The sequence below is a fragment of the Syzygium oleosum genome, unplaced genomic scaffold (assembly GCF_021117445.2).
Source record: "Syzygium oleosum isolate NSW1041296 unplaced genomic scaffold, Sole_v2.1 Sole_v2.07, whole genome shotgun sequence".
Classification (NCBI taxonomy): Eukaryota; Viridiplantae; Streptophyta; class Magnoliopsida; order Myrtales; family Myrtaceae; genus Syzygium; species Syzygium oleosum.
Window position 1 is genome coordinate 5,456,272 of NW_026607491.1, and position 69,826 is coordinate 5,526,097.

Genomic DNA, 69,826 nt, shown 5'->3' on the forward strand with positions numbered 1-69,826 from the left:
GAAATTGAAAACGGGCAAGGTAAAATTGATCAGATCAAGCCAAAAGGACTAAATTGGCTCAAATCGGGCATTCTCGGACAAGAAAGTGGCTAATTTTGAGGGACTTTCCTGCAAACTTGGGCATGGAAAATTGCAAATTCTGATTATCATCTTAAACTAATATACTTCAACTTTCAAACTGATCAAAAATTCCGACCAAATGAATGGATTAAAGCACTTAAATTAGCTTCCAAAAACCGGTCCACGATTTGGTCTCAATTCGAGGCTGCTGAGTAGCCAAATTTGTGGCCCCACTATATCCTACTCAGCCAGCCGATCAGCGTGAACTCTGGCCGAGGTGTGAGACCATCATTAGGAGTGCAAATGGACAAAAATTTGCCAGGGATAAGCTGCTGAAGACACGTGATAATCTCAGTCAAACCTGCTCACTCAACAGCTGCAAATTATGATGATTTTGGAGTCAGAAAGTTGGTGAAGAGACTCAGTTTGCAGGCTTGGTGAGTGGGCAATCACGGGCTAAAAATCGGGTTGGATTTGATGGATAGGATCTCTGAAGCACGTTCTTTTGGGGGATAAAAATAAAGGGATGAGACAAGAGGAAGGGAGTTCACGGTCGTTCCAAAAACTCACCCTCAGACGCAACTCAAAAAAAACATAAACCCAGAAAAGTTCCAGACTGACTTTTGGAGAGAAAAGTGAGATTTTCGTGAACTTCGAGCCAAAATTAGCCAAAACCTTCAACTAGAGAGTGGAACTAAATTCAAAGAGCTTTCCAACCATAGGTCGCACGCCCCAAATGGATGTCGGGAAGCCACCCAAAATCCCCTCGAAAAGCAGCCCATTCTCGGGTCAAGAGAGAAACCCAGAAATCTTTTAAGTGTTGAAGTCAGACGGTTACTGGTGAGGGAAAGTGGGAGTTTTTGAGAGACATGAGGAATATATGAGGATACCTGTGACTTGAAAATTAAACTAGAATACATCTAGTTTGGGTTAGTGTCAAATTAGTCAGAAAAGGAGGTCGTTGATTCTGGTTTTGGAGACCAACAAAAACCTTCGTTGTCAGTTCCTTCTTTGCAGATCTCATTTTCCAGTTTGAAGAAGCCTAGTTCCCCGCGCCCTTGGAAGACAGGTTTTTGGTTCCCTCGGCCAAGGGATACTTCAAAGAGAAACTAGGAAGCAAGGTGAGTATCCTACATGTATTTTTGTTCAATTTTGAATATGTTTTAGTTATGAAAAAATCAAGAGAAAACCAGCCCAGAGAACTGATTTCTGAGGCTGGAATTTTTCTAAGTGTTAGAGCTCCTTCATGAGCCCTAAATGTTTGACTTGCTACTCCTCTTTGCATGCGTTTTCTACCTTCGTGAGCTTGATGAATGTTATATGGGTGTACAAATTAGGCTGAGATCCACTTGGTTTGGTCTTTGAAGCCCCGTGTGAACCATGAGATCGCTTGCAACTTGAGTCAAAAGCCAAGCTAACCCACATTGATTCATGGCTAGTCATTATGAACCATGCATGTATGCTTCTTGGGGGGGTTGTTTCGACGTGTTCGCTTGATCATTCTCCATGATGTTTGTTTCATTTAAAAGTAGAGGTTACGTATATTCTCTCAGATGAAGTGATGTTTCCCATAGATCTTGCACGTGATGAGTGTCGGGGCTTACACCTGGGCATGCAACAGGTTTGCTTGACCTGGGTTTAAACCCAAATTTGCAAAAGCAGCCCGAACCCACATATTGGAGGCCGATTCCAACTTGGTTCTCGTGCGTTTTAGGTTGTGATTTCTAACTAATCTTGTTCTTTGCATGTGATAATATAACCTTGATACTTTGGTTCCACTTGATATTACACACGGAGTAAGATTGAAGGCCACGAATATGGCTCGAGGAAGCCATTTGGGGCATTTTAATGCACACCAAATGCTCGACGAAATGCCCAAACCAAGTTTCGATCTTGAAACGGTTGATTTGAGCCCGGTTCTCGTAATATTCATATTCTGAGTTGTTTCATGTTCACGTAAACCGAGCATAGGCCGATTTAGGGAATTATTATTTTTTTAAATAAAAAAAGAAAATTAAAAAAAAATAAAAAAATTTCGAAAATCCAAAAATTGGAAATTGGGCTTCAGAATTGCTTTTCTCTCCCTTTTTGTGTGATTAGCGTATGTTTGATTGCTCCTCGCTTGATTCGCACGCTTTGAATTGCATGTTTAATTTAAACTCGCATGTGGTTGATTATGCATGTTAGGTTCATGTAGTGATTGTTGCTTCCCTTAGCTTGGTTAGGAATGAATTTTTTAAACTCCCAGTTAGTGTGAACACGTTAGGTGGTGAATTGAGCAAGATTAGGTACCGAAAGGGCACTAGTTGGTCAATTAGTGTAATCAAGTCCCCGTACCCATTGAATCTCTGGTTCGTAGAAGTAAAGCATTTCTCCCTCGCTTTGCTTGGGTGTCTAATCGACCCACCAAAAATCGATTAGTGGCGACTCCTAGGTGAAATTGATTTCCATGTTAATAACTTTAACTTAAGTCGCGAATTGGTATGAGCTTGGGAGAGCTCGAGCTAGGTTTAACTTAGTAATCCATTAGCCTAACCCCTTAGGCGGCGGGGCCGGTTTAGGGAGGTCGCGACAAAGGGCTCGGACTTAAGAGTTGAGTTCGCAATCACCTCTTCAGTCCTCTCAATCACTAGCGGCGACAGCTTGGTAATTAAGATCAGCGCGAAAGTACGAGAGACCGCAAGGGCGAGGAGGGGCAAGTCCTTGCCTATCGCATTTTTGGTTTGCGTAAACAACTTAGTGAGAGGGGGGGAGATTCGAGCCATGCATTTGGAGGCAGGTAGGCGATCACGAATCGGCGATGGCAATGACAATTAGGACCAAGAAGACAAAGACAAAGAAGCAAAGATTGCTTATGAGCTTGATGAGTTTTTGGGCGAGGATGTCAGCTCTTGGATTTGAATCTTTAATGGATTTTTTTCTTGTCTTCGTGATCGATCAATCGGAAAGTTTGATGCGAAATGGGATAATGAATAACACAAAGAGAAATGGATGAAATGGGAGTGAAGAGACAGGAGATGGATTTTTTTACTTACAGTTGAGCTTTGAATTGAAGAAATGGAGTTGGAAGAGGACTAGTTGGGTGAAGAGGAGGTTTCTGCAAATCTGGCTTCAACACAGATTATTGACATAAGAGGGATGTTTTAGAAAGAGAGAGCATAGAGAGAAAAAAATGAGAAGAAGGAAAGTGGCATCGCCAGAAAAGAGAAAGAAGAGAAGCAACGGAAGAATGTTTAACAAAAGTGAAACCCACAAAAGTTAATATTGTCAAAACATTATAAGAGGGAGTGTTTTAGCCATAGTAGAAGTGAAAAAAAGCGCGACCCTACTATTTATTCAATACTTAAATAAACATGTCACATGGGTTAATAATTTCTGCACATTTTGGCATTTTCCAACAGTCCATCGTATCCACTTTCTTAGGTTGTTACTTCTGTTCGAAATATTGAAGGATTCTCCTATACCAAGCATAAAATATTAGGGTACACATGGTAGTTTAGATTTTTTTGGATACGAGAAGATCGGATTGGATAAAAATATGATTGTGCTTAGCAGATTTCTGAATATAACATAGATATCGTCATATCTAATACACCGCGCCCACAACCTCCGAGGACAATAGTGACAACAACCATGACCACCATGCCGAGCTCCGATATAACCTGGTTACATCCCTCTTATCTCGAACGGCGACGCGACCAAAGACAGATTGGGTTTGGAAAGGAGTCGAATGCAGCTCTCTCTGTTGCAAATCTATATCGTCTTGGCTTGAAGAAGAGTGAAAGAACATTCCTGTAAATTCCTCTTCATTCTGCAACTGTGGTTGGTTCTTTGTTTCTTCCCCATCTGCGCCGAGAGAGCAAGACAGAGACAAGGAGCAGGTCGGGTGACTTCGGTCGAGGACCATGACGCCGGCAACCTCCTGGGGACCAAGGCAAAAGCAGCCACGACCACGCAAACAGCTGGGAGCGCCTCTCTCATTGAGGTGAAGGAGACACAGCCGCACACGAGCCCAAGCCGAGATCGAACACGAGCATGGGATCTCAGGCTCGGCAGCACTCGACCCAAGCCCTAGACCTCGGACCCGGCACTTGGTCGACCTCAGATTCGAGATGTATGTCTTCACCGTGCCAACGAAACTCGGGCTCGACAACGATGAGGACAACCTCAGCTTGCCAAGCAGAAATCAGAGGTGACAGCGCTGAGGCAGCTGTAGTTGAGGGCGAAGGGGACGGCGATCAAATGCCGTGTTGGTGGTCCTTAGGGTGGCGATGCTATATTCGGAGTTTGCATTGTCTCGAAGACTAGATAAGATGCAGATTAATCTATTTGGAGTTATGTCCGACCTACTAAACAAAACTTTACAGACTTAGGAGAAGCTACGCACCAGGCTTTATCTTTTTTAGTTCAAAATGGCTCTGTAAACGCCATGCCCATAAGAGAAAAGAGATTGCTTAGGGCCGAAAGGTCTGCAGTTCCATTTCCCTCACTCACAAAATCAGGTAACTCCTCAGTTAGCTCCAATTGCTAAGTGATCAGCATGCGTTTCAAGTTTAACAAGTGGTTCAATCAATGAAATGATTCAGACTTTATTTCAAATTTGGCTCGTCGTGTCATACTCTATTTGTACATCTAGCATATACTTTAGATTATCAATGAATCACATCTAGAATGCTTCATTCCATAATGAAACGAAGCTTCAATTTCATTCAACATAAAGTCCGTAGGCTCTTGTGCTTAGTCTAAAAATCTAGATTTTCACAAGCCACAACTGAGCTTCTTATTCTTGCGACCAGAAACTCGTTACCAGATAACCAACTCAAATTTCCCAGTGTCTATTATATAGCCCATACTTTCCAAATGCGAACTGATGCCTGCAAGTTTCGGCATAAACACGGCTCAAACTGCTACTGCATTCCCGTAAAAACAGAACATGCTTATTGGAGTCGAAGTCTTCGAAAAGATATCCCAGTCAAAATTAATCGCTATCACATAAATCATCTCACAAATTCAGATAACCAGTAACATCATCAACTTGGCAGGCCAAAAAGAGAGAAAAAAAACAAAGATGCAGATGCTATAAGGTCTTTGAAAGATCCAGAGAATCAGAAGACTAGAGAAATCATCTAGAAAAGTGAAGTGCCCTTGCCCTTCTTATCTCCACCAATCTCAAAATGCTTGCATCTCTGCAGGTTACAGCAGCAAACACCACCAGAGATTTAGACAAATTCACAGGAGAATTTTCAGAAATGGACTAAACGCATTTGATCAGAGCTTGAGTACACAAAAGCACAAACCTTGATAGGGTGCTGAGAAACATGTTTGCAACCCTGGCACTGAAGCCTCAACACGATCTTCTTGGTAGTTTTGGCCTAACAAGGAACACATCATATACTTCAATTCCCACAATGACTGAACGAAAGTTTAACTCAAACCTACCCTTATGCTGTTCATGCTGTATATTTAAAAGATAAAGAGTCCAACACGACATACTTCAATTTCTTTTTTCTAGCAAAAGATCAGGGTACATTGGGTAACCAAGTCAGATGCTCAATTTCTCACCTTTTTGTGGAAGACGGGTTTGGTCTGACCACCATAACCCGACTGCTTCCTATCATAACGCCTCTTTCCCTGGGCAGCAAGGCTATCCTTTCCTTTCTTGTACTGCGTCACCTTGTGCAGGGTGTGCTTTCTGCACTCCTTACTCTTGCAATATGTCTTCTTCGTCTTCGGGACGTTCACCTGAAGTTCACACGACGGATGAACAGGCGGAATAAAACAAGATAAAACGAATGCTTCAACACCCGATGAGAGCAGAGTAGATTCCCCCCCATGACAAAACCCCGAGAAAGGGGAGAACAAGCTAGCATCAGGTTATCACGCCACTCATTTAAAACCACGGTTTCCAACCTAACCCCGAACAATGTAACATAGACGGCTCTCGCTCGTTTCAAAGAATTCATGTCTGACAATATTATTTCAAGTATCATTTCACCAATCCGCAAATGCAAATGTTTTAGCACGGTGAGGGAGGCAAAACAAAGGCGTCTACGAAGAACAGTACTTCGGCGTGAAATCCAAATGAAAGCGAAGACAGAGACCCGACCACTCAGCAGCAAATTCATGAACAAGGCGCTGTCTACACCAGCTCATAAAGCCCAACAAAAAAGAGAATTAGTAGATAAAATCACGGAAACCTCGCAGGATCACCATATCCATCCACCCAATTACCACACACGTTCCTAAAGTGTTTCTGACAGCGTCTGAATCAGATCCCCATGACATCAACGACCGAGCTCAGCGCAGAAGGAGCAAACATGAACAGAATCGAACCACCAGCATAAAAAATCAAGAACAAACGTCGGACTTGCCCCTTCAATTAAGCATCCCAACATAACCCCCGGAATCGCAAGCCATAAGGAAGAACAAGGAAATTTCCCAAAATCAAGCAGTGTCGCAAGATGTGGGGCATCATTTCTTGAAACTTAAAAACTGCAATCTACCGCCCTAGGTTCGGTTCGTGCTCGTGTTTCGCCGCCAATTCCCGAAAAAAGAAAGAAGAAGAAGAATTACTGCAATCCACCGCTCAAAATCGAGAGCTTTTTCTTCGCGAGAAACAAGCAAGAGAGCAAGAAACGTCACGAGGAAGAGGTGGGTTAGGTCGGGAGGATTCGCTCACCATTGTTGCCGCCGCTTCTGCTTGCTCTTGGCCGACTGAAGCAGCAGCAGCGAAATCTCGTGTGACGAAGGAGATGGTGCCTAGGGTTTCCGATTTTATCCATTTATAGCCGGTTCGTTTCGAGTCGGCCCACGTTCGCCCAAAGATTTGTCGGACGGCCTGGGTCAGACCCGACCCGAGCTCGCTTGGTTCGGCCTACCGACATGTTATATATGGATAAGCTACGTATGGTATTTGTAGCTGTACATACGTTTAAGCCCAAAGTGAGTTTTGTCTCACTTGTTGAACATTCCTAAATTACCCTTGGATTAGATGTTAAAGAGACAGAAAAGGACGCGATGAGCACTACCGTAAAATACATATGGTAGGATTCATCCATGAAATTTGTTTAGTAAACTAGATGAAAGACTCTCTGGCCCAAAAAAAATTAAATTTTATATGGGAGCATGACTCACTTATTTTGAGAGTGAAATGTAATCGCATAAAAAAGTACGGGGGCATTTTCAATATGCAACTGTCGATTTTCTTTTTTTCTTTTCTATTCACAACAAGAAAAATTAACTCTCGAAATCTAGAAAAAAGAAAAAAAGAAAACCGACCTCGTGTATAGTATCATGGAAAACATTGTTAAAATACTTTTAAGAGAAGGTTTTTATAAAAAACGTGAGGAAGCATCAGGAAAACAACAAATATTTTTTGGGTTTAATCCTACGATATAGAAAGAATAGGAAAAGACCCTATCGAACTATTTTAAATTTGGAACGTATTAGTAGGCCTAGCCTACGAATATATTCGAACTATCAACGATGAGGCCTGGCCTACACAAATGGGTAGATCGACTCATTTTAAAATATTTTGCTTGCATAGCCAAAAGGAGGCTATAGATGAGGGTGAGCGCCATGCGATCATGTTCAATTTAGCATTCAAATTAACCAATACTGCATAAACCCAATTCGAGAAAAAGAGAACCAAATTGTAGTAGAAATCCAATTGAGAACTAAATTAATATGTCTATCACGGTCGATTCGGTTCCACATGAAACACGCTTCTTTTACTTTTTTTTTCTTGTTTAACTTTTGTCCCTTTTTTATTTGTTGGATATCTAAGTCAGAGATGAAAAATAAAGTTAATGTTTCTCATCAAACTATAGGTATCTCGTGACGCCCGTAACTTCCATATATTTTCTTTTGACTTTTAAGACGTTAGAGTAGGTTTTTCTTTCTACATTTTGGAAAATAAATAAGGTTTTTTTCATATACTAATGTCCTTTGTTCTCCTTATAATTTGAAAGCATGTGCTTCTGGTCCAACTTTAAGTTTTAATTTAAAGATAAAAATCAAAGAAAGGGGGTTAATACGATTCGAGGTTCGGTTCCAATATTGCAAGCCGATCCATCAAGGACATATACTAGTGGTGCATGGCACGAAAGTGAAGAGAAATAGTACAAATATTTATTTCAAAATTCATATCATGACAGACGATTAGATATTTTTAAATATAATAAAAGATGCTTTTACAAGAATTACACCGAAGCATTTCAAACCTTCAAGCTTGCCAAGTTCCTCAGAGATTCCCAGTCGCCCACAATCAAATCAATGGTGTACAAAAGTGGAAAAGGGCCACTTTTCCCTAGACTGCTGTAAATTCCTGTGAATGATCCTATATGATGACTTTTGACAGTCTATTTGACCCCCTTTTTTTTATTTACTCCTAATGTAAGGGAAATAAGCAAAAGGGCAGAAAGAAAAAGAAAAATGCCAAATTCAAATCCACCAAAAAAGATAAAAAAAATAAAAATGAAGATAGGTTTTCTAGAATGGTCCAGATGGCAATTTCTCATTGGCCAAGAAGTGCTTGACCAGTTGAAGGGATCTCTTGGGAGCAAAAGTTGGGACTTGGTGACCCGCGCCTCTCACGGTCACGAAAGTCAACCCATCGTAGTCAACCGTCCATCCGCCCACCTGAAAAAGATCAATCAAATCCCATCAATCCCGTCGTAGCAAGAAATCGATTTGCATCTACCCTAAATCGAATTAAGACCACAATCTAAAAGATTTATATGGCATAAAATTGCTTCAAAAGCGACCCAACAAGCATAATCGACGCGCTTTCGATACGAGACGCGGGATGAAAGAAATTGTTCTTTCTCGACACATTATTAATTTGATTTGTTAATTTATCGTTTTCAACGACGAATGATTAGTAACTTGAATTTGCCAACTAAACCTCTCATGGATAAATTAATAGAAGTAAATCTAGGACTACCTGTTGATTGCTGTACCAAGGAGTCCAATCCTGAACGATATCAAGGCCGAGTTTCCTCAGTGTGTATCTTGTTGCCGTCACCGGGATTCTCCCATCGGTGTCGCCACTATCAACGGCAAATTCACCATCCAATTAAACCATGAGCAATTCAGTTCTCTAAAAATCAATTTCGCCAACAAGAATTAGTCAAAGATCATGGGTTCGAATTACCTGTACACCCACACGCGCAAGCCTCCTCGTATGAGCTTCCTTATTATGGGAAGGATCGACGCCGGCGCGTCCGCCCAGGACGTGATGTTATTGCTGCAGATGCAACAAGAGAAATATTTTCTTTATCAATGGTTGCTGCTTCTATGAGTTCGTCAATGGTCGTTTTCTACTTGTCCCTACAAACATTATCCTCCATTTTTTTCGTTGCGTTATCTGCCTACAGAGACCGTAAATGGAGTCGAAGCTATTTTAACATGGTGACTGCATTACCCAGAAAGTGAGAACATTCTGCTAACATGAACTAGGAATTGAGATAATCTTAACCAAACGTGAAAAATTTGTCTAACTTGCAGTGAGTCCATGGATATGGAATCTTGGTGACGTTCGCATGCATCGCTTCTTGAACGTCAGGTCTGTTGAAATACACCTCGGTGTAGTCTGATGCGCACGGGTCGTAACCGGCCGGTCTCTGGTGCCATCCGGCCTATTTACATCACACCAGACATGCACTCCTATTATCAGTATATTTCATCAAATAGATGTCCGTACATTTTCTTTTCTCGTGACGAAAGAAATCACAAATTATAATCAAATGTGGACTCACGAATTTAGAGAGCAACCGGGGCGCAACGCCGTCAATGACCGAACGTTGGCGGGCATTGCTGCTGAAGTTACTATTCACGCACTTGGGAGTGTATAAGCTGTACATGTCAATGATCTTATAAACGGCGAAGTACTTATTGAGGTTCCCATTGCAGGTCGTGGTCAACTGCTCCAGGCTAAAATCGCACGTCGCCTTGATGTCGCGATACAGGTGATCGGATATGACCGCGTGATCCCACGCGTAGTCGATCATCCCCCTTTGGTCCGTGTCGTCGTCCAGCAGTGAGTTACCGATCTGCAAAGCACATCACCAAGATTTAAGCGCAGATTAATGCGTCTCCCGAGAGAGTTTACGAGCCTTAACAAGGGCACTGATATGAGGAACACTAACCATTAGGCCCTTGAGGTTAATGTAGTCTTCCTTCGAAACCTTCTTATGGCTGTCGAGAATAAGCTCCGAAAGCTGTGGAACATAGTGTCCTGGAGATTTTGAAGATTAAAGGGTCATTACATATGTTAATCACATGACTAAGCATGTTAATCTCAAATATTTTTCATTGATTTTTTTCTCTCCCACACTCAATTTCTGATTACCTGCATAGCTCTCTCCTGCGATGTAGAAGGCGTGGGACTTGAATTGTGGAAATCTTCTAAACCAGTTCACCAGAAATGCGTACGAGTCCTTAGCTATAGATAATTTAAAAAAAAGCAGAAAAAACTATCATTAAGATATAAAAGTGGCAAAACTATTACGAAATTATCGACTTATTATTGAATTCGGATTAAAAATCGTTGTACCTGTAATGGTGTCTCCGAGCTGACCGATGTCGCTACTTGTATTAGTGTAGGAAAATCCCACCCCGACGGGCGATTCTAAAAATAACAGATTTGCAGCTGAAAAAAGAAAAAGAGTAGTAGTGTTAGTGTCCAATTTTTTGAAATTTTTTTTTGGCACCTGGCTTATTTTTTACAGACATGAATTTTCTGAATTTGGAGATTATGATGAATTAGTAATTCATAAAAAAAATATTTACGCTTATATTGCTTACCTTTGTTCCAAGTGTAACGATTGAACTTCAGCTTTGCTTGGTCCTTCTGAGGGAAGAAAGGTCCTAATTCCTCTGATTGTCCATAGCCAATCGATGAACAGCCAGGACCTGTGATTTTCCAGATATATAAACAGTATAATTATCGTAAAAAAATAATTTTAGAAAATCTTGCTATGACATTTCCTTAATTAGTCTGTGCATGAAGTGAAAAAGAAAAGGTCTATGGAAGATGCTTATTTTGTACTCTCGTTTGCTTAAGCGTATCTTGAAAACTGACTTAGCAGGGATTAATCGAATGTCGAAAGAGCTTTGAATACCCACTGTCAAGTGAAAATAAACAAGGCGGAAATAAAGTCATTAATAATTATCGATATTTGAGATCTGAATTCACCCGCATGAATGCAACCATTCACTGTCCAGATCTTCATACTTCCTACAATTGAACTTCAGATTGGATCCTATAGATCTGTCCAAAGAGACACAACAGGAATTTCTGGTAGAGCAATCAAGGTATGTTCCTACCATATATTCTAGCCAAAAATTAGGGTCGAAAACACAAATCAAAAGTTGGAAATGTCCAAACCGACCATGCCTTGCAATTTTCAAATGACCAATCATCTAAATTCTTGTTGTTTGTACTTACCCTATAATTATCTTCTCTTTCTAGAAGTGTTGAGACAAGATTCTGGTCCTTTCCCAATAATTGTTTTTTTTTTCGAAAATTTCTTTAATCCAATCGAAACAAAGAAAACAAAAAAGCAAATTCAACTCCTGTAAGTGTCAATTGGAAGCAATGTGGATTTGAAAGCTTAGAATAGAAGACAAAGAAAGTTCGGCGTCCAAGAATGATGACAAGCGCCAGCACGCCAGTTTGGTTGAACTTGGAAGCCCCACAATAATGCCCGCACAACTTCATTTTCAAGAATTCATTATTAGGGTTTTTTTTCCCTTTTTCATGTGGGCCTATCGTCTTTTCAGGATTTTATTCTCGAATTTTCAATACGTTGACGTAGAACAAAACCAAGAATATATCATTGCATCGCAACATAACCAGGCTCAATTTATCTTATAGCATAGTTTTATACGATGGGTCAAAAATATGAACAGGAAATTAACAACATAGTCAAACAAGATTAGGGTTTGTATGTTGTTTGTTTTTTTTGGCTAAGACACCTAGGAAAGAACCAAGTGGCGAACTTCATTTCAAGAATTCATTATTAGGGTTTTTCTTTTTTTCATGTGGGCCAATCGTCTTTTTAGGGTTTCATTCTCGAATTTTCAATACATTGACGTAGAAACAAAACCAAGAATATATCATTGCGTCGCAACCTAACCAGGCTCAAATTGTCTTGTTGCATGGTTTTATATGATGGGTCAAAAATATCGACAGGAAATTAACAACATAGTCAAACAAGATTGGGGTTTTTATCTTGTTGGTTTTATTAGGTAAGACACCTTGGAAAGTACCAAGTGATCGATGGAGGTTGTTAGACGGCTGGTCATATGGAAAAATAGTGAAAATAAACTATGTTTGTTGAATATCATGATCGAAATATGGCCCCCGACAAGAAAAAAAAACATTATCCCCCCGATAAATAGAAAAATATTGAAAAAAAAAATTATGTTTAGGGGTAAAGACAACCTATAGAACTGTCCAAGAACGGAAGACATTGTCCGTTCACTCCCGACAGTTTACATTTCATATTATTCCCTAAAATTCTAAATTATTTGCCAATAATTCCTTAAATCATGTTTGAAATGTAGGGGGAATTCCATCGGTCAAAAGGTAGGGGTCAACAAATTATTGCACATGAACTGAAAAAACGCTATGATTGCGATACCGGACCTAATGAGCTTTGAATATTACACTCAAAGGTACATACGTTGTATGGTAAGAATTCATCTTTTCGAAGAGAAAACGAGAAGAACATACTATGCTGTCCGTGTAAGACAGTAACATCTCAAGATAAAGACATTCGAAAGCCCTAATGCCATGAATTATACTGCTAAAATTTATGAACGCATACGACGGATTTTCATTAACTCTTACGAAACGACCAAAGAATTCACATGATCGTCGTGCGCACGCGAGGGGATCACCGATCACGTTACTGTCGGAGTATCTTAGTTACAACCCAGTAAAACCGACAGCGTAAGCCGCCGAAGTGGACCGAGAAATTGCAGAATCAAACAAGGCGAATTGAAAGGAAACAAATATCACGAACAGAAGAAATATCTTGTTAAGGACCACATGAAGAATTGCGAGACAAAAGGGGGACCAAAGAATGATATAGTCTCTGAGAACCCAAAGGGAAGGAGAGAGTTTACCTCCATTGAGCCAAAGAAGGAGAGGCTTGTCCTGTGGTTTTTCCGTGGCTTCGAAGAACCAATAGAACAGGGCTCGCCCGTGCGTCTCGTTGACCGTCACGTACCCCGCGTACTGCCTGAACTTCACCTCTGGCTGGCCGGGCAGCTGGTACACCCGGTCCGCTTCTTGCTCACCGTGGCCAAGACCCGCCTCCGTGGGCAGCGCCGAGGCCATGAATGCTGCTGTCAGCACGAGCAGGCACTTGAACGAAAGCACTGATGGACTCGAAGAAGAAGATGATGAATGATGACCCGCCATGGCTTCTCTCTCTCTCTCTCTCTCTCTCTCTCTCTCTCTCTCTCTCTCTCTCTATTTTCTGTCTCCGAGTGTGTGTGTGTGGGGGGTTTTATACAAGTGCAAGGCTGTGACATATCTCACATGAAGAGCAAACGCTATCTGTGAGAGGCAGTTTCATTGAGCCAGCGATACATAGAGTGATAAAGGAGAAGACTTGCGCAAATGATCGTCACTATTTCTCATCAAGAACGATATATTCCAAATTAGGTGCGCTAATCTCTTTCACTCGATGAATGTATTCTAGATTCTAGCTATGGTGATTTTGGGCGTCGTTTTATCGCGACTAACATTTTGGTGGTACATGCCCACTTCGAAGGGCATGAATGTGCTAAATGAGACGCGACGCTTCCATGGTCCGCACCAAGGAACAAATCTTCCTTCCTTTACTAGGCTGGTTTTTTGGTTTTTCTGTACCAAAAGCACCTTAATATTTTAGAAATTAACAAGAGAGAATTCGAAGGAAAAGGTCGGGGCTTCATAACTCTCTGATCCGACTTCTATCGGTATTGCAAAAGCGCCCGCAACGGAAAAGACGTTCAGTTTTGCCCCCGTCGAAACATGAATTTGAGAATTCCGTACGTGATTTTACCATGATCTGGAAAAGGAATATAAATTCCGAATGCCAAACTGGGAAGGTTAGTTATCGAGTCGCGAATCGATTGAGTGTGCGGACGTGATCGGCCCGTTCGAAAGTTACTGGGATCTTTGATTAGGGACGCGCGCACGACGAGATCCCGATGCCCTTGAAAGTAAAATTTGCCTTTTGGGGGACGGAGAAGAGAAAAGTTTGATCTTTATGTTTGAGAATTTGCTTGCTATTTAGTGAAATGGAAGTCGAAGAAATTGGTGGTGGGGGCCTTTCTTCTTCGAGGGAGTCCCCCAACGGAAGCATCCTCTCATAATCAAATTGGTTAAATCAATGCAACTTTGGAATATAGGAAAAGATGTGCGGGTAGAGTCAATGGCTTGAATCGAAATCTTCGACAGACTTTGGTATATACAACATCGAATCACATTGTTTGCCAGGACATTACTTATGCTCGTTAAAGGGATGATCTGCACGTGTGTGTTATCATTATCTTATCTAATCCTTCCACCGATTGAAAGGTACACCTGCATGCCCTGCATTTCCAGCAACATTGTGAAATGCTATTGATTGATTAAAAAAAAGAAATTGGGATTTGTCTCCCAAAAATAAAAATAAAAAGAAGGCAGCTACTTTCATCCCAATTATAAATTTGGCCATTCGATCCCCAATATTTATACGAGAGATACATTTATTCATCATTGGAGTTGCCGTACGGCGATTCCCGCATTGGGTGACATGGCGCAAACTCTCGAACAGAATGAAGTCGTGCTTGGCCTTCGTCAAAACGATGTTGGCCATGGAGATTCGGGTCTTCGGATTCGGGGGCTTGATTCAATCAAATTGAGAGAGCAAGAGAGAGAGAGAGTTACAAGGCGCTTGATTCGATCGATTGAAAGGATTTGGAGCTAGGGTTCTTGAGCCAATCGGGTCGGAGAGAGCAATGCGGCAGTGCATTGAATCGGATCGAGAGAGCGATAGGGGCGCTCAATTGAATCAAATTGAACAAGCCATTCTTTAGAAGTGAAGCACATTGGGCCTTTGTAATGGAATGAAACAATGTTAAGTGTATTAAGATTAAGTTTAAATTGTTAATATATTAAAGTTACGGAAAAATTAATAATCTCAAATGATACGACATGCCCTTACTGAGTGTTGAATATGACCCATCTATTTTACACGTCGATTTATTATTATTATTATTATTATTATTATTATTATTATGTAATATTACTCTTTGTAACATGTGGAACAAGTGCCGTCTCCTATTTACAATTAAGAGCCCAAACAACGAGGCGAGAAGAGCAGAAGATCATGCCTGGTGTTATTTGCATTAGCATCAACAGACATTCGAATTTTAATATCAGCTCTTGAGTATGAACCCCTTTCTCGACTATTTAGAGTTCTAAATTTTACAAAAAATAAAATCATCCCTTAAAATTACATACATCTTCCACATGCTATTCGCAGTTTTCGCCAGAGTTCGTCGACTATTCAAAAGTTGAATTTATAGGCCAAAAACGGCGAAATCAACGATCACCGGCTGACAAAACATATATAGACCGCATATTGGTAAGTAATATCACGACATCAGAGCGCGAATTAAAGAAAACATTCGCCATTAATCCCTCCCTATTTCGAAATTCGATCCCAATCGCATCTCGAGCCCCCAATCTCTCATCCGTCGCGAAGCTAATTTTCTATAATTAGAAGCACTAATTAGGTGACTCGGACTCATATATATTTTTTGGGAGTCGAATAGACGTGATGAGAACAGATTTTTATTTATATCACAAGCGTCGTGAAGAGCCACAAATCACTGACGCGTTGTCTTCAGCACACACCGCACAAAAGTTTAAAAAAAAGTCAAATGTTTTAGCAAAACCAAAAAAAAAAAAGAGAAAAGGTTAAAAAAAGTCAAAATCAAAAGGGCAAAAGTGGGAACTTGGTGCCCTGCTCCCCTCATCGTTACGAAAGTCAACCCCTCGTACGTCATGGTCCAACCACCAACCTAGAACCCACACACAAAAAAATCTAATTTTCAGCCACCCCAAAAAAAAAAAAAAAGAAAGAACAGGCACAAAATATAAATTGCTCACAAGCTCAAATAAACTTTATTAAATTCCCAATATCGATTTTATCTATTAGGGCCGAGAGGCAGAGACGAAGGCACCACAAAACCATGTGTGAGAGGGGCCATTTTCCAAGGCTTGCGCTTCGAGATTTGCTGAATGAGACGCGCATGACATGATTCTCATCGTGTCCTATTTATACTTGAGTATGTAGGTTTCGAAAGCTATTCATGACTTCGCGAATCAAATGAATGTACGGACGTGATCTTTTTTTTTTTTTTTTTTTTTTGTCGAAATAGAGATATCATTTCATTAAACCCGGGCCCACCTACAAGAGTAAGGGGCATCAAAACACAGGATTTCCCAAAGAGGGGAAGGGGGGTTACAAACCCAGTTTCGGGGGAGGGTCTTACATCTTGACGCCTTTACAACCCAGTCTGCTAATCTATTTGAGTCACGGGTGCAAAGGACCCATTCTAAACTCTCAAAAAAAGCCAAGAGGCCAATACAATCAGTGATAATTGGCTCAACATCCCAAGGACAGAGGAAGAATCTCTCAAACAGCTTATCAACGTTGAATGTCGGACTCCAAAGATTAGTTTTAAATGAGGCCGATCAAGCAAAGTGTTTGAGGGCATAGAGACAGGCAAGGGCTTCGGTTTGAAGGGCGAAAGATGCTCGGACTGGTCGCGCAAGGCCTTCCATCAATCTTCCTTCTGAATCGCGACATACGCATGCAATTGCCCCTTCCATGGTCCCTGAGAGGTGAGATCCATCGATGTTTATCTTCAGCAAACCAGGGTCTGGTGGTCTCCATCTCGGTTTCAAGTTCAGCGGTACTGCTTCACGTTTTAAGTTGCTTCTATTCCACTTCGCGTAATTACAATGCATGTCTAGAGCCGATTCAATTATGTTAATTGGGTCTGTCTCCTCATGATGGAATACTAGGGTATTACGCGCTAACCAGATTTTCCAGAGGGTGACTGCGATGATCTCGTAAGGTATGTTTTTCTGGGTCATATCATTGTAGTTTTGCAACCACTCCTCAAATCTAGTGACCTGTTGGTGAGAAAAGTGGATGTTGAAATAGGGATTTGACCAAACCTGCTTTGTCTTGTCGCAGAGAAGGAATAGATGCTCGACTGTCTCGGGCTTTTTTCGACACAATGGGCAAAAAGGTTCAGCTAATACTTTTCTCTTGAACAAGTTTACCCTTGTAGGTAATGCATCTTGGCAGACGCTCCACATGAAAAGTCTTACTTTTGGGAGTGTTTTTAGCCTCCAAATTTTGCTCCATAGATCGTTGGGTATTTGGTAGGAAGAAGAGGGCTGCCCAGAGCCATGTGTGTTCTCATTCTTTCGTAGCTCATTGTATCCGCTTTTGACAGAATAACAACCGGACATATTTGATGACCACACTAGCGAGTCTTCTTTCGGGGTAGATGGTAGTGGAATAGCTAGGATTTCATTCACAACTTCTTCATCGAATAAGTTGTGTAAAAGTTGCTCATTCCAGAGATGTTCCGTTGGGGCGATCAAATCTGCTACCATGTTGGGTTCATGTTGGTTTTTTGGTCCTCCTAATTCGCCCCTTTCTAGCCATCTATCTTCCCTGATTCTAATATGTTGCCCGTTACCCACTTTCCATCTCACCTCCTTCGAAATGGCATCTCTTCCCATAAGAAGGCTCTGCCAGCCCCACGATGGATGAGAACCCTTCACTGCATGCCAAAAATCGATGTTTGGAAAGTAACATCCTTTTAGAACTTTGCACCATAATGAATCTGAAGTTTGAGAGACTCTCCAAGCTTGTTTTCCTAGCATTGCTTTGTTAAACGTGATGAGGTCTTTGAAGCCCAAACCTCCTTTATCTTTCCTTTGCTTCAGTATCTCCCATCTTCTCCAATGAAGGCCGGCTTTTGATGCATGTGTTTTCCACCAGAATAAAGCTATCTTCCTCTCTATGGCCTTGCAAATGGACACTGGGATTTTGAAAATGGACATCGCATATTGTGGTAAAGCCTGTACGACCGCTTTTATCAAGATTTCTTTACCCGCTTTGGAGATAAAACTTTCTTTCCACCCTTCCAACTTCATGTTTACTCTCGCCAAAATCCATGTGAACATCTGTTTTTTTGTTTGACCCCAATCGGAGGGGATTCCTAGGTACTTCCCCGTTTTGTCAATCTCCGGAACTCGCAATTCTTGGGCCATATTCCTTCTCAATTGATGCGGACATCCTGAACTGAAAAAAACTCCTGATTTGTTGAGGTTGATTGCCTGACCTGTTGCGAAGCAGTACTGATGTAGAATAGAGGATAAGTTCTGGCATTCACTAACCTTTCCATCCACAAAGAAAATAGAATCATCTGCAAAAAGTAGATGGGAAAGTGTCGGACAAAACCTGTTGAGCCTAATTCCTCTAACACTCTCATCATCCACAGCTTTCTTCATGAGCGAGGAGAGTACATTTGCAACAATTATGAATAAGTAAGGGGATAGAGGGTCTCCTTGCCGAAGACCTCTCGACGGCGCAAAGAAAGGAAGTGGTTCTCCGTTAAACTTGACACTAAGGGAGGTTGTAGTGACACATTGCATAATCCATGAAACCCATCTCGCACTGAAACCCATCTTAATCATGCATGCCTCAAGGAAGTCCCACTCAACCCGATCATAGGCTTTTTTCATGTCCAACTTGAGGATGGCTTGAAATTTCCTTTTCCTCTTCCTGATTCTTAGTTGATGTAGGACTTCTTGAACAACTAGGATATTATCCTGTATTTGTCTGCCGCTAACAAAAGCGCTTTGCTCCTCCGCTATCATATTAGGAAGCCAAGGTTTTAGGCGATTTGCCAAGACCTTGGAGATAATTTTGTAGCCGAAATTGCATAAGCTAATGGGCCTGAACTGATCTAGTGTTTCTGGGTTAGGCTTCTTAGGAATCAGAACAATATGGGTTCTGTTCAGGTTCGGGTCAAGATGGCCAGATTCAAAGAAAGTTCTCACCATAGTGAATACATCGTGTTGGATGATGTCCCAATGTTGTTGATAGAATAGCCCATTTAAACCATCTGGTCCCGGTGCTTTCTTTGCTCCCAACTGGAAAGTTGCTTCCTTTACCTCCTCCATTGATACACTTCTCAGTAGACTGCAATTCATTTGATCCTCCACTAAGCTAGGACATTGTTCTAGTACTGGGTGAAAGTTTCTTGGGCCTTCGGTGGTGTATAAAGACTTAAAGAACTGCTCCGTCATATCTTGTAGTTGCTTTGGGTCTCGACACCATTCCTCATCCGTTAATTTTAGCATGGAGATCTTGTTTCTTTGTCTTCTTTGTACTGTGGTTGCGTGGAAAAACTTGGTGTTTTTGTCTCCCCATTGCAACCAACTTATCCTTGATCTCATTCCCCAAAATATTTCCTCTTGTCTCCCGAGTTCATCTATTTGCTGGTTCAAGAACTTCACCCTCTCTCTATTGTAGTGCACAATTGGAGCATTCGTGATCTCCTGTAGCTCCCATTTCAGAGATTCAATTTGGCGTTTCGCATTTGAGAACTTCTCTTTGCTCCATTTCGTTAAAGCTTCTGATACTCTTTGTAATTTCCTCAGGAGTTTCTCATTTTCCAATCCTGGTATGCTCCACATTGACTGAACAACTCTTCTACATTCTTCATCTTCTAGCTAGTATGCTTCAAACTTGAATTCCCTCTTCCTTTTTATGGTTGTTGCTGATAATGAAAGCAATAGGGGACTATGATCCGAGCCGACCGCAGGAAGGGCAAGAACTTGTGCATTTGGGTACATTACTCTCCACTCCACATTGCATAAAACTCTATCAAGTCGCTCTTTGATGTGTGCCTCCCCATCCCTATTGTTTGCCCATGTAAATGCGCAACCCTTGCTCTCTACATCCATAAAGGAACATCCACTAAGAAAGTCTCGAAATGCAGCTAACCTGTAATAATCCGCCCTACATCCTCCAACCTTTTCCCACGGGTGCAAGATCTCATTGAAATCTCCCATACAAATCCACGGGAGATGGTTGGCTTGGCCAACTAGCTGTAATTTCCCCCAGAGTTGGAGCCTTTCTTGGTATACTGTTGTAGCGTGAACAAAAGTGACTCTCATATGGTGTTGGCTTCCTATTTCCAAGCAAATTAGGTCAATCAGCTCCGACGAGGCACTTACCACCTTTAACGAGACCAGATCAGTCCATAATACCGCTAACCCCCCTGCGATACCCGTTGGGTTTACCACTACACTAAACTGGAAACAAAGCTGTCTCTTCAGCCTCAAGATAATTTCTTCTTTGTTTTTTGTTTCCATCAAAAAAATGATGCTGGGCCTCTCACGTGCCACTAAGACACGCAGTTCCCGGTTTGTCAGGGGATTGCCCAACCCCTGACAATTCCAACTTAAGATATTCATGGGACACCCGGTGGCTTATTAGGGCTAGCCACCAAAGCCCGTACTTGAGAATCAACCAGAACTTGGATAGGGGTATCTAAAAGTTGGGTTTCGTCCAAGACGGGAGCGATTACCTTCTGGGGAGAGTAAGGGCTATACCTTCTCTGGGTCTTGCTGCTTACTGATCTCTTTCCCTTACTCCTTGTCTTTTGATAACCAAGAGAGCTCCCTTCTGTCCCTAGGGTAGAGACTGGAGCTTTGATCAGCAATAACTGTTGCTGGAGACCTTCTCTGGAGCCACTAACACTTGCTCCTCTTTCTTCCGGATTAAAAACAGAGGACATCCCCGGCTTCTCCGTCGCCTTCTCACCACTTGGAATTAGTGGTCTCTTGCCTCTCGATTCAAAAGCCACCATCTGAAGTGAAGGGGATGGAGTTTCAGGGACGATGTCATCATCCATATCTACATTCCTAGGCCTAGCCTGAAAAGATTTCCAAAGGGGGCTCCACTCTCTCGATTCAGCACGAAGCCAAAGTCCAAAGCATCCGGGTTCGTCAGTTTCAAGCATGTTCTCGTCGTAATGCTTGACTTCGCAGAACTTAGCATAGTGCCCTATACGACCACAAGCATAGCAGAAATGTGGTAACCTCTCGTATCGGAAGTCCACCCACAATTTCCTCCCTCCTTGGCTAGCTATTGTTCCGGGCTTCAAAGGGGCCGTTAAGTCGATTTTTACTTTGGCCTTACCATTTGAGAAGTTTGGTGAAGCCTTTGGGTCAGTCCTAACATCAGAAACACATCCAGCAGCTGCTGTGATTCTCCTGATGGATTCCTCCGAGATCCAATTCAAAGGCAAACCGTGCACTTGGACCCAAAAATCACAGTGTGTGAATTCATAGTTTGGGAGTGGGACATCCGGTATATACGTTTTGAGCACCACTAGGTTGTTAGAGAAAGACCAAGGTCCAGTCTCTAAGACCCTTTTCAACTCAAGCTCCGTTTTGAAAGCGAAAGCAAAAGTCCTTTGGTCTTCCTGAGTAATATTCACCGAGTCAACTCTCCACGCTTTCTTCATAGTGCTTTGGAAAGCTTGGAAGTTAATGGTCGGATTTGAGAACAGTTGGCCGAGCAGAGTCAACCGGCATTCTTGTAGTCTCTCATTTGAAACCGCTCCATCGATTACTGCTAAGTCGCTTTCTGACCATAAAGTACCCAGTTTACTACATAGTGCAGCTAAGCGAGCCTCTGAAACTTCATCCTCCTCCATTGTAGTTCCAAATAAAGGATAGCTCTGAGCCGTGCGGGCCAAAGGCAAAATAGAGCTCCTACGCCGAAGCACACCCCGATGCCGAGTGAAGAGGGAGCTTCAGAAATATGTTACCCAGAAAAAAACTCGCATACCCAATCAAGACTACTAGGCTTATTTGTAGCAAACATCTCCCCGTTTAGTAGTTAAAAACCATCGCAGAATAGGTGAAAGTCATCCATAAGCTTTTTCTCTCATTCAGTAATTTTATCGAGCAGTTACTAGGCATACTTCCTCCTGGGTTATCTCCAGCACCTTAGACAACTACCAACTCCTTTTTTCAGTAAGAAAAAAAACAGCATTGAGACACCCAAAGTACTATCCCAGCTCAGAATCCAACATGCTAAACGACGACCTTTCCATCGTGAGAGCCGAGGAAAGCATACCCAGAGCGAGGAGGCAAAGTCCAAAGCATAGACCAATCCATTGCAGCCAATAGGACAGGAGTGAGCAGCACATGGGGGTGGATGGGAACCTCTTCAAGCGAGAGAAAAAGAAACCGGACAGAATAACAGAGCCGGATTAACGGATCTTATGGAGCGATGAAGCCATGACCCACCAGGCGATCTTCCCAGATGACGGTCCAGACGAATCATAACTCAGCCATTGCCAAGGTTGGGGAGCTTCTGAGCTTCCTGATGAAAGCGAAATCTTTGGAGACAGATAAAAAATTCCAATCCATTGCAGCCAAGAGGAGAGGAATGATCAGCGAAGGTGGTGCGGTAACAGAAATTAGGGTTTGGTGATGGGTAAAGGGAAAGGTATAACTACCCCTTGGGGTAGAGGGGAGCTCTTCAAGCGAGAGAGAAAAAGAGGAGACTCAGAGAGCTCCTCGGATCAGTGCTTGCATCTGTCTCCGGTGTACGGACGTGATCGACTGGTTCGAAAATTACTATGATTTTGATTACGGATTGCATGCACGACGAGATCTTGATACCCTTGAAAGTGAATTTTGCCGTTTGGCGAACGGAATAGAATATCTTTTTGGGGTTGAAAATTTGCCGCTATCTTCTTTGAGGAAGTCCCTCAAACTCAAAGGAAGCATCCTCTTCGTCAAATGCAGTTTGGAAAATGGAAAAGATCCGCAGTTGGAGTCGATGGTTTTAATCGAAATCTTCGACAGACTTTGGTATGTACACCAAATCACATTGTTGCCAGCACATAGCTTATGCTCGTTTAAGGATGATCTGCATGCGCGTGTGTGTTATCTTATGTAATCCTTCCATTAATGAATGGTGCAGCTGCATGTGCGGTGTTTTCCGCCAAAATCTGTCTATCGAAAAAGAAATTGAGATCTTTCTCAAAAATGAAAGGGCATCGAACGTTCGTTTCAAGGACAAATTTAGCCATAATTTTCGAGTGTCTCGCAAAAGAGGTCCAGGCTTTTATTCCAGAGACAAATTTGGCCACCATTAGAGTTGTCGTCCAAAATTTGCAAACTGGCATTCCGATGCGACGAACGGAGGATGATGCGATGAACGGCGATTGCCATGTCAGCTAACGTGGCCAAAACTCTCAAATAAAACGATGTCGTCCATGGAGAATTAGGTCTTCACTTTAGGAGCACTCTGATCAAGTCATATTGAGAAAGATACGAGGGCCCTCAATTTGGGCAATGTCCATAGCTCCGTTCTACGGTGCACGCATGACAAGATATTTTTACATGATGTGACAGATTCTTATTCAGTGTTGAATATGACTCACCTATTTATATGTTTATTCATTGTAATGAAAAATTTGGCCATTCGAGCCCCGATTTTTATCCAAGAGATAGATTTATTCATTGTTAGAGTCGCCGCACGGCGACTGCCACATTGTGTGATGTGGCGCAAACTCCCGAACAAAACGACTTCGCGTCCTATCTTCGTCAAAACGATGTTGGCCATGGAGAATTAGGTCTTCGATTTCGAGAGCTTGATTCAATCAGATTGAGAGAGCGAGCGAGAGACGGACATATACAAGGCGCTTGATTCGACCAATTTAGAGGATTTGGAGCTAGGGTTCTTGAGCCGATCCGGTCGGAGAGAGCAATGCGGCAGTGCATTGAATCGGATTGAGAGAGCGACAAGGGTGCTCAATTGAATCAAATTGAACAAGCCATCCTTTAGAAGTGAAGCACGTTGAGCCTTTTGTAAAGGAACGAAACAATGTTAAGTGTATTAAGATTAAGTTTAAATAGCTGATATATTAAAGTTATTGGAAAAATTGATAATTTTGAATGACATGACGGACTCTTATTAAGTGTTGAATATGACCAATCTATTTTATATGTCTATTTATTATTACATGTAGTATTATTCTTTGCAACATGCAGAACAAGTACCATCTCCTCCTATTTTCAATTTTATTAATTTGTATTTCCCATTAGGAGCCCAAATAACGAGGCGAGAATAGAAGAAGATCATGCGCCATTTTATTTGCATTAGCACCAAAAGACATTGGAATTTTAAAATCAGTTCGAGTACGAGCCCCTTTCTCGACTATTTAGAGTTCTAAATTCATAAAAATCATCCCTTAAAATTACATACATCATCGACATACTATTCGCAGGTTCCGCTAGAGTTAGTCGACTATTCGAAAGCCGGATTTAAAGGAGAAGACGACGAAATCGACGATCACCGGCTGAGAACTAAATAGATCGCACTCGGATGAGTAACATCACGACATCGGAGCGCGGAATAAAGAAAACCATTGCCCTTAATCCCTCCCTATTTCGAAATTCGATCCCGATCGCGTCCCGAGCCCCCCAATCTCTCGTCCGTCGCGAAGCTAATTTTCTAGAAGCACCAACTAGATGAATCGAGCTCATACATATTTTCTTCTTGTTCGAATAGACGAGATAAGAAGGGATTTTTATTTATATCATAAGCGTCGTGAACAGCCACAAATCACTGACGCATTGTCTCCTTCAGCACACACGGCACACAAAGTTCAAAAAAAAAAAAAACAGAAGTCGAAATCAAAAGGGCATGGATGGGAGCTTGGAGTTGGCTAGGAAGTGGCGGATGATCTGAAGAGAACGCTTAGGGGCAAAAGTGGGAACTTGATGCCCTGCTCCCCTCACCGTCACGAAAGTCAACCCCTCGTACGTCATCGTCCAACCTCCAACCTAGAGCCACACACAAAAAAATCTAATTTTCAGCCACACCCAATAAAAAAAAAATTAAATTAAATAAAATAAATAAGGAGAACACGCACGAAATATAAATTGCTCACGAGCTCAAATAAATTGGGCCACCATCACATTGAATTTCCTCCGCATTTTTAACGCGATTAAAAAATATAAATTGCTCACAAGACCGATCGAGGAAATTACCTCCCTGCCCTTGTACCACGCCCTCCAATTCTCCGTGATGTTGAGGCCGAGCTTGTTCAGCGCGTACCGAGTCGACGTCACCGGGACACTCCCGTCCGTGTCTCCGCTGAAACACGCGAAAAGGATTAATCGAAACAGAGAGGCAAAAAAAAAAGGAGGGAAAACCAAAAATTGCCAATTCAATTAATGAATGTGAATTGAATCGATCGACTTACCTGAAGACCCATAAGCGGATACCCCCACCGATGAGTTTCTTCAGTACCGGAAGGACTGAAGAGGGCGTGTCATTCCAAGAAAGGTTCACATCCCAGCTGAATTATTAATATTTGACCCCAAAATTAGCAAAGATCGATCAATATCTTTACAATTAGCCTCATGTTCAAGAAAAATCAAGAAATTATAATTTGATCACCTGCAGAGGCTCCACGGTCGAGGGATTAGGGTGACGTTTGCGTGCAAGGCGCGCTGCACGTCGGGAAGGTTAAAGTAAGCCGTGGCGTGGTTTGCCAGGCATGGATCGTAGCCCGCTAGTATCACACGTAAGAGTAGCTGTCGGATCAAGAGAGTTTAGTCGTTAGATTAAGCTAATCATCGCGGGAAATAGAAAAGTTAGATTGAAAAAAAAAGAAAGAAAGAGAAGGGACATATGACATTAAAGGAAGAAAAGGGCACCTACCAAATGATAATTACGTGTGCCCACTTTGGCTCGCGTGTTTAAGAGATGATTTGCGAAGGGTCGATCGGGCGGACAAGTCGGGGAGTACAAACTGTACATGTTGATTATCTTGTACAATTTGTAATACTCGAGTAATGCATTAAAACAATCATTGGTCACATTTTCGTTACTGAAGTCGCATTTGGCCTTGATTGAAATATAGAGATCGTCCGAAATCAGGGCGTGTCCCCACGCATAATCGATCCTCCCCTTCATATCCTTCTCGTCATCCATAGACGGGTTTCCCACCTGCATATTCAGAAATTTTGCAAGTAATTTATTCAATTGTATCAGTGGATATAACACGGAAAACCTTCGAACAAGATCGAGTCTAGTGGAGATTGGGTACGCACGATGACGCCTTTAAGGTTTATGAAAGTGTCTTCAATTGATTTTTGGTTCTCATCGTAAATAACCTCAGCAAGTTGTGGTACATAGTGCCCTGAAAAGGAGGAATATAATTACCATATTAACTAATAGATTAAATATAAGTTCTCTAGAATAATAAAAGAAATTGATAATTACCAACCTGCATAGCTCTCTCCTGCCATATAGAACTCGCTTGATCTGTACTGCGGGAACCTTTTGAACCAATTCAGTAGAAATGTGTGGGCATCTCTTGCTGTTAACAATCCCATAGAATTTCACTTCAGTAAAATGAGGTTATCTTTAAGAATCTACTAATCGATTTAGTTTTTACGAACCTGTACTGTTGTCGCCGTATTCCACGGTGGCGTTGGAGTAAGAAAACCCGACACCGACCGGCGAGTCGAGGAACAACAGATTCGTGGCTGCGATTAGTAAGGAAAAGAACAAAGACGAGGTGTTATTTCGCGGTACGACGAAATATATGATGTCGTAATTAGGACAATTGACATGCCTTTGTTCCAAGTATAGTTGTTGAATCTTAGGGTCGGGCCGCCGGGCCCTTCTTTCACGAGAAACGGGCCGAGTTCTTGGGCCTCGCCGTACCCGACCGAGCTGCATCCTGGGCCTGCAAACATAGGACGCAATATAAATGTTGGAGATTAATGAAAATAAGTAAAAATAATCAGCTCGCTAATCCCGTCAAATCGGATATAAAGATAATTTTTGGCCCGACATTTTTGGTTTTCAAGCGGCACATTCACGTAAAAGTTAGTTCTGTAATGGAATTCTTTGCAACAGTACCTCCATTGAGCCACAAGAGGAGAGGTTTCGCAGCGGGTTGGCTCGTCGCCTCGAAGAACCAGTAGAAGAGAGCCTTCCCGAGGAAATCGTCCACCGAGATGTAGCCGGAGTAGTGGCGGAAGCTCGCGGGGGGCTGGGTGGGGAGGGCGGTGACACGGTCGGCCTCTTGCCGCGCCATGATCTCGGGGTCATTTCGTTCCAACGGGGAAGAGGAGGCAGAGGCCGAGAGGCAGAGACAAAGGCACAACAAAACTACGTGTGAGAGGGCCATTTTCCAAAGCTTGCGTTTCGAGATTTGCTGAATGAGACGCGCATGACATGGTTCTCATCATGTCCTATTTATACCCGAATATGCAGTCTTCGAAAGTTATACATCGCTTCGCAAATCGATTGAGTGTACATGATCGACTCGTTCGAGAATTACTATGATTTTGATCATGGAAGCACGCACGACGGGATCTCGATGCCCTTGAAAGTGAATTTTGCCATTTGGGGAACGGAATCAAACGTCTTTTTATGGTTGAAAGTTTGCTGCTATCTTGCGAAATGGAAGTCAAAGAAATTGGTGGTGGGTCCTTTCTTCTTTGAGGGCGTCCGGGAAGCATCCTCTCAATCAATGCAGTTTGGAAAATGGAAAAGATCTCGGTCGAGTCAATGGTTTTAATCGAAATCTTCGACAGACTTTGGTGTGTTCATCAACCCACATTGTTGCCGGTGCATAGCTTATGCTCGTTTAAGGATGATCTGCACATGTGTGTTATCTTATCTAATCATTCCATTAATGAACGATGAGCTGCATGTGCTCTCGAAAAAGAAATTGGGATCTTTCTCAAAAGAAAGAAAGAAAGAAAGAAAGAAAGGGCGTCGAACTTTCGTTTCGAGAACAAATTTAGCCATAATGTTCGAGTGTCTCGTGAAGAGGCCCGAGCTTTTGTTCGAGAGACGAATTTGGCCATCATCAGAGCTTTCGTCCAAATTTGCAAACCGGCATCTGATGTGACGAACGGAGGATGATATGGTGAACGGCGACTGCCACGTCAAAATCCCAATGACGCCGTGCCCTCCCTTCACCAAAACGACGTCGTCCATGGGGAATTAGGTCTTCACTTTGGGGGGCTTGATTCAATCACGGAAAGAGAGAAACGGAGAGATACAAGGCGCTCAATTCAATCGATTTAGGGAATTTGGGGCTAGGGTCTTAAGCCAATCCAAAGAGCAATGCAGTGGCACATTGAATTAGATTGAGAGAGAGAGACATGGGCGCTCCATTGAGTCATATTGAGAGAGATACAAGGGTGCTCATTTTGGGCTATGTCCGGAACTCTATTCAACCATGCATGCATGGCGAGATATTTTTTAATGACGTGCCAGGCTCTTATTAAGTGTTGAATATGATCCATTTATTTATATGTTTATTTATCGTATGAAATTTATATTCCAACTTTATTACATTTAGCATACTCTTTTTAATAAGAAGATTTAGTACCATCTCCTACTTTCAACTTCATTACATTGTGCTTCCCATCGGGAGCCCAAATAAGGAGGAAAGAAGAGAGAAGACCATGCCCGATGATATTTGGATTAGCATGAAAAGACATTGGCAAGAACATAATGACCCGATTTGAATTTACCATCAATTCGAGTATGCACCCCCTTTCTCAACTATTTAGAGCTCTAAATTTATAAAATATCTTCGCTCAAAATTTTGCATGTCATCTACTTACTGTTTTGCACGTTTCGCTAGCATGAGTCGAGGATTTGAAAGTTGGATCAAAGCACCAATCGATGGAATTAATGATCGTTGGCCAAGAAGTAAGAACTCAATCGCATACGAGCACGCAAGTAACATCACGACATTGAAGCGCAAAATGAAGAAAAATCTCGCTTTTTTTTTTTGTTTATTTCAAGGAGTCGACCCTCGTCACGTCCCAAATCCCAAACCTCAAATCCGTCGCATGGCTAATTTTTTCTAATTATAATCTTTAAAATGGAGGAATCGAACTCTTGAAAACAAACATGGACCAATGACATTGTCTTCAGCACACAAAGCTCAAAAAGTCGAATCAAAAGGGCGTGGAGGGGAGATTGGAGTTGGCCAAGAAGTGGCGGATGATCTGAAGGGAACGCTTAGGGGCAAAAGTGGGAACTTGATGCCCCGCTCCTCTCACCGTCACGAAAGTCAACCCCTCGTACGTCATGGTCCAACCTCCGACCCAGAACCACACACAAAAAAATCTAATTTTCAGCCACCCCAAAAAAATAAATAAATAAAAAGAATACACACAAAATATAAAGGGATAATGACACAAATAGTCCCTGAACTTTAACTTAATGTGTAATTTGGTCCCTGAACTTTTAATTTGTTCAATGTAGTCCCTGAACTTTAACATAATGTTCAATTTGGTCCCTGAACTTTTGATTTGTTCAATGTGGTCCATGAACTTTTTATATGTGTTCAATTTAGTCCCTGAACTATATAAAAATGTTCAATATAGTCCCTGCACTTGAATTAATGGAAGGACTATATTGAACATTTTCAAATAGTTCAAGGACTAAATTGAACACATATTAAAAGTTCAGGGATAACATTGAACAAATCAAAAGTTCAGGGACCAAATTGAACATTAGGTTAAAGTTCAGGGACTACATTGAACAAATTAAAAGTTCAGGGACCAAATTGCACATTGGGTCAAAGTTCAGGGACTATTTGTGTCATTTTCCCAAATATAAATTGCTCACGAGCTCAAATAAACTTTATTAAATTCCAATGTCGATTTTATTGTATAGGGCCACCTTCACATTGAATTTCGTCTGCATTTATGACGTCATTAAAAATTAAAAGGGTCCAGCAGATTAGATTATCATAATTAGAGGCTGATTAGGGAAATTACCTCTCTGCCCTTGTACCACGGTCTCCGGTTCTCCGTGACGTCAAGGCCGAGCTTGTTCAGCGTGTACCGAGTCGACGTCACGGGGATCCTCCCGTCCGTGTCACCACCGAATCGCAAAAGGATTAGTTAAACAAAGAAAAAAACCCAAAATTGCCACCGTAACACGTGAATCGAATTTAATTAATGATGCTAATTTAATTAGTTAATTTAATCGATAGTACCTGAAGACCCACAAGCGAATACCCCCACCGATGAGTTTCTTCGGCACTGGGAGGACCGAAAAAGGCGCGTCCTTCCAAGAATTGCTCACCTCCATGCTTAATTAATGTTTAGAGGACGAAATTAGCAAAGATTAATATATTTATAATTAGCCTCATATTCAAGAAAATCAAGAAATTATAATTTAATCACCTGCAAAGACTCCACGGTCGAGGGATCCGGGTGACGTTCGCGTGCAATGTGTGTTGCACGTCGGGAAGGTTAAAGTAAGTCGTGGCATGGTTCATTAGGTATGGATTGTAGCCTGCTGGCATCGTACGTACGAGTTGTTGTCGGATCAGGAGAGATTAGTCATTAAATTAGGTTAATTGCCACGGAAAATAGAAAAGTTAAATTAAGAAAAAGTGCAGGGACAAAAAATTAAGGAAGAAAAGGGCGACTACCAGATGATAATCAGGCGCGTCCGCTTCGGCTCGCGTGTTTAAGAGACGGTTGGTGGCGAAGGGTCGGCCAAGCGGACAAGTCGAGGAGTACAAACTGTACATATCGATCATCTTGTACAATTTGCTGTACTCGTCGAATACACTAATACAATCTTTAGTCTGATTTACGTGACTAAAGTCGCATTTGGCCTTGATTGAACTGTAGGCATTATCCGAAATCAGGGTGTGTCCCAAGCGTAATCGACCATCCCCGTGAAATCCGTCTCGAAATCCATGTACGGATTTCCCATCTGCACGTTTGTATAGTTTTCGTAAGTAACTTTTTTTTCCATTTGTATCAGTGGATATAACGCGAGAAATCATCAAATAAGATTTGAGTTTAGTGACGAATTTGGTACGCACGATGACGCCTCGAAGGTTTATGAAAGTGTCTTCAATTGATTTTTGGTTCTCGTCGTAAATAACCTCAGCAAGTTGTGGTACATAGTGCCCTGAACAGGAGGAATATAATTAGCAAATTAATTAATAGATTAAATATAAGTTCTCTAAAAAATAAAAAATAAAAATTGATAATTGAAAAACTTGTAAAATTAATTGTAAAATTAGGGTCGATAATTAGTAACCTGCATAGCGTTCTCCTGCCATATAGAACTCGCTTGATCTGTACTGCGGAAACCTTTTGAACCAATTCAATAGAAATGTGTGGGCATCTCTTGCTGTCAATAATTGCAAATGAAGAATTTCATTTTAGTAAATGAGGTTATCTTTAAGGATCTGCTGATCAATTTAATTTTTGCAAACTTGTATTGTTGTTGCCGTGTTCCACGGTAGCGTTCGAGTAAAAAAAATCCGACACCGACCGGCGATTTGAGGAATAACAGATTCGCAGCTGCGATTATTAAGGGAAAAAAAAGCAGGACTTTATTTACGATATGATATATGATGTTATAACTAGGACATTCGAGATGCCCGATTGATTTAATTTAGAATGCCAAATAAATATACTTCTTTTCGTTCTAATTAAGCTGAGAAAAGAAAGAAAGGAAATATCCAACATGCCTTTGTTCCAAGTATAGTTATTGAATCTTAGGGTCGGGCCGTCGGGCCCATCTTTCACGAGAAACGGGCCAAGTTCTTGGGCCTCGCCGAACCCGACTGAGGTGCATCCCGGGCCTGCAAATATAGTATGTAAATATAAGTGTGGAGATTTAATGAACATAAGTAAAAAAATAATTACTATAGGATATATGTGACACATTAATGTAAGAGTATTAACTCTGTGACGAAATTCTTTGCAATAGTACCTCCGTTGAGCCACAAGAGGAGAGGCTTCTTAGCGGGTTGGCTCGAGGGTCGCCTCGAAGAACCAGTAGAAGAGAGCCTTCCTGGGGCCCTCGTCCACTGAGATATAGCCGGAGTAGCTGCGGAAGCTCACCGGGGGTTGGGCGGGGAGGGCAGTGATGCAATCGGCCTCTTGCCGCGCCCCAATCTCGGGGCCAATTCGTTCCCACGACGAAGAGGAGGCAGAGGCAAAGGCACAGAGCTATGGCTGAGAGGGCCATTTCCTAAAGTTCTTTTGTGCGTGCTTCGAAATTTGCTGAATGAAATGTGCATAACATGGTTCTTATTAGGGGTTAGTATGGTTCCAGGTTTTACCCTGAAACCTGATAACCTGACCTGTAAGAATCTGCAGGTTTCAAGTTCCAAGGTATGCAGGGTAGGTTCTACATTCTAAAAATTGGGGAACCTATTTCGACGGGTAGGTTCCAGGTTCTAAGTAGGCGGAACCTAGAACCTGAAACCTAAATAAGGTTTTTATGTTTTTTCTTGGTCTATGTCTTCACGTGATCCTGCGGTGTTTCATGGCGTTAGATGATGAGTGTATAATCTAGAATCATTAATTTGAGTTTTCATTTTATGACTTGTTAATATTTCATATTCTTTGTGTGTCTAAATATAAGTTATGGTCAGTGGATCATAACAGCAAGTGGTAGTCATTAAAGGTAATAATTCACTGCAATTATTCAATTAACAATATAGGTGGAACCTAGGTAAAACTTGAAACCGACCCTGGAACCTGTAATAGAGTAAGTTCCAAGTTCCAAAAAATGATGAATTTATTCTCATGGGCAGGTTCCACTAAGTGAAACCTGTGCGAAACATAGAACCGCTTACTCCTAGTATTAATTTACACAATGATTTTTCAGTTTAATTGTATTTATTTGAATCGTAATACTAGGAAAATCAGTCTTTTGTATTCTCTTTGGTAAATGACAAGCTTGTTTAGTATTGTTGAGTTCATTTTCATTTTGTTTAACTAAAATGAAATAAAAAAAATTATTAAATCCTGAAACTTACCCTATAACCTGTGAAATGCTACCCTAGAACCTACGAAACAGACATGCGAAGCTTTTCACGGAATGCAAACGAGTTATAAAATGCTAACTCCTGAACTCGGACACTCAGTTGAGGCATATGGAAGTTTCGATTCGGAAATTGGAGATCGTTCGTGCAAATCTCATCGTTTGCAAACTATTCCCGGTCGGAAGCCTTCCGCATAGATCAAGGACTTGGATTCAACTGGTTCATGGGAGTATGCGGGATGTTTCACAGTAGCCGGTTTCTAACCTGGATAAAAATAAAATAAAATTCAACAAGGGTATTTATATTAATCTAATTTTCCAAGTGAAATAAAAAAAATTTGTCTTCCTTTTTTATCGGCAAAAGGACACCAGAAGTGCTACAACTTGTATACGGAGATCACTTTGGTGCCATAACTTTTTTTTGGATCACTTTGGTGTCAACTTTTTTGAAAAACGATCATTTTAGTGCCAATGCTAATGTGGCTCGCCGGAAATCCGATGTGGCCCTGACACACCTCGCCGGAAAGGTCTAGTCAGCATTAAAAACCAAAAACGACGCCGTTTAGCCCGCTGACGTGTACTTTTAAAAAAAAATTATATTATATTAAAAAAAAAAAAGGTTGCAGCAGCGGCGAGGGAGCCCTCGCCGCTGCTGCCGCCAACCCACCACCGCCGGGAAGGGCCAGCGGTGGTGGGCGCAGTGGTCGACGAGGGTCACTGGCCCCTGGTCGGGGCCCGGCGATCCTCGCCTCGCCTTGCCCAGCGAGGGTCGCTGGCCCCTGGTCGGGGCCCGGCGATCCTCGCCTCGCCCAGCGAGGGCCAGATCCGGCGAGGCGAGACCTCGCCGTCGCAACCCAAGCGACGGCGAGCTCTCGCCTCGCCCAACAAAGGCGAGGCCGGACCTTGCCGTCGCCGGGTCGCGACGGCGGGGTCTCGCCTCGCCCAGAAGGCGAGGCCGACCTCGCCGTCGCCCGGGTCGCGACGGCGAGGTCGGCTCGCCTTCGCCGGGCGAGACGAGACCTCGCCGTCGCGAGGCCGGACCTTGCCGTCGCCCGGGTCGCGACGGCGAGGTCGGCCTCGTCTCACCTAGTAAAGGCGAGGCGGACCTCGCCGTCGCTCGGGTCGCGACGGCGAGGTCTCGCCTAGCCGGATCCGGCCCTTGCTTGGGTGAGGCGAGGGTCGCCGAGCCCCGGCGACCCTCGCCCACCACTGCGCCCACCACCGCCGGCCCTTCCCGGCGGTAGTGGGTTGGCGGCAGCAGCGGTGAGGGCTCCCTCGCCGCTGCTGCAACCTTTTTTTTTTTTTTTAATTATTTTTTTTTATAAAAATTAAAAAATTCGAAAAAAAGTCACATAATTTCCACGTGTACAAGTCAGACCATTTTTTTAAAAATATAAATGCCAGGTTAGCTTTTTGGTCGGAGTCACTAAAGTGATCTATTTTCCTCCGACTTGGCACCAAAGTGATCCGAAAAAAAGTTATGGCACCAAAGTGATCTCCGTACACAAGTTGTTGCACTTCTGGTATACTTTTGCCCTTTTTTTTATCTTTAGTCTTGGTCTTTTGGGTTCATTGACACGCAATTAAATGATAGCATTTAATTGGTCAAGGTTACCATTTGATCATTATATAAACAAGGAAAACAGATGTGTTTATTTGACATCTAGTGGTACGGGAAAAAAAGTAATTGCAAGAAGTGAAGTGCACAAATTGTAAGAGAAAATTGAAAGTAATAGCATAAATTGAGGATGAAAAAATGTATGCAATCCTAGATAATTGTTGACGACATAACACACACTGACAGACAGACACACACACTATGCATGTTTGAAATTTTTGTTTTTATCAATTATAACCCTAAAAAAAGGCAAGAATCCCTCCGTTTTTCGTTTTCACCATTTAAAGGCGAATTTTTTAAATTCGCAAAGTATTTTCTTTTAAGAAAAAGTGACAAATCTCATAAGAAAATTACAAGAAGCGATTTTATACTCATTTTAATCGACTCTTTTCTCTTGTACTTTTGCAAAAAAACTCAATGCCAAAAAGTTCCAAGGGGATGCGAACCGTCACAACGTCCCAAATGATTCAAATAATAATAATAATAATAATAAAAGAAGAAAAAAAACAACGACAAAAGAGTGGGAAATTCCCATCAGTGGGAAATTCCCACCTCGTTGAGGTTGTTAAAATACTATGTACAGAAGCCCCATTACATGATAACTTGCTCTCGCCGAAGAGATTGCCGTATTGCCAGAGTGAATAATATACTCCAGCAACACTACATTGTAAAGATAAAATCTCTTCAGAGGGATTGGGACGAACGCGTTTCCTCTCAATATATAGGTCGACGGCATCGATGAGTGGAATTACATCCTAACCTAAATTTTCGGCGAATAGTGGCTGCTTGTTGAAGCTGACGATGAGTATGCAGGGATTCGTGCTCCTGTTCATAGGAAAAAGGACGATGGTTTTCGATGTTTTGGGTCCGTATGGCAAATCGACAGGATGATTACGCCGAGGGCACTTTGAGTACATGGAGTGTGATAATCATTAAGGCTACACTTGTTATTGTTTGTGGAGTTTCACGATCATGCACATAGAAAAGCTGCTGATGGAGTAACTGTTCAGGATATTGAACAAGATGAGCACCCTGTTCTAAGGAATCATGGTAATGAACAAGTTGAGACTTAAAGCTTTAAGTCTGTGCTAAGAAAAATCCTTTCCATCTACCAACCCAGAAAAAAGGGAAAGTCCCTTCATCATCTCTGTCAACTAAAATACCAATCTCAGCTGTGACTAACCATTCTTACAGATTTATCACTATCATGATCGATAAATTAACAGACATTTTTGCACCATCGCATACTTGTGATGCTCAGTGTACCTCCACAGTTCACATGAGATTGCAAGTCATCTGTAAAGAGCTAGAGGCATCCAAGGAACAAGACTTTGCAAGCAACAAATCCTTCTAGTTTAATTCTTACCGCCACATCTTGGTCCATGGGAAGGATCAAAGGAATGACATTTCAAAGTCGCCTGTGTTAGAATTTCAATGGTATCACCAAAAAGAATGGTGAAAATAAATTATTCATATGGCAATGTGCATTATTTTCCTAATCTTTCTAAAGCACAACAAAAGTAACATCAATTTCAGCAACAGTTTTGCTGCCTATCCCAAAAATATGACAAGAACTTGTGGAACTGGTACCTCTCGCCTTCCTGAGAAGCTAGAATCCAGCAACTAAAGAAAAGTCGACCACTGCAGCTCTGAAGCTGAGGTATATGATCCCTGAAACATCCAATGAAAAAGTAGCATGAACTCGCATTACAATCCTAAGCAGTGACAAAGTTCTCTTGTACAGAGACCAGGCAGTGTCCATGTCCCAACAATCACCAGCCTAGCTCCACCTTCTTCGTTCTTCCTCTTCATCAACTGAAACATACCATGCTGGTCGTCGCTTTGCATTACTCAGACGGTAGTTCAGGAGCACTTCTTCATCACATAGTGCCCGAGTAGCCACCAGAACTATTGTCTTCAAAGTAGGAATCTCTAACCCGCTATTCCCTAAACCTCCCCACTTGAACCAAAAGCTGCCAAATCTTCTCATATTAGCTTCTTCTACCCTTCCGAACAATATATTTGGAATATAAGCTCTCATGTTCTTCTCAGTCAGAGGAAAGTCATAAGGACAAATCATTACATTTGGATCCATGCCCTTCGCAGGGTGATTAGCAAAATGAGCCAAAGCAAGTGGATTTCTACGCTCCAACACATCGACATTATTTCCCCCTTGTCTTCCTTCCAAAGGCTTACTAAGGACCTTCCAAACCCGGTCAGATGCACTTTCATTGTTTTGCATATTAGGGTTGATATCCATTGCACTAGAGCCATCCCACACTTCTCGGGCATCGCCACCAGCACCCCAAGGCTGAGCATTTATCACGGTGCCATCATACCTAGTGATTAAATATGGGTTCTGAGCGTCAACCCGAGGATATCCAGGAATATACCGGTAATATGCAGGGGAATATATGACCCCAGGGTAAAAGGCTACCACGGTACCGACTTGAGCCTCGCCATCTATAAATAAACCTTGGCCGGCATCCTTATGTGGAATTTGAGATGGTTTAACAGCAAGGGTGTAGCCCATACGATCCTTTAATCTTTGAGAGACTTCAGTGCATTTCCATGGCCTTGTCTCCGTTATGGCTGTGCTGAAAAGAATAATATAAGTACTGAGATACAAAATAATTCACCCTGTTTCCAGAAAGAGGAACAAAAAAAGCAAAACTTAGAGGAGATGCCCAGATATATTCTGTCTGATGTTAAAAAAGGCAGGTGGAGATAAACTCAAAAGTCATGCCTCAACACAATAATGAACTGTTCATTCGTATCTTAATGACATGAATCATCCACGCTCATTCATTCTTGCATATCTAAATAAAACCCAATCCCACATATATGAACACCGAGTACATCCTCCAAGCAAATTATTACATAGTCAACTGTGGTATGGCTGTTGTTCCTAAATCCAGTTTGAAAGATATGAAGTTGAGAAGCAAGGATAAGCTCCTATTGTCGACTCATAAAGATCATTATCTAAAGTAGGAGAATAATAATTCCCTACAGAAAATGATCTTGGAACAGGCCTGGAAGAGGATAGCATCTGGTGCCAACTGCAATAGCCAGACTTTTGAAGGACTGGGTTCCATAGCAGATTGCACAGCAAAATTTCACTACAGGAAGCAGGAAACTACCTTTAAATGCATAGATTTATATGTCTTCCACTTGTTCTCTGCAATCTTGTGACTGTCGTGTGGCACAAGTTACATACTTTGAGTATTTTGGAAGATAAAGTACCATATGGCTTTTTGAGAAATAGAGACAGCGCCATACTAGCTGGACAAATGGATAATGCTGCTAAGAAGCTTTAACATTACTTGATTCACCAGTACTTTGTGTTGCACCTTAACATTGAGCATGTGAAAGATAAATGGAACACAGAGAAAGAGAGAAAGCGCTACACATAACTAAACATGCGATAGTCCTTCTAGGAAGCCTTGACATTTCTTGATTTGCTGAATATTTCATTCGCACCTAAACATCATGCAGCAACAAAAGAAGGAAATAGAATTATTTTACTCAAGCTTACACAATGGATGATGCTTCCTAGCTCCAACACGTTCCCAGACTGTAAAACCTCCTATGCAGATATGATTAAAAATCTTGCAGTTTGACCAATCTTATGTCTTCAAAAATACATTACTGAATACTTCTTCCCGTCTGTATCTCCTGTCTTTGTTACATCAGAGACTAAAGCACTGAACTGCTATTCTTTTTTTTTTTTTTGGTCGCTAACCGAACTGCTATTCAGTACAGAAGTTTTATCCATATACTTACGGGGAAAAGATACGCGTGCAAATGTTTGGGCAAATGTTCTTCCTAATACTATTTTAACAAACTAAAAGATTGTGCGGATGTTTTTCCAAATCTAGCAGACTCGGATCATAAAACTTTGGCACTTCTTTGACTACTTTAAATCTAACAGCAAGCGTGAATTGACTAGAAACTCCTCACCTGCACTGACCAAAAACAAGTAAATCTCAAATTTCCCCCTATACTGAGAAAGTTGATAAAAAATCCCTTTGAAGCACATTCAAAGCACCAAACTGAGAACTTCTGTGTTGAAAATGCTTAAGTTCTCAAAATTAGCATATGATGCATCCCCTGGAATTCCAGCAACTACAATCCCACTTCAGGGCGAAGGCCAACCTGATTGCTAATGTTGTTCACATCACGTATCATGTAGGCCTTACCCCTACCAACATGCCCAACTCTCCTCGCTGAAATGAGGCAGATCAGTAAAGTCAAAGTGCAAGCTAATTAAGTACTGAGGGCTAATGCAAACCTATTGATTAACAGAATAGACTTTGTAAATGTCTGATCCTGCAGGTTATCCTTTTCTCAATTTGGGGTTCTGGCAACTGAACATGCTCAGAAATGACTATAATGGTCAGTCCATCAAGGCCATCCATCTTAACGAATGGAAACACAATGCTTGACATGGAAAAGGATGAGATTTGTGTTAAAGAACTCACCAGATCTTTTCTCAGTTGATCCACTTCCACCTACAGCAAAACTAAGGCCACTACGATGATGAGCTTTACTTGATACTGGAGAATCAACTGCTGGAGCAGTATTTGTCTTATTAACATCGGGAAGAAGAATCTCATCCATGAATGTGCAAAAAGATTTAAGTTGAGAATGGACATTTTCTTGGACTTGCTTTTGTTGATCAGCAACAGAAGCTTTACTGGCCATCTGAATAAGCTCCTCTGCATCTGACTCTTCAGCATCCCCACCTAAACGGTTGTAGCTGAAAGAGAATTTTTTTTTTTTTTTGGTAAATCACAAGCATCTGGATGCAAGCAGTTATCCATATTGAGGAAGATTTACCAATTTATTTCATTGCATTCAAAGATCATACAGAAAGCAAAAGAAATCATATGGCAAACATAGAGGGCAATCAAATGGCAGCAAGAAATCATTACAATTGAAGAGTGACATCATCCAAACATTTAACTCTAAGAACCTTAAACGACCAGTAATTCATATATAGCCTACAAGTTTCACTAAATTCAACAAAAGTGAAATTCCCCTCAAATGCAATAAATTCTCCTTTTGAAACCTTCTTGTTTAATAAAGAGGAGGGACTAATCAGCAACAACAGAAATCTCCCAGAAATGAAGGAATTATATATAAGTGCAATGATAAATGGCACCAGCACTCAAATAGAAAAACTGTTTCTGTACTGTGTCATTGTAATCCCAATACAAAGTGTCTTTACATACATCTTCAACAAACAGTCAAGATTTTATCGTTTGTGATCCAAGTTCAACGGCAACCGACCCCCAATGAACAGTTCCCCAGGGATTTTTTACAAGCACCCCACGAACATTGCACTAAAGACAACAAAACTATGAACATACAAAGAATACTGCCAAAGCTTATTATACTAAAAAAGCAATGCCCAAATATGCTGACAGTCAATAAGCCTACCATAAGCCTCAACTTCCAGCAAACAAATGAAAAAAAAAAAAGCCTAATTTCACAGAATCACACGAGAGTCACCTGGTGTATAGGAACAGGCGATTTATATCTGTTTCGAATTGGAGCTGCCTCGGATCTCTCGCGAACATGGGATTCTTCGCAAAATTTTTCACGGCCTGCAACGGCACAATAATTGGGCACACCGAGTTACTTGCCGATTCGAAACGGCACAACAAGAATCCACAGGAAAGCGCCAGCCAGCGAAACGCTACACGAATGGACCTCATGGGCATTACTTTGCCGTGCTTCGACCAAACCCACGTCTTAAACCGTTCACGTAAAATGCTGGAACCCCAATGAATCGCGGGTGTAAAAAAATTTACAGCAGCTTCAGCTAATCCCTTGCACAAATTCTTGAAAAGACCCGAATTCGTGTGGGACTCGTTTGAAGAATCTACTCAAACGTCGATCAGAGAGAGAGATGGAGAGTTACCTCTTGAAATTTCTGAAACAAGAACGCCATGGGAAGAGGTGGAACCTCCTCGTTTCTCGGTTCTCACTCTCCTCGCCCTCTGCGCACTTCGACTCGAAGAGCAGCGCCGCGATGTGTTAGTGTCGGTGCCTCTCGAGCTTTGAGGGAGCTTAAAACCCCTAAAACCTTCTTTCTTTTTTGATTTGGTTTTTTCTGCTTTAATTCAACTAGCTATGTCACAAGTGCTTTTTGCACGTGCTTAACATTTTAATTTTTGTCTTTACACATTTACCTAAAATTTCTGTAATTGAATTTCTTGCTTGTAAAAAATTCGGGACAACTATGGATTATTAACGTCACTCATGAAAAATTTATGAATTGCCTCTGAGTGGAATTCATCCCTGAGACAGTTAAGGCTTATTGCGGAAGATTCACTAAGATTTACGTTCAGTTATTTGGTGTATCTCTTGTCATTAGTTAGGATTTACTTCAATGACCACGTAGTATGGACTAAAACTGAAGCAGATACACCAAATTGAAAAATTATTTACAGCTCGCGATGCGTAAAAATCTCAATTGTTTGTCACACCTAATCGATACGCATGTTCGCATATGTGCTTGTTACTTCATCACTAGACCAACACTACAACCAATCTTATTTCTCTAGCTCCCAGGTTCTCACATCATCTTACTCGCACTACACTCTCCATTTCATACTCTCTTGCAGTGCTTTCCCCGTTATTAGCCATTATGTCTGAAGTGTGCATAAAATTGCTCTTCATAGAGCCAAATAATCATCAAGATGAAACGGTTTCGAAGAAACAATAAAAAATACCAGCACAAAATCATCCACATCCCCATGAAACCCATACTGCTCGTGAGTCATGATTCGGTATTGACCTCTAGCTCGTCTAGAGAATGTCTCATCTTCGACGAAATGCAATCTAGATGGCATTCCGTCTTCTGTTATAATAAACATAGCAACAGTTTTGAAATGGGCAACTGCGACCAGAATTCTAACAAATGTAGCATAGAAGGGAATTAAATAAGCTAGTAGGTAAAAAATGTTTATGATTACAATGCATCGACAACTAACTTGGTAAAATTGGATTCAACTATAGAGATTTACTGTAAATACATTTCGGTATTGTAATACGTAAGGGCTTAACCATTGGAAATGGTGGTGGTGATAATACCTCTTCAGTATCACCTGCAGATCCACAGTAACAACATCAAAGACCTACCCACAAGAATTGGAAATGCTAAGCATCTAAATGTCGTAGAATCCAAGAACACTGTCAAAGAGAATCAGTTACCTAATCTAGGCTCGCCCATCCCACTCTTCGTAGAACTCTTCTAGATACTCGAGCATAAACTTGTGCCGCTTCTCGGCTCTCCTTTGTCCAGCCTGAGCGTTTCAAACCCCCACACAATCAGAAAGAAGGTATATTTTAAATGGTCATCTATCAGCTTCGAAAAGAATGTAGCAACCGTTGGAAAGAGCCAGCATGTGGAATTACTACAAAAACGAATACCAATGAAAGTAGGTCCTATATACTGGAACCCAACCTTTTTACCTTTGTTTTCATCAAATCTTTCAGCTTCAGAAGTTTCTCATAAAAATGATTCAAGGTAGTCTGCTCCTCTTTCTTCATGTAGCGTTCCTGGGAAAGAGCTGATCGTGGCTGGATGGCAGGATCGTGGAGAACTCTGTTTCTGCTTCCCCCGAAAGTGAAGCAACGAGCTATTCCTGCACGCGACCTTATGTCATACAAAAGTATCTCAAAACCAGTGCAAGGACAGATGCAGTTAGAAGGCAACAGATATGCATTAATTTGCATAACAAGGTGTGCTTTTTTTCTTTCGATCACAAACAGAGAAGTGAATGGAGCAAAGAGAACAGCCCACAAAACCAGCCAGGGAAGGACACACAACTAGCTTATATGGGTAAACATCACAAGGCGTCATTCAACTTTCAGTATTTCTCAATTTCTAACACAAAAAGTCAATTAGACAAAGGAATATACATAGGCAAGATCAAGAAAATACTACTCAAGATTTCTTTATTATTACCTATGGCCCCAATGGCATCAAGACGATCAGCATCCTGCACGACCCCAAATTCTGGAAATACTTCATTTTCTGCAAGCCCCTTAATCTCATTTTTGAAACCTGACCATGCCAGAATCTGCCATATAAGAATTCGCACCAACATAACTAATATGTAATTTATAGTGGACTTCCAAATCCCAAAGATACAAAAGGATAATCTTGACAGAGTGATGCTTAGATAAAAAATAATTGATGGAATGAGATGATCATCAAAGAGCTTCTTTGAAAATAATCTATTTAACTGTGACAAGACTGCTAAACTGCTGGTAAACCATAAGAATAATCTGATGAGCCATAATTATTGCTTTTCTTCTCTCTCAGGATGGAGTGAATGATACAACACAAAACTAATAAGCTCCGAATTTAATTACAAGTATCTCAAGATTTACTATAGCACCTATAAACACAAACCATATTCCAGCCACACCTACACTTATATGAGTCACCAAAGAGCACGTTTATAGAATAAGGACAACCTATTCACATTAGCAACTATAAATCAATGGGTGGCCAAATCTATTAATCTAGGTACTGCAGTAATTCCAAATCTCTTCCTGCACGATGTGATTACCAATGAAACCTCCTCCAAAGGAATAACCGTTTTTCTATCTGCAGATAGAAATATTTGATATTTAGAGTCGTAACAAACCATTTCACAGCTTCATGATGACATTTCCAGCAAAAGAGAAGGTGTTTCACAAACCAAGGTCAATAAGATAAAAGGTCTATGTCTCATGCTGCGAGCATAGCACATACCACAAAACATCATACTCAGAAAATTTACATACTCAAGCGTCATCCACATAATTAAATTGAGTTGAATTAACAAAGACACGGTCAACTAAAGGTAGAGCAAGCAAAAAACTCCAAAAAAAAAATCACCCATTCCCCTTCTTACTTAGCTGTCGAGAAGGAAAAAGAAACCCTTACCCATTCCCCTTACTATCCTTAAGATCTTGATCTTCTTGCTTTTCTCCACTCCCTGTTCCTCAAGGAAATTTTCAACAATCTTTTCCTCAGATGGATCCCTGCATGGGAAATACAGAAACACAGATGGTGACGCTGAAAAACTGAATTAGAGAAAATAAACAACAATTTATTAGCATTGCAACATGCCCATACCTTTCCTTAAGTTGCATATGTGACAAAGCTTAAGATATCAGGGATGAAATGCAATGTTGATAAGCAAACATATGTATCCATATGATACAAAGACGGGTTCTCCGTGAAAAATTACACTCAAAACAATACTGTGCAATCTTACCTCTATGGCTGATCAAGAAGAAAATCCAGACCTTAGATACTTGTAGTCACCTGCAATGAGAAACTAATATTAAAAATAAGTTCTTTCTCAACATAAATTGCAGAATATCATAAAAGTGATGGTTAAGCACACGAAAGCAATGTCACAGTAGATTATATGCATGCACAGGAATTAGTCCAGAGGACCTTTATGAAAAGGGGTTGGCTATCGTAGGTTCAGATAATTAACAGACATGTAAATGCATTTTGTAAAAGAAAGGGGAAGAGTCTCAAGTCATCTGCAGACTGCTTGTAACAGATTTTTTGTTTTAAAAAAAAAAAAACCCACAGCCCTTGAGGTCAACACCTTAACTCCTCAGTTGGAAAAAGAGCATGAATGCCAAAGTCAGCCCGGTTATCCTACTCATGATTGTGTAAATATGCAGTCTTCAAGTGAGAGAGAGAGAGCTGACGTATATCATGAAGAAGTGCAGCAAGCTCTCTACCTGCAACATAATTCCCCAGACTGTAAAAAACCAGACAAAGAAATTCAACACCACTTAAGCAATTCAAAAGAATTAATTATCTTTCAAGAATCTATGTGATAATGCTGTCTCCTTGTGTTGTTCATGCATGTCTGAAAGTGTGTACTGGGGTTTATGTGAAGAATATTGCTCCTCACTTCCCAAGTCACCAATGAAGAACAAGCAGATCCATACTTAAATTATTCACTGACTAAATATGTGAATAATCTTGAGGTACTTCGTGTCCCATCAGTTTCATGAACCGTAACGTTCTACTACATGCATTATAGAACTAAATATAACATATCATGTTGAGGCACAAATCAATTCAAGGAAAGGGTGGCAAAGATTGGCAAAGTTAAAAATTAGGAACCTTGGTGAGGCACAAACTGATGGCTTTCTAGCTAAAATCACTTCCCTCCAAAGGTCACCACTTTGAAGTAGCATTCTGGTGGAGCAGAAGGCATTCAACATTTATGAGGAACCCATTACGTTTTGCGCTTGTAGTTGTCATTCATCCTTTCAAAACATTATGCATTTCTTCAAATCAATATAAGAATTGTGACCCAATCACCCACCAAACAAATCTCAGATTACAAACCTCCACTCAAGCTCCGCAAAACCGAGCTACATCAAACCCAGCAAGCGTCTACTTCATTGCTCATCTCCGATGCTCCTAGGAACATACTAAGCTGCTGATAGTGCGATAACAACACTATTTCGCTTTAATCCATACTGTTTATGGTTATCTCATTTTTTTTCTGCCCATTAACCGCCGACATTCACCATGAACTACAAAACTTAGTACAGAGTTCAGAACCTAATTGAGAGTGATCTTAATAAAATTTTAGTGTTCCTATCCCAAGTTCCAAATAGCAAAGTGGGTCGCTCTCGTTTGTGCAGCCACTTAACCGAACGACACAAAAGAGAGAGATCAGGTCAAGCATACGGACAATTTCCATGGAGTCAGGGCGGGAAGCGAGGCCCTCCTCGCGGGCGAGGGAGAGGGCCAGGTCTCTGACCCTGAACACGTGCCAAGCTTCGTGGGACGAGTCGTTCCCTTTCATGTGCCCCTCCATCAGCTTCTCCGCCTCCGCCTCCACCACCTCCGACCTTCCCATCTCCCCCCGCCTCTGTCTCTCCCTGGGGCGCGCGCCTTTGCTCCCGACGTAGATAGACCGCCGGTGAATCGAAACGGAGTTCCTTAAATCCGGCGATGCTGCTTTCGGTCCGGTGCTCAGAGCTCGGGGACAATGGAATGTGTCGCGTCGACCGATCACTGCTGGGCAGGATTCGATGACCCCGAACGAGAGACGCATTCTACGAGGTTTCCGGAAACTGTGAACATGCTCTTGCTCCTTTCAAAATATTGGAAATTATTCTCGGTCAAACAAAAGATTTTAGGAGATGTTTTTTTCAATTAAAAGAAAGCTTTATATGGAATTCGATGGAAAATCTCTTCTTCTTTTTTTAAGTCTTGCTTTGACTCGCGTGATCCTAAGATTGATCTTGTGATGTTTTTAGGTCCTTACATATCTTCATCTAAAAGATTCAATCAACGGGGTAATTTTGTAGTCTAGCTAATTTATTATTCAATTTTGATGTCTTCTATAATTCATCTGTTTTTATGCATAATCGATATCGGCGATTTTTTATTTTAGGTCATCAGAGAGTTCTGCTAGCGCAATTTGATTTAAGCGAAAGGAGTGAAGAGATATGTTATTGCACAAAGATTTCATTATTTGTAGTAAAGCCAACAATTTAAGTATTTTTTTCATCTTCAAAATTTAATAGATATTCCTTTCGGTCGATGATAATATTTTTTTTTTACTTGTGATTATTCATATTTCGGCGTTTAATTTGTTTTTCATTCTTTATATTCAAAAAATTCCACTTATTGAGATTTGTGAGTGTTTGTTTCCTTTTTAAATCAGTGCTTCTTGGGCCTTTTAATTTCTCTAATCCTAAATTAAGCCAAAAAAATAGGAAGTCATGGGAAGTCTGAAAAAAAATTGAAACCGGTGGAACCAATCTCCCAATTGTTTATTAAATTACATGCAAATGCACGGGACTTGTGAATAGATCCGTAAAATGGGTGGATCAATTGGGTCGAAAATGATCCGACCTAATCCGAGTTCCAATTCTTATCAAATTTTCTCCTTATGTTGTTACTTCTAAAGAATGGGCCACTCCACGAACCAACTTGGCTAGTTGGTGAGAGAGCTCGGGTTGGTTCGTGAATTAGGATTTTGTTTGGCACATGAACAACGTGAAAACGTGGGCGAGTGTCATGTTGACGATTAGGAACACCTGTGTGGATTGGTTAGGAGGTCGGGTTATGGACGGATCGAGTTCTGATTATGAATATTTATATTATTTCTCCATGCACTTGTCGAAAAGACTACGCTTGGGATGATGCACAAGCATTAAAAAGATTTGAAAATACTGTTAAATTTAAAAATACTCAGACTCATCAAAATTTGTAATATTAAGAAAGAAAATACGGATATGGACAAAATACCAACAAAAAGAATAGGCCGAAGGAAATCTGAAAAATTGGCAAATTAAAACAAAATAAAAAAGATTGGATGAAAAGTTTCATTGCTGCGAGCTAGTTTGATTCTGCGTTGTATATGCAACTTAAAATAGCTTGCTCGCCTTCCCACCTGAAATCACCTCCTGGATCCCCACATTAGCCTCCTCCTCCTCCTATTCATCCCCATTTCGTCCCTCCGCCCAGCCCTTCGTCGCCTCTAGCAGTGCCGCCGCCGCTGCCTAGTCGCGCACCGCCATGTGGAGCTAGAGCGCGAGCACCCACCAGTCCTCGCTCAGAAGGTGCAGACTTGCGGGGAACAGGGCAACGTCGGCATCGAATCCAAGACAGAGAATGGCCGCAGTGCTCAATGGACAGGCAATGGTAGCGACGAGCGATGGGGGACGCCACCGATGCGCGAGCAATGCTGGTGGTGGGACCAGCAATGGCCACGACGAGTTGTCTCCCTTTGCATGTAGGTTGTGTTGAAGTTATACTTTCATCGTTACATTTCGGCTTTCAACCAATAATTTAAATAGGTCGAATATGAATTAAGGTGCAAACCCACGGAGACCCATGTAGATGTTAAACTCCTTTTGACCTATTTTGAAAATCTTAAATGATCCGTATCCAACCTGACTCACTCCCACTTGTGAGTATGTTTAGCTAGACATACCATTCCAGTCGAGCTCATAAGCTTATGCAGTATTCCCCTACCGTTGCAGCATGGGGTATACTCTACGAAGCAGAGACACTCTCCAGGAGCAACATTCGTCCGGCACTCTTTTTTTATTATTTATTTATTTGTAAATTTAAATCAAATTAATTTGATTAAAATAATCATAAAAATGATAATTTATCATGTATATATAAAAATATATATTTAATATATAACATGTCCCAACGTGTTGAAATTCTCTATTTTTTGAGAAATGACGTATCGGCGTGTCGTGTCGTGTCGCGTGTCGATGCTACCGAGGGAGGAACCGAGCCGCGGTTCTCATACGGTTTCGTTCATGTGGATCAATTCAAATGCTTAGCATGACTAAATCAGGACTAATGCCCTTACAAGCCCAGAATCAACATAATAGTTAACAGTCTCAAGAGAGAACTACAAAAGATTACTCTACAAAAACAAAACTAAGTATTCCCGACAAGGCGACAACAAAAGAGAAGAAGATAAAACCACCAAGGATCAAGCTATATGTAACTTCGATTCTCTCTAAACAGCTTTTTTACTTCAAATGCTAACTGTTGCTTCTTAATCCTCAGAAAACATGGACTCGAAAGCAACTCTAATAGAGAATGTAACAGCAGCAGTAACTCGACCAACTTGAGGTGAGACATCATCATGCAGAACAAGGTTCATCCCTCCCCAATTATTGTAGATGGAGGCATTCAAAGCCAGTTTCATCTCATACCTTTGGCATACTGAATAGCCATGTGAAATTCATAATCCCAAGCACCAGCCAAAGCAGGACAATGCAGGACGTGCTCCCACATCTTTGAGCCTTTATGAATTTGCATAAAGTTGACTGGCCAGAAAAATTATTTAAGTACTCAGCCAAAAAAGGAATCCCAACATTTTTCATAAAATAAACTGATCAGAGAAATTACTAAATACCTTCTTTTTCCCCATGACTTCGAGTACTAGTCGCAGACAGCCAAATTACTGAAGCTGCCTGACAGTCATATAGCAAGTATTTCTGGGATCAAGAGTTGTACCACCTCTTTGATAACCAACATAAGAGCCACCAAACAGATTTCTCGCTTCTGAGCTTAGCTGCAAGACTTACTCCAGTTAATATAATTCGCCTGCACCTGCATATATGCATTCCAACAAATAAACAACAGTAAGAGCTGGAAGACAGGAAAGTGAACCCTCGGTTTCAAGATTTTTGCATAAGCAACGTGAAACTTCAATTTTGCAGTATCAAATGCGATAGCAGGAGCATCTTCATGTTTATGATGAACATTTAATTACAATGTGATGGACAAGGTGGTAAATCAGGTCACCAATCATTACATATAGCAGGTGGAACCTCGAAATATAGCTTGGCGAAGGTTAAATAGTGCTGCTTAAGGACAACAGCAAACAAAGCATCTTTAATCAACAACATCAAGGAAAGAATAAAGTCAATGAAGAAAGTTTATCAGGTCACCAATCATTACACACAGCAGATGAAACCTCGAAATATAGTTTGACGAAAGTTACATAGTGCTGCTTAAAGGACAACCGACGAACAAGGCATCTTTAATCAACAACAGCAAGGAAACAATAAAGTCAATGAAAAAAATTTAAGTTTCTAGGCCTTCCCTCAATTAGAGCAATTTTCTCACTGTGAGTGGTTTAGAATTGTCAAAATGCCCTCCCACAGCGAGTAGAATTCATGTCCATGCATCTAGAGTTGCTTGTACACCTGCCTTAGAGATGCTAATATCTGTTGTTTACTTGCTTCATGACTCGCATCACAGCCTTTGAATATAAAGCTAAGTTTCAATATTAAGAATACCGAACTTGTGCGGGAGACTCTATTTAAGCGATCTTGGTATCTTGAATGTCTGCTTTACTCACTTTTTTATTCGAAATTTCTGCAATTGGCCTCTTAAAAGTCTTCAGCAAATCGTGACGGTGCTTAAATCATTGCAATGTTGTCTGAAGATCGACCAGAAAGGAGTTCACGAACTGAAATGACTAGTTGGTTAAACAACCAAAGAAAAGAAGAAAAAATACCTCAAGCAGAATGCTATATGTACATTTAAACCGACAATTTGAATGAAACTAAACATCTGAAAGGGATACCTGAATGTGATCTCAACGTCCCTCTGGGGGACGTATAATGAAATACAACTAGGACAAGACGCATCCATCTTTCAGACGCTCCTTTAAAATTCCTATAACGAGCTTTCCAAAGTTATTCCGACAGAAAGGATTTCTAACTGGATGGTACGACAAAACGAACGAGATCATGGTCTCGGCCAGGTAACTTCCTTCATTGCGTCCTGGTAGACGTTCCAAGCTCCTTTATCAATTTCATCGAATAGCTGGTCCCAACCCCAGCTTGCACAACCCGAGAAAAATCAATAATCAGCGACAGATCCATTTCCTGCCTTGAGTTCATCGATCTCTCTAATCGTCTCCACCTGGTCGACGAAGCACATCCCAGGTAGGATTTCCAGGTACTGGTTCTTATCGGCTCGAGTTAAACTGACTAAAGGCAGTCTACGGTTTACAAGGGGCCCACCAAGCGAAAGAGGTGCCTCCTTAAGAAACTCAGACCCTTCTTCCAGTTCATGCAGAATATCCCAGCTAATAGGCTTGTTAATAATCAGACCTTGAAAATAATCAGACCTTGAAACCCGGTGACTTTAACCGCTTTCACAATAAGAATCAGGGAGTTATCAAATGGGTGCATGCCAAGAAGTTTCTCAGTAGCAACAAGGATGGAACCTACCAAGACACGGGAAGCTGCTCCATCTGGGCCTTTCGATTTAGGCAGTTTGGTCCAACTGTACTCGACTGTTCTGTCTGCTGCCTCATTTTGCAGCAAAAAGTCTTGTAACTGGTCCTTTCCTGCGAGATTTTCCTCGTGAACCACATTGGATGATGTTGTGCTGAAAGAATTTTGACTCACGCCATATTTTGCCGGTGGAGTCCAGAGGATTCCTATGAAAAAGGGTAATCAGGTTTCCAGTCAGCATAAAACGTTTTGACCAATCTACAAACAGGCAATATGAAAAATTCTGAGGAATGCAGATCAACTGAGGTAGAATAACAGTAACCAGAGTCCAAACTTAAGGTTTTTTAACAAAGGAAAAAGAGAACATTCAGCCCAGAAAGTTGTGCAACACTGGCTGATATCATCAAGAAAAGGGGATGGAACCTAATAATGGATGTTCTGCAATTATGGGAAACTGTGTTCTAAGAATAATAGAAACGGTCAATTTCTGACTGAAAGTAATATGGTCCAAAAGCAGCCAGATACAGAAGCTGGACATGCTCTTGACGAGGATCTATTCAATTCTCATAATAGGGTACCATCCTGCGAATTCATTCATCTTCAGCATTGAATAAACACTGTGATGTCCTACAATAGGCAGAGCTCCCTACAGAAGAAGAAAGCATTACCCGTCTCATTGATGAGGTTATGAGAATAACTTCCATAGTCAGCTAAGAACTTGACAATAGACACAACTGCCATATCGCCGTCATAAGACACACAAGTTTTATTTTCTGCTGGAAACAACACCAAAGCTGGGTAAAGTTCTCTCTGCAAATCCCAAATCACAAAAGTGAGACTTGTTGTCATCGAACATTTGCAGACCATATTGATAACTTCTTAGCAATATAAAGCTGTATAAGTCAACATATTGAACCTAAAAAGACTGCCAGCAACAAAATGAGAGGAATCATCCATGCATGGAAGCAAATTTTTAGAAGAATTCCAAATTTGCATCTTGCCAATTTGCTCCATAGATTGGGTGCCTCTTTCCAAAGGAGACAGATCATAGAGTAATATACTTCGATTCAGAATGCACAAGCTTTGTTCTAGGTTTTTTGGGACTACTAATCTATTGCCTTTGCGAATTGATCAAGGTAAACTCATGCTTTTCTAGATGCAGATATCATATCTAATTTGATAAAAACTTGTTATTTCCAAATTATTCACAAAGCTTTTTGAAAAATCACAATGCAACCCTATACTTTCGCTAACTTACACGGGCAACCCTCTGATTACACCTAGCCCTTCCCAAAGGTATTGATCGCCAGCTTTGGTTTTCTGAATCCAGAATTGGTCTGGATGTATGATGGCAAGGGATATTGCCCATATTATTAGCATTTAGCCAATACATCTTTCGTCACAAAAGAAAGGTACAAAAGTTTAACACACTAAGATAGTTGATATAACATAAAAAAATATAGAAAATGGCTGTTGAGATTCTTAAGGGGTTATTTATGGATTGTTGAGTATCAAATATGGCTCCATCAACTTTGGATAACTGACTAAGCTGAACAAAGAGTGTTGTAGTTTCAAGATCAATAAGAAAAGAATGGCCTAACTTCACTCAGCATTGTTTAGTTCAAATTGGCAAATGGCTCCTTCACAGACCTTCCTTTGAGTGAATAGTTTAAAAAAAAATTTAGGATAGTATCCTCGCAAGAAAATGCTACCAGGTCTTTCGTTTCTTTATCTAATAAAGGAGTTTTCTAGAAACAGTTCACGCATTTTATTAGAGATGCCCTGTCCATATGCAGTTTTGCACCCCGTATTACATGCGAACAATTGACAAAATTACAGTATAAGGAAAAATCCAGAGATGAAGGATTAAGCAAATAATTTCAACAACCAAGACAAAATCAAGATCATTCATCTAAAAGTAGAGGTAATGAGAAAAAAGCAATGAATGAACTTCAAATGAGAGGAAGCACTTCCTAAATCAAGACATACCTGGTTCATTGCTTTGAAAATCAGAGTGCAATCATTCATTGTGCAATCCATCAAGTAAACAAGAGGAAGCTTTTGAGCCATACCCTCCATGTTGTCTTCCATATATGAAGCACTTCCTAAATCAGGTAAAAGTTATTCATTTTTGTCTCTCAAAATATAAACCAAGTGGAAATTTATTTCTGAAAAAGACATGTATTAATAGAGTCTTGTCCTGTCTTATCACTGGAAGAGTTTTACATATTCCCTCCACTAGGCCCCGATAAGCAGGACCTTAGCTTAACCTATAATGACATCCTAATAATGGTTGACCACCATCTCAGAAAAAAAAAAATTTCTTTTATCCCCATACCTTGCATTATCACGAACCTCCAAATCAGGGAAGTAAAGGCAGGAAAAGGCAAGGAGACGAGATAGTCTGAGGAACAATCTAGAACTGGGGTGATGCATCATCATTGTCCTACATATGCCAAGAACCTTAATTCGTTGCGACCAAGATCTTAAGCCAGTGTCGGGGCCATGTTTCTTGACAAGGAAGACGACTAAGTTGGTAAGGAGTTCTAGAAGTCCACGAGGGGGAATTGTGACGTTTTCGGCAATTTTATCAAGAATCGCAAAGTAGAAAACTATTTTATAATCTACATTGACTTTCGGAAGCAAACGCTCATCGAGTGTCTGGAGCAGTCGCTCTCCCAACCAACAGTGCTTATTACAGCCCAAGAATCTGTTGACGAAGGAAACAATAGTGGGAACTAACTGTTGAAATTCCATAGTCATCTCCACGATCATCCCCTATAATATGAGAAAGCATTAAAACAATGTGAAAATACCTCGCTCAGATGAAATCCTACCACCATCCTGCAATAGTATGCTGCCCAAAGGGAATGGAATATTATGAAAAATCAAAGGAAGATAGACAATACCAAATCAAACATTGTATTGCAAGGTTGCTAATTCAAATAGTTATTCATAATTCATCTATCTTAAACTCATAAATCATCTTCACTTTACGACTACCAAGCAATTCTATTGACTACCTGTAACTGACTCAATAGTGCATGCAAAGCACTAGAATTAGTAGCCTCAAAACCAAAACTCTAGAAGGAGAATAACTCAGCATGTTTTTCGTCCCTTTTTAAAAAGGAAAAAGAATTAGTAGAGCGTATATTCTAAGGTCGTAGTTCCTTTCTGAAACCAGAAGCCGCAGTTTACTAAGGGTTTGACATTTCCTTTTGAGTACAGGCATCGTCATCTCCAAGAAAAGAAAGTTTCATAAAATATGCACTCTTTCAGGCATTTGGTGATATGCAAGATAAAAATCATCTCATAAAATTGACCTCCCTCAAGTAGTAACAACATGCATTTGCTTGAGGTTTTTCTTTTCCCTTTTAGTTTTTCCTATGCAAATGATTGAAATTTTCTTTAATATAATCCTGTCGTAAGAAATCCAGCCTATATTAGTGATGCAGAAAGTGATGAACGATAAACAGACGTAGAGGCAGAGTAAGGCCATAACACAAGGAAAGGAAGAAATTGGACAAAGTGGGGAATCTGAAGCATTCTATACCTGCAAAAAGTAGAACATTGTGGAGTCCATAAGCATTTTTGCTTTGATGGAATCGTCAACAGAATGGGAGAGCGTGCCTATTAAGAACTTATAGAAGGTGCGAAATGCCACCGCAGTTTCTGTGCTCCATGGAGGCATCCATTTAAAAGCAGACACAGAGACAAGACCATCCTTGAACAGATTCACCACAGACAATGAATCCGCCTGTGAGACATCCTCAGATTTTTGGCTTCCAAGACACAATGAGAACAAGGCAAGAAGGTTGAGCTTCAGTGCCTTCACGGCAAGAGGATCAAAAACAGTCGGATAGAAGCTTGAAGCCATATCAACATCCGTGTTCTTTCTCTCAACTACACTATTCGACATGCCACTGAAAAATCCCAATAACCAATGAAGGGCAAGCATCCGAAACACCGGATGACCTTGTGCTTCCCTTGAAACTGAGACAAGCCGACGAGCAATTTGACGCTCTTGTCCATCAAAAGCATCTACAAAACGTAGAGACAACATCAAAACCATGTGGCAAAGAACAGGATCATAGGAATAAATCATGCTGAAGAACTGGACCTTCAACATTGAAGCCTGCAACTCCAAAGCAACCGCCACGGGTAATATCATATGCATAAACTCCATCATTCCACAAGGGGTGAGAAACTACGGCCATTCAAGCAAAAACGCCATGGCCCTCCTCAGTTCCTTGTAATTCAAAGCCGAAACCTCCCTCGTTGGACCAACACCCATTGAGGCAAGTTAAGCGGAACCAAAGGGACTGAAGTGTTCGAGATCGACACATCGACCTTACGAGTGACGATATCGTGGATTACCTGAGTGAAGAGCAGAATGTAGCTCTGCGAAGCGTGCGCGCGCTCACTCGCTCTGACACAAGCTCCACAGGTATTCTAAGCCATTCTGTGAAATTTTAAAATTTTTGATTTTTTGCTTTTTTTATTTTTATAGGCACCTAAAAAAATAAAATTTCACTCAAAGTGGGTAGCCATAAGTATTTTAAGCCATTTTGTGAAGTTTTGAAATTTTTGCTTTTTTGCTTATTTTTATTTTTTTTTGCATCTAAAAAAAATTAAATTTCGCTCAAAGTGGGTGGCCACAGGTATTCTAAGCCATTCTATTAAGTTTTGAATTTTTTTATTTTTTTCGGCACCTAAAAATATTTAAATTTCGCTCAAAGTAGATGGCGACAGATATTCTAAGCCATTCTCTAAAGTTTTGAAATTTTTTATTTTTTGCTTTTTTAATTTTTTTTCGGCACCTAAAAAAAATTAAATTTCGCTCAAATTGGGTGGCCATAGGTATTCTAAGACATTCTGTGAAGTTTTTAAATTTTGTATTTTTTTATTTTTTTTTATTTTTTTTTTGCATCTAAAAAAATTAAATTTCGCTCAAAGTGGGTGGCCATAGGTATTCTAAGCCATTTTGTGAAATTTTTTATTTTTTATTTTTTATTTTTTTCGCACCTAAAAATATTTAAATTTCGCTCAAAGTGGGTAGCCATAGATTCTAAACCATTCTGTAAAGTTTTGAAATTTTTGATTTTTTGCTTTTTTTTTCCCACCTCAAAGATCGTGACTTCCAGATGAACATGAGTTTTGAAGACAGAGTTCTCTCAGAAATGATTCTCATTTTTGGTCTAGAAATAGAAAACCTACTTATTTTTTGTTCTGATTTTTGGTTTAAAATCGGTTATGGAACAAAAAGTTATTTCAGAAATAGAAAAATGGAATTGCGTTACCAAACGGGTTTCTGGTCCAAAACTATTTCTGGGAACAGAAAACCAGTTCTGGACAGAACCAAAATGGATATCATGCGCTACCCTAGCTGTTGACACCTAATTTTGCCCAACTCGTTAAATTAACGCTTAAATGTAAATTGGTCAAATTAGTGCAAAAGAGAGAAAATATCGCAAAAATTCAAAAAAAATTATTAAAAAATTAAAAATTAATCGAAAATAAAATTAAATTGGCCCGATTAGACCTGGCTCGCCAGCCCTAGCCTCGATCCCTTTCCTTTTATTTTCGCTTGGGCCCAGCCCTTTTTGTTTGTTCCTCTTTCGACTGGGCCCCTCCTTTTCCCTCTCTCTTCAGCCCACTTTCGGACCATCCCCTCCTCTTTATTTTTGGCCCAACTCCCCTTGCACAGCCCAGCTGCATTGTCTTTTTTTTAGGCCCAGCCTTCTTCTCTTCTGTTTGTCTCCCTCACGATCGTGAGAAAGACAAACAAAAGGGGGACCACAGGAGGCGCAGGTACAGAGCAGAAGGAACGGCGCGCTGGTACAGGGACGAGCATTGCGCAGCAGCAGCGTCCGTCGCGCGCGTTCTGTGCAGAGATGAAGCGTCAGTGGTCCCAAGAGGAGAGGACGACCAAGGATAAAAATGAGGTTTTTGGTCTCTGTTTAAGGGGGGAGCAACGGAAAGCATCGGAGAGGGAGTTTGAGGAAGAAAAGGAGGATCGAGGGGTCTTTAGAGAGGAGAGTGTTCCGGCCGCTCCATCCGAGGCGGCCGGGCGAATCTCCTCCCCCTCTCCGCCGTGCATCGAGAGCCTGAGCTATCCGTCCCTTTGTTTCCAGTCGTTGGAGCTTCACGTGGGGCCTAAAAACCAAAAAAAAAGAGCTTTGGAGAGGAGAAAGAGGAGGCCGAGAGGGAGTTAGGCGAAATCGGCGAACTTCGAGTCGTACCCGTTCGCCGGAGGGCCACTCGAGACCCCGCCGAACCTAACAGCCGCCGCGCTTCTTCTCGAACAGACGCGAACCAGGTGGGTTTTCATCCTTGTCCTCCCCTGTTTTCCCCCTTCCTCCCCTGCCTCTCGGACACCAGACATACCGAATCTGTTCAGTGCTTGTCGGGCTCCGTCCATGGATAATGCTCGTTTGACACTCAAAGACATTCTTTTAGACGTTATATGCTGAGTTGGTGCCCCAAACCGTGTCAAAATGAAATCTGTATCTCTTTTTTAGTCACACCCCACATGCTCGATGAAATGCCCGAATGAACTTTCGATTCTGTTCTTGTGAAACCAATTTCTAAAACTTTGTTGTGTGCGCGGTTTGTACTAACGCCATTACTGACCCCGATTTTGGTTTCCTTTCATGTGATTTTAGCGGCGTGTTAACGATGTCCGAGTCGACCGCATGTGTTTTCCGTCGCCGGGATGCCGTTCCTTAAACCGGAGCAGCCAGCGGTTCAAGGCCGCAATCGTTAGTCGTTTATCCTCATTCTCTGTTTGTTTGTCCTCGTTTTGTCTGGGTTAAACGTTTGCGACTAGTTCCGAAAGTAGAACAATCGGAAAGTAAGTTTTGGTCGCCGGCGAAGGGGTGTGTTTTTGGGGTCGTCGGAATGGTCCCCGGAATGTCTTACCGGCTGTGACGGCATAATGCCGACGTCTGCCATCAGCGCTGGCGGCCCGAGCCGACGGCCGGTGGTGGGTGGCCACGGCGTGGTCTCAGTTGAAGAAGAAACTTGGTGAAGAATAGCAAGAAGCAGGGGAAAGTCTTCTGGGCAGAGAGGATCACGTGCATGGGCACGAAGGGGATGAAGAAGAGAAAAAAAAAAAAGAAAAAAAAAAAGAAACAAAAAAAAAGAGAAAAGAAAAGGAAAAGAGAGAAAAAGAATAAAAAAGAATAAAAAATAGAATATGAAATCAACTTTTGAAAACTCGGGCGGGTCGGTAACCCGGGTCTGATCGGGTCGGGAGACCCGGTCCGGTTTTTTTATTAATATAAATATTCCAAAATTCAAAAAAAATTATAAAAATATTGAAAATTCCAAAAAAAATTCGAAAATGTTTAAAAATCCCAAATTTTTTTTAATTAAATAAAAATATTAAAAAATTCAGAAAATTAAAAAATTCAGAAAAATTCGGAAAAATTCCAAAAAAATCAGAAAATTAGGAAATGTTTAGAAATCAATTTTGGGCTTAATTTCACTAGATTTTAGGTTAAAAAACTCAAAACAAAAAAATAAAAATGAGAAAAAACCTTTAAAAAATTCCCAAAAATCGGATAAGCCATTAGGGTTTTACCTTAGGGCTTTTGATCGTTAGATAATCTTGTTTTCGTCTTGCTCGCCTTCGGTTTCGAACGCATTCCAACTTTTTGTGCATCGTGACTGTTGGTCGCTGTTCACTTGAGGAAGACGAAGAAAAGAAACAACGAAAGAAAGAATAAAAAAGAAAAAGAAAAAAAAAGGAGATAAAAGGAGGATAGAATGGACCGATTACATTCGGACCGGGCTCGAGTACAATAAATCAATATAAATGAATAAAAAATAATAAAAAGTACAATAAAAAAATCGAAATTTTTTTTGGATAATGATTAGAAAATAGGCCTTGAGTATAGTGTTTAGTAATTTTAATGAGTACATTTGATTTAGATTTAGGTATATTAATCTTTTTTCATAGAAAAATGGATTCGATTTGAATTTAGCTCATAAGCTTAGTTCATTTGTCTCGCTAAAAATTAATTATTTGGAAAATATTTTCCTAATAATGATCGTTTATATTTCTTAAAATAATTAATTAATGATAAATGTTTTTATTACCGACAACAAATTATGTCTAAATATTTTTCGTATATCCATTTTTATGAGCGATACAACCGATCATTTAGGAAAATATTTTTCAAATCATCAATTTTTCGCAAAACAAACATAAACTAAATGTTTCGTCGATTGTTGTTGACGGGTTCACTGTAGGTGTATATTGAGCCGATGAGTTGCACGTACTTCGTGTAATTGTTGTGGATATGTTTACTGCTTTTGTATTTGTACTGAGATGTTGACGGCTATGGCCAAGCTATCATTTCTAGGGTTTGAAAGTCGAACTGTACTCCTCGGTTATGAATTTATATATCATTTTGAGTTTAATACAACGCAACGAATGACCCTGGTATTAGTCATGAAGAGATGATCTAAAGCATACAAAGTATAATTGATTTTTCTAAGATTATTTATGTTCGTTTCTCTTTTTAGTAACTGTGGCGACCTACCTTTTCTATCCGAAGGGGAAAAGATAAGTCGCGACAGCTTGACGACTCCGTTGGAGACTTAAGGACTTAGGCTTAGTAATAGTGTAACTTGATTATTTGTTAACTAACGTGGTTTCATGGCAGTGCATGTCGTGAAGGATAAGGTAAGTCCGTTAATGTTGTGTTTTGATTTGAATTGCCGTGCATGTCAGTACCCGCTTTAGCACTATACTTTTGCACACACAACCTGCGGTTAAACCCCGGCCGCACCCTTAGGAAACACCTAGGAGGTGTCAAGAATTGATTGGACCATCCGCTGAGTTAGCAACTATGGGACAATCATTCTCGATCCCGCTCATTTCCTCGAAGGAAATAAGTCCAACCCACCCGCAGTTTGCGATATTGGGAAAAGGCTTACTATTTCGTTGAGATGGGAGCCTTGAGCCTATAGTATATCCTACCTTTATGTGTCAAAACCTCACGAGTACATCTGTGTGTCTATATGATTGAAAATTTGTCTCGCCAAATCACTGTAAGTATATTCCTTACCTTTATTATTTTAAAATTCTTGCAGTTCCTTTTTGTATATTGTCGCAATTTACTTTTGTAATCCATGGTAATTAATTAAAGCATTCTTAATGGTCTAAATTTAATGGGAAGACTGAATATTCAAGCCATTCCCGTTCCCAAGGATGCTCTCTTGGCATGGTGGGATGGGATGAATCAAGGGAATCGGAGCTAGAGGCCTTGATTAGGTTGTTAGATTTTAATATTAGATTTTGCTTGGCTCCATTTATATAGTATATATATAGTTTAGGGATTTAAATGAGTACATTTGATTTGGGTTCAGGTATATTAATCTTTTTAAAAATAAACTTGGATTCGATTTGAATTTAGCTCATCAGCTTCGTTCCATTTGTAAGGTTCCATTTGGTTAGCGGAAAATGAATGATTTGAAAAATATTTTCCCAAAATTGATCGCTTGTATCGCTTAAATTAATTAGTCAACGAAAAATATTTTTATTACCGACAACAAATTATGTCTAAATATTTTCATGAACGATGAAAATAATTTTCGTCTATTCATTTTTATAAGCAATACAAGCGATGATTTATTAGAATAAATTTTCAAATCATCTATTTTTCACGAAACATACATAGCCTAAATGTTTCGTGGATTATCGCTAATGTGTTCACTATAGGCGTATATTAAGCTGATGAGTTGCACATATTTTATGTAATTGTTGTGGATATATTTACTGTGTTTGTATTTGTAGTGAGGTGTTGAAGGCTGTGATCTCATAACTTACTTATAATATTTTTAATCCTACTCATCGTAGGCTATCTAAGAACTCGAAATCTAAGCTAGCCAATCTTGATAGTGCAACCTGACCGGCAATCGACATGATGTCTTTTCTTTTCCTGCTTCTTTTCATCTTCATTTTCGATCTCTGTTTTTGCAGCTAGATCCCCCTTTGTCATTCCCATGGTTTGAAAGTCGTGTTGTATTTCTTGGTTCTAAATTTTACGCATCAATACATAAAATTAATTTTTTTGAGTTTAATACAATGCTATGAATGAGCATGACGATAGTCAGAAATGGATGATCTAAAGCATACAAAGTATAATTAATTTTTCTAAGGTTATTTATGTCCATTTCTCTTTTTGGTAACAAGGGATTCAATTCGAGATGAGTTCGCGTGGCACACCAAGGGATGCATCTCTCCCATCAGTCAGAACTCCTACCAACGGTATGTCATTTTCAACTTTTAATTTTCGTTTTTCATGAATCTTGAGTTTCATGTGTTTGTACTTTTTTTACTCTGAAACATTTTAAATTTCACAGCATACAAAGGATAATTAATTTTTCTAAAGTTATTTATATTCATTTCTTGTTTTGGTAATAAAGATATTCGCATAGATATGCCTTCAGAAGGCACGACAACTAATAGAGCTACCCAAGAAGGTTATAATCCCGCTTATGGTATGTCACTTTCAATTTACGATTTTTGTTTATCATATATATTGTGTTTCATGCATTTGGACATTTTTTAATTCGAAACATTCTAAATTACACAGCATATAAATGCTGACATGTACATTCAAATAAAATCTTTCCATAATTTTTATAATCTTAAGAATAAATTGAATTATAATTGAGAAAGCTAAATAAAAAAAGAGTATTCAAAGGGTAAACAAACTTGCTCATAGAAAAAAGTTTGTTGAGTAAAGGATCGCCCCTTCTTTTGCATCTATGTTTAATCTGAACTTTGAAGAGGTGCAATGGTTACACTTGACCTGAAAAACAAGTGCGAAAAACTGAGGACCTTTAATTTTTGCAGCCATGGCAACAACGAATGTGAATGAAACATATCGACGGTTATTTCAAGCCGCACTTGAAGGTGATTTGAGAGCTGTTAGGGAAATACTTGATGCAAATTCAAAAGCCATGACAGCTAAAATCTTGACAGCGGGTGGTCAACACTTTACTGTCGTCCATGTTGCGATTATAGTCGCACAAGATGAATTGGTTGAGGATTTAGTCAAGCGCATCCCTCAATCCATTTTGGTTGGCGCCCTCCCCCTTGCTGTCAGGAGTGGAAGAATGAGAATAGTAAGGGCATTAGTAGACAGAGACTCCTCACTGAGAAATCAATTACTCTTTGCCCTGACGATTGCAATTGAATGTACTCCTATGGAAAAGGAACTTCTTTGGTACTTAGCCAAACTTATACCATCTGCCCCTTTTGATTATATGATGAAAAGCCTTATTTTGGCCGGCCATTCGAGTAGGATTTCATACTGATTCATCTTATCTCATTTCCTTTATCGTTAACTTGAATTAACTTTTCTTTTTATTCTCGTGTTCCAAAAGACATAGGCTTTTATCTAGCTCGTTGATACCCCGACCCAACAATGTCCATGATGATTATTAATCAGCTGGCGATTATGACGCCTCTCTTCTATAGTGGAGCTAAACTCGATTTTTTGGGAAGATTTATTTACAGATGTAGGTACTTCTTGCACTTCTTCGGTTAAATATGTACAATTTGAGCAACGTGTTCACTCTATTTATTTCCATTTTTAGATATCCCTCTCAATAAATCATTGGACAGCTCCGAAGGCACGATCATAGCTGGAGGTATCATTGTCAATCAATTTGATGGATGGACTAGTATGACAGAAAATATTTTCATCTACCAATCCAAAAACAGAGGGATATAATCAAATTGATTGACAGTGATACGTTAGAAATATGTTAGAGAATATATGTTTTCTGTCATACTAGTCCATCCATCAAATTGATTGACAATGATACCTCCAGCTATGATCGTGCCTTCGGAGCTGTCCAATGATTTATTGAGAGGGATATCTAAACATGGAAATAAATAGAGTGAACATGTTGCTCAAATTGTACATATTTAACTGAAGAAGTGCAAGAAGTACCTACATCTGTAAATAAGTCTTCCCAAAAAATCGAGTTTAGCTCCACTATAGAAGAGAGGCGTCATAATCGCCAGCTAATTAATAATCATCATGGACATTGTTGGGTCGGGGTATCGACGAGCTAGATAAAAGCCTATGTCTTTTGGAACACGAGAATAAAAAGAAAAGTTAATTCAAGTTAATGATAAAGGAAATGAGATAAGATGAATCAGTATGAAATCCTACCCGAATGGCCGGCCAAAATAAGGCTTTTCATCATATAATCAAAAGGGGCAGATGGTATAAGTTTGGCTAAGTACCAAAGAAGTTCCTTTTCCATAGGAGTACATTCAATTGCAATCGTCAGGGCAAAGAGTAATTGATTTCTCAGTGAGGAGTCTCTGTCTACTAATGCCCTTACTATTCTCATTCTTCCACTCCTGACAGCAAGGGGGAGGGCGCCAGCCAAAATGGATTGAGGGATGCGCTTGACTAAATCCTCAACCAATTCATCTTGTGCGACTATAATCGCAACATGGACGACAGTAAAGTGTTGACCACCCGCTGTCAAGATTTTAGCTGTCATGGCTTCTGAATCTGCATCGAGTATTTCCCTAACAGCTCTCAAATCACCTTCAAGTGCGGCTTGAAATAACCGTCGATATGTTTCATTCACATTCGTTGTTGCCATGGCTGCAAAAATTAAAGATCCTCAGTTTTTCGCACTTGTTTTTCAGGTCAAGTGTAACCATTGCACCTCTTCAAAGTTCAGATTAAACACAGATGCAAAAGAAGGGGCGATCCTTTACTCAACAAACTTTTTTCTATGAGCAAGTTTGTTTACCCTTTGAATACTCTTTTTTTATTTAGCTTTCTCAATTATAATTCAATTTATTCTTAAGATTATAAAAATTATGGAAAGATTTTATTTGAATGTACATGTCAGCATTTATATGCTGTGTAATTTAGAATGTTTCGAATTAAAAAATGTCCAAATGCATGAAACACAAGATATATGATAAACAAAAATCGTAAGTTGAAAGTGACATACCATAAGCGGGATTGTAACCTTCTTGGGTAGCTCTATTAGTTGTCGTGCCTTCTGAAGGTATATCTATGCGAATATCTTTATTACCAAAACAAGAAATGAATATAAATAACTTTAGAAAAATTAATTATCCTTTGTATGCTGTGAAATTTAAAATGTTTCGGAGTAAAAAAAGTACAAACACATGAAACTCAAGATTCATGAAAAACGAAAATTAAAAGTTGAAAATGACATACCGTTGGTAGGAGTTCTGACTGATGGGAGAGATGCATCCCTTGGTGTGCCACGCGAACTCATCTCGAATTGAATCCCTTGTTACCAAAAAGAGAAATGGACATAAATAACCTTAGAAAAATTAATTATACTTTGTATGCTTTAGATCATCCATTTCTGACTATCGTCATGCTCATTCATAGCATTGTATTAAACTCAAAAAAATTAATTTTATGTATTGATGCGTAAAATTTAGAACCAAGAAATACAACACGACTTTCAAACCATGGGAATGACAAAGGGGGATCTAGCTGCAAAAACAGAGATCGAAAATGAAGATGAAAAGAAGCAGGAAAAGAAAAGACATCATGTCGATTGCCGGTCAGGTTGCACTATCAAGATTGGCTAGCTTAGATTTCGAGTTCTTAGATAGCCTACGATGAGTAGGATTAAAAATATTATAAGTAAGTTATGAGATCACAGCCTTCAACACCTCACTACAAATACAAACACAGTAAATATATCCACAACAATTACATAAAATATGTGCAACTCATCAGCTTAATATACGCCTATAGTGAACACATTAGCGATAATCCACGAAACATTTAGGCTATGTATGTTTCGTGAAAAATAGATGGTTTGAAAATTTATTCTAATAAATCATCGCTTGTATTGCTTATAAAAATGAATAGACGAAAATTATTTTCATCGTTCATGAAAATATTTAGACATAATTTGTTGTCGGTAATAAAAATATTTTTCGTTGACTAATTAATTTAAGCGATACAAGCGATCAATTTTGGGAAAATATTTTTCAAATCATTCATTTTCCGCGAACTAAATGGAACCTTACAAATGGAACGATGAGCTAAATTCAAATCGAATCCAAGTTTATTTTAAAAAAGATTAATATACCTGAACCCAAATCAAATGTACTCATTTAAATCCCTAAACTATATATATACTATATAAATGGAGCCAAGGAAAATCTAATATTAAAATCTAACAACCTAATCAAGGCCTCTAGCTCCGATTCCCTTGATTCATCCCATCCCACCATGCCAAGAGAGCATCCTTGGGAACGGGAATGGCTTGAATATTCAGTCTTCCCATTAAATTTAGACCATTAAGAATGCTTTAATTAATTACCATGGATTACAAAAGTAAATTGCGACAATATACAGAAAGGAACTGCAAGAATTTTAAAATAAGAAAGGTAAGGAATATACTTATAGTGATTTTGCGAGACAAATTTTCAATCATATAGACACAGAGATGTACTCGTGAGGTTTTGACACATAAAGGTAGGATATATTATAGGCTCAAGGCTCCCATCTCAACGAAATAGTAAGCCTTTTCCCAATATCACAAACTGCGGGTGGGTTGGACTTATTTCCTTCGAGGAAATGAGCGGGATCGAGAATGATTGTCCCATAGTTGCTAACTGCGGATGGTCCAATCAATTCTTGACACCTCCTAGGTGTTTCCTAAGGGTGCGGCCGGGGTTTAACCGCAGGTTGTGTGTGCAAAAGTATAGTGCTAAAGCGGGTACTGACATGCACGGCAATTCAAATCAAAACACAACATTAACGGACTTACCTTATCCTTCACGACATGCACTGCCATGAAACCACGTTAGTTAACAAATAATCAAGTTACACTATTACTAAGCCTAAGTCCTTAAATCTCCAACGGAGTCGTCAAGCTGTCGCGACTTATCTTTTCCCCTTCGGATAGAAAAGGTAGGTCGCCACAGTTACTAAAAAGAGAAACGAACATAAATAATCTTAGAAAAATCAATTATACTTTGTATGCTTTAGATCATCTCTTCATGACTATTACTAGGGTCATTCGTTGCGTTGTATTAAACTCAAAATGATATATAAATTCATAACCGAGGAGTACAGTTCGACTTTCAAACCCTAGAAATGATAGCTTGGCCATAGCCGTCAACATCTCAGTACAAATACAAAAGCAGTAAACATATCCACAACAATTACACGAAGTACGTGCAACTCATCGGCTCAATATACACCTACAGTGAACCCGTCAACAACAATCGACGAAACATTTAGTTTATGTTTGTTTTGCGAAAAATTGATGATTTGAAAAATATTTTCCTAAATGATCGGTTGTATCGCTCATAAAAATGGATATACGAAAAATATTTAGACATAATTTGTTGTCGGTAATAAAAACATTTATCATTAATTAATTATTTTAAGAAATATAAACGATCATTATTAGGAAAATATTTTCCAAATAATTAATTTTTAGCGAGACAAATGAACTAAGCTTATGAGCTAAATTCAAATCGAATCCATTTTTCTATGAAAAAAGATTAATATACCTAAATCTAAATCAAATGTACTCATTAAAATCACTAAACACTATACTCAAGGCCTATTTTCTAATCATTATCCAAAAAAAAATTCGATTTTTTTATTGTACTTTTTATTATTTTTTATTCATTTATATTGATTTATTGTACTCGAGCCCGGTCCGAATGTAATCGGTCCATTCTATCCTCCTTTTATCTCCTTTTTTTTTCTTTTTCTTTTTTATTCTTTCTTTCGTTGTTTCTTTTCTTCGTCTTCCTCGGGTGAACGGCGACCAATAGTCACAATGCACAAAAAGTTGGAATGCGTTCGAAACCGAAGGCGAGCAAGACGAAAACAAGATTATCTAACGATCAAAAGCCCTAAGGTAAAGCCCTAATGGCTTATCCGATTTTTGGGAATTTTTTAAAGGTTTTTTCTCATTTTTATTTTTTTGTTTTGAGTTTTTTAACCTAAAATCTAGTGAAATTAAGCCCAAAACTGATTTCTGAACATTTCCTAATTTTCTGATTAAGGTCTATCTTCTTTTTGCTTGATCTTTTGTAAGAGCCTTCCCGCCGAAAGTTACTCATTTTTTCTTTGTTCGCTCAGTGATTGAAGTTGCTCTCCTATCCTTTAGTGAAAAAAGGGCCATTGACTTTGTCTCTCTCTTGGTCTGGTCTCATTCCAGTAGTCCAAAGCCAGGGATCCGGATCTATGCCCAATTTTACGGGGTTTGATCAAACTTGTCCGATTTTTATGATGGTTGAAATAAAGTAATAGAGTATGTCGGTCTCTTCTCGGCAGTAAGGCTAGTGATTGAACCTGGTTAACCTCTGTAATGTAGTATGGTTTAGTCTCCTTATCTGCCTGCTAAAGGGCAATGCCTTTTTCCTTGAGTAAGAGCTCTAGCCAGGAATGTATTTTTCTTTGTTATGTGAAAAACTCCTAGTTGTAACGTAGGAAAAAACCTCTTTATTTAATCCGATTTCCGGGTATCTTATTTTATTATACTTCTCTTTCGGCTTTTGTAATGATCGGATTCTCGTGTCCGTCCTTTTTTCTGTCTAGTTTTCTTTCCTCTGCGCTCTCTTCGATTGGTTGAGTGTCAAACGAGCATTATCCTCCATGGACGGAGCCCGACAAGCACTGAACAGATTCGGTATGTCTGGTGTCCGAGAGGCAGGGGAGGAAGGGGGAAAACAGGGGAGGACAAGGATGAAAACCCACCTGGTTCGGGTCTGTTCGAGAAGAAGCGCGGCGGCTGTTAGGTTCGGCGGGGTCTCGAGTGGCCCTCTGGCGAACGGGTACGACTCGAAGTTCGCCGATTTCGCCTAACTCCCTCTCGGCCTCCTCTTTCTCCTCTCCAAAGCTCTTTTTTTTTGGTTTTCAGGCCCCACGTGAAGCTCCAACGACTGGAAACAAAGGGACGGATAGCTCAGGCTCTCGATGCACGGCGGAGAGGGGGAGGAGATTCGCCCGGCCGCCTCGGATGGAGCGGCCGGAACACTCTCCTCTCTAAAGACCCCTCGATCCTCCTTTTCTTCCTCAAACTCCCTCTCCGATGCTTTCCGTTGCTCCCCCCTTAAACAGAGACCAAAAACCTCATTTTTATCCTTGGTCGTCCTCTCCTCTTGGGACCACTGACGCTTCATCTCTGCACAGAACGCGCGCGACGGACGCTGCTGCTGCGCAATGCTCGTCCCTGTACCAGCGCGCCGTTCCTTCTGCTCTGTACCTGCGCCTCCTGTGGTCCCCCTTTTGTTTGTCTTTCTCGCGATCGTGAGGGAGACAAACAGAAGAGAAGAAGGCTGGGCCTAAAAAGAGAATAAAATGAAAGGGATCGACGCTAGGGCTGGCGAGCCAGGTCTAATCGGCCCAATTTAATTTTATTTTCGATTATTTTTTAATTTTTTAATTTTTTTTTTTGAATTTTTCGATATTTTCTCTTTTTTGTACTAATTTGGCCAATTTACATTTAAGCTAATTTAACGAGTTGGGCAAAATTAGGTGTCAAAGCTAGGTCGTTCAGAATCAGAGTTTTGAACTCACCGTGGCTCGAGAGAGGTAGAGGCGGAGAAACCAGAGAGACCCGATCGGGAGAGACGATGGTTTTTTGAAAGATTTTTGTAGCAGAAAAGAGTGCGTGGAGTGGGGATGATGAAGGCCTTTGGACAGGGCTATATATGCATGCTTAACCGTGGTGAGCTCAGGTTTTACCGTGGTTGATGAGTTTGTTAGAAAAGCTGATTCTCTCCCCCCTTCCCCATTCAGACTCTGGTACATTTTCTTTTGAAACACCCCTGGCCGCAGCCTCTTACATTTGCGAGCAGCTCTCCTCCGTCGCCGGCCGCCTCGCTGACACCTCCTATGCCGTCGCAGAGGAAGTTTCTGTAGTCGACGGTCGGGGAGGGGACTTTCTTGAGGCCGATGAGGCCGTTGGAGGGAGAGCCGAAGAGGTAGTAGAAGAGGCCCGCGGCGGCGGCGGCGGCGTCGAGGACGTTGGTGAGCATGGTGTTCATGGTGTTCTTGGCGCGGACGGAGCCGGCGCAGATCATGGCGAAGACGAGCTGCATGGAGCAGCTGAGGTAGGCGGAGAAGAGGAGGTACGCGGCGTCGACGGTGTAGGTGGTGTCGGAGAGGCGGCCGGTGAAGGAGGAGAGATGGGCACAAATGCAAGAGGCGGCGGCCATGGCGTCGGTGGATAATTTATAGTCCTAAATTTCGGTACTTAGAGCCTAATTTACATTATGTAGGACACAATTGAAAGTCATAATGATAATGAACTGTTGAAAATATCAAAAATATAATGAATAGCAGTAATTTGTTTGAGACTCTAGCCGACAAGCCTAGCTTCTCCGGCCATCACGTTCCTCGAACTCCGCATGTTCAACTCCTTTGTCCTCCGTGATGAGGTCCTACACGAGCCAATCGGTTGCTTTATTTACTTATTATTATTATTTTCATCATTTTTCAAGCATCAACGTGCGCCTCCAAATTCTTGCCTCTGTAGTGTGCCGAGACGACGGCGCTATCGAGCGACAAGACGCGTTCACGGTCCTTGCTCAGAAGGGGCAAAAGATCGACTCGCCGAGGTCCCACTCAACAGATGAGACAACGGTGAAGACTGAATTCGAAAGCATAATTAAGTTTCGAGATGTCTTTAGAGCAACATGTAATTGTCCATCCAATTCGTTATTGAGCAAGCCTGAGAATTACGAACTTTCTTTATCTTCCGTCGTGGACATATTTGCTGAAACAATTGGCTTGATTGCACGGATGGTCACGTGATACTATTGGAAAAATTTGAAAACATCAAGCAAAGATCACATAGCTAGGCTAAAAGATCATCACGGCTTCAAGTAAAATCTACGAATCAAGAATAGTTTTGACTCATTCACAACCTATCCAAGATGCAGCTTAACATAGAACTGCAACTTCGTGCTTGTTCATCCCGGAACTAATTAGAGGAAAACAATCAAAACATCATCTGCAACATATTGAAAGATAAAAAAAAAGGAAAATAGAATGAAATCTAGCCATCAAGATAAACTTCTCTTCTCATTGATTTCTTCTAAGCAACTAACGGGCATCTTACGTGACCGTCGCTGATGAGCTCAGCTTCTTCTGTCGTCGAAAACCCTAAACGCCCCCGAACAGGTAAGAGTCATGCCATGTGTCTTGTTTAGCGACAAACTGAACATCGAACTCCACAACTCCAAGTCTCCTTGCTTCCGTGAGATCGTGGCCGAGCCAACCCGGCACGGAGCTTCGGGATGCATCGACGCTCACGTCCAGTGGCATCGGATGCTGTGCAGGTGCACGGAAGGCGTGAAGATTCGCCCCTGCCAGGTACGCGCCTTTGTAATACACCG

At 40.6% G+C, this 69,826-nt stretch overlaps 6 protein-coding genes and 1 pseudogene across 11 annotated transcripts; all 7 read right to left on the reverse strand.

Moving 5' to 3' along the window:
• Positions 1-5,026: 5,026 nt before the first annotated feature.
• LOC115677849 (60S ribosomal protein L44) lies at positions 5,027-6,917 on the reverse strand. The gene is made up of 4 exons (XM_030601078.2): positions 6,740-6,917; positions 5,623-5,802; positions 5,358-5,432; positions 5,027-5,246 (listed from the first exon to the last, which is right to left on the reverse strand). The coding sequence occupies exons 1-4, from the start codon at positions 6,740-6,742 to the stop codon at positions 5,187-5,189; spliced, it is 318 nt and encodes a 105-aa protein (XP_030456938.1). The 5' UTR covers positions 6,743-6,917; the 3' UTR covers positions 5,027-5,186.
• A 1,251-nt stretch (positions 6,918-8,168) lies between these two features.
• Positions 8,169-13,539, reverse strand: LOC115673520 (serine carboxypeptidase-like 34). Its single transcript, XM_030595719.2, has 10 exons — positions 13,195-13,539; positions 10,867-10,974; positions 10,616-10,711; positions 10,412-10,504; positions 10,209-10,297; positions 9,819-10,112; positions 9,562-9,698; positions 9,215-9,307; positions 9,005-9,110; positions 8,169-8,700 (listed from the first exon to the last, which is right to left on the reverse strand). The coding sequence occupies exons 1-10, from the start codon at positions 13,490-13,492 to the stop codon at positions 8,551-8,553; spliced, it is 1,464 nt and encodes a 487-aa protein (XP_030451579.1). The 5' UTR covers positions 13,493-13,539; the 3' UTR covers positions 8,169-8,550.
• Positions 13,540-24,717: 11,178 nt separating this feature from the next.
• On the reverse strand, positions 24,718-27,401 carry LOC115677688 (serine carboxypeptidase-like 34). The gene is made up of 10 exons (XM_056313111.1): positions 27,105-27,401; positions 26,815-26,928; positions 26,639-26,734; positions 26,464-26,556; positions 26,288-26,376; positions 25,896-26,183; positions 25,632-25,768; positions 25,435-25,530; positions 25,220-25,325; positions 24,718-25,012 (listed from the first exon to the last, which is right to left on the reverse strand). The coding sequence occupies exons 1-10, from the start codon at positions 27,373-27,375 to the stop codon at positions 24,863-24,865; spliced, it is 1,440 nt and encodes a 479-aa protein (XP_056169086.1). The 5' UTR covers positions 27,376-27,401; the 3' UTR covers positions 24,718-24,862.
• A 1,766-nt stretch (positions 27,402-29,167) lies between these two features.
• On the reverse strand, positions 29,168-36,400 carry LOC115677698 (serine carboxypeptidase-like 34; annotated as a pseudogene).
• On the reverse strand, positions 36,040-40,716 carry LOC115677965 (uncharacterized). The gene is made up of 4 exons (XM_030601222.2): positions 40,565-40,716; positions 40,153-40,247; positions 39,120-39,397; positions 36,040-37,230 (listed from the first exon to the last, which is right to left on the reverse strand). The coding sequence occupies exons 1-4, from the start codon at positions 40,592-40,594 to the stop codon at positions 36,419-36,421; spliced, it is 1,215 nt and encodes a 404-aa protein (XP_030457082.1). The 5' UTR covers positions 40,595-40,716; the 3' UTR covers positions 36,040-36,418.
• Positions 40,717-41,703: 987 nt separating this feature from the next.
• On the reverse strand, positions 41,704-45,795 carry LOC115675747 (uncharacterized). The gene is made up of 8 exons (XM_030598505.2): positions 45,371-45,795; positions 44,371-44,397; positions 43,951-43,969; positions 43,586-43,683; positions 42,617-42,715; positions 42,121-42,293; positions 41,860-41,951; positions 41,704-41,753 (listed from the first exon to the last, which is right to left on the reverse strand). Exons 1-7 carry the CDS (start codon positions 45,738-45,740, stop codon positions 41,865-41,867), a joined length of 873 nt encoding a protein of 290 aa, XP_030454365.1. The 5' UTR covers positions 45,741-45,795; the 3' UTR covers positions 41,704-41,753; positions 41,860-41,864.
• Positions 45,796-48,129: 2,334 nt separating this feature from the next.
• On the reverse strand, positions 48,130-54,856 carry LOC115675704 (uncharacterized). 6 transcript variants are annotated; one of them, XM_056313300.1, is made up of 6 exons: positions 54,536-54,856; positions 53,969-54,456; positions 52,754-53,193; positions 52,405-52,520; positions 48,579-48,775; positions 48,130-48,489 (listed from the first exon to the last, which is right to left on the reverse strand). In XM_056313300.1, the coding sequence occupies exons 1-4, from the start codon at positions 54,630-54,632 to the stop codon at positions 52,436-52,438; spliced, it is 1,110 nt and encodes a 369-aa protein (XP_056169275.1). In that variant the 5' UTR covers positions 54,633-54,856; the 3' UTR covers positions 48,130-48,489; positions 48,579-48,775; positions 52,405-52,435. The 6 variants fall into 6 exon arrangements, 5 of the variants coding, with proteins under 5 accessions (XP_056169275.1, XP_056169272.1, XP_056169273.1 ...); XM_056313297.1 differs by lacking the exons at positions 48,130-48,489; positions 48,579-48,775 and adding exons at positions 50,290-50,621; positions 51,084-51,225 and having other exon boundaries at positions 53,969-54,856; XM_056313299.1 differs by lacking the exons at positions 48,130-48,489; positions 48,579-48,775 and adding exons at positions 50,660-51,225; positions 51,674-51,808 and having other exon boundaries at positions 53,969-54,856.
• Positions 54,857-69,826: the final 14,970 nt, after the last annotated feature.

Excerpts from the sequence above, each read along its gene's own strand:
- LOC115677849 (XM_030601078.2), bottom strand. Across the intron at positions 5,433-5,622 it reads AACCCGTCTTCCACAAAAAG|GCCAAAACTACCAAGAAGAT; the intron begins GTGAGAAATTGA and ends GTTCCTTGTTAG. Across the intron at positions 5,247-5,357 it reads TTTCTCAGCACCCTATCAAG|AGATGCAAGCATTTTGAGAT; the intron begins GTTTGTGCTTTT and ends TGTAACCTGCAG.
- LOC115673520 (XM_030595719.2), bottom strand. The coding sequence starts at position 13,492 with ATGGCGGGTCATCATTCATCATCTTCTTCTTCGAGTCCATCAGTGCTT. Across the intron at positions 10,298-10,411 it reads CGCAGGAGAGAGCTATGCAG|GACACTATGTTCCACAGCTT; the intron begins GTAATCAGAAAT and ends CAAAATCTCCAG. Across the intron at positions 8,701-9,004 it reads CTTGGTACAGCAATCAACAG|GTGGGCGGATGGACGGTTGA; the intron begins GTAGTCCTAGAT and ends GATCTTTTTCAG.
- LOC115677688 (XM_056313111.1), bottom strand. The coding sequence starts at position 27,375 with ATGGCCCTCTCACACGTAGTTTTGTTGTGCCTTTGTCTCTGCCTCTCG. Across the intron at positions 26,184-26,287 it reads TAAACCTTAAAGGCGTCATC|GTGGGAAACCCGTCTATGGA; the intron begins GTGCGTACCCAA and ends CTGAATATGCAG. Across the intron at positions 25,769-25,895 it reads GCACACGTAATTATCATTTG|CTACTCTTACGTGTGATACT; the intron begins GTAGGTGCCCTT and ends TTGATCCGACAG.
- LOC115677965 (XM_030601222.2), bottom strand. The coding sequence starts at position 40,594 with ATGGCGTTCTTGTTTCAGAAATTTCAAGAG. Across the intron at positions 39,398-40,152 it reads CGCCTGTTCCTATACACCAG|CTACAACCGTTTAGGTGGGG; the intron begins GTGACTCTCGTG and ends ATTCTCTTTCAG. Across the intron at positions 37,231-39,119 it reads ATCAACTGAGAAAAGATCTG|CCATAACGGAGACAAGGCCA; the intron begins GTGAGTTCTTTA and ends TTTTCAGCACAG.
- LOC115675747 (XM_030598505.2), bottom strand. The coding sequence starts at position 45,740 with ATGCGTCTCTCGTTCGGGGTCATCGAATCCTGCCCAGCAGTGATCGGT. Across the intron at positions 44,398-45,370 it reads TGACTCCATGGAAATTGTCC|AGCTTGCTGCACTTCTTCAT; the intron begins GTATGCTTGACC and ends TTGCAGGTAGAG. Across the intron at positions 42,716-43,585 it reads AAGGATAGTAAGGGGAATGG|GTTTCAAAAATGAGATTAAG; the intron begins GTAAGGGTTTCT and ends TGGCATGGTCAG.
- LOC115675704 (XM_056313297.1), bottom strand. The coding sequence starts at position 54,604 with ATGATGGAGTTTATGCATATGATATTACCCGTGGCGGTTGCTTTGGAG. Across the intron at positions 53,194-53,968 it reads CAATGTTCTACTTTTTGCAG|GGGATGATCGTGGAGATGAC; the intron begins GTATAGAATGCT and ends CTCATATTATAG. Across the intron at positions 52,521-52,753 it reads GAGGTTCGTGATAATGCAAG|GAAGTGCTTCATATATGGAA; the intron begins GTATGGGGATAA and ends TACCTGATTTAG.